Source organism: Coregonus clupeaformis, unplaced genomic scaffold (genome assembly GCF_020615455.1).
Source record: "Coregonus clupeaformis isolate EN_2021a unplaced genomic scaffold, ASM2061545v1 scaf1049, whole genome shotgun sequence".
Taxonomy (NCBI): Eukaryota; Metazoa; Chordata; class Actinopteri; order Salmoniformes; family Salmonidae; genus Coregonus; species Coregonus clupeaformis.
The window spans coordinates 1-57,659 of record NW_025534503.1 but is presented as its reverse complement, the minus strand read 5'-3'; the positions used below and the strand labels follow the sequence as shown (position 1 = coordinate 57,659).

Sequence of the window (57,659 nt, the reverse complement as noted above, 5' to 3'; positions counted from 1 at the left end):
CACCAAGGCTACAGCCAATCAGAGATCAGGAGGGACAGACAGACCTCGGACAACTAAAGAGAAGAAGGGAAAGAATCCTACAACCAGGAAGGAGAGGGACTCTAGTCCCCCGGGGGTAGGACCTCAGGGTGATGGGCCTGTTAATCATGTTGACCTCGAGGCAGACCACATAGAACAAGAAAAGAAGAAAGTCAACAACCTGTTATCTGAACCAACGACAGCAGGTGACCTGGAACAAGAGGCACCAGGAGGAGGGGCCAAGCCTAAACCTAGCCACACCAAAACAGAAAAGAAAGTTCCCAGAATCTCTAAATCCAAAGCTGGTATCCAAGGTGATAAGGTGAACCCCAAGGCGAGGCCGAGGGCGAGGCCGGCAGTCTGGGAAGACCAGGAGACTGTCAGGTCGAGCTGGGGAGGAGCCCGTCACCATGGAGGAGGAGAGTGAAGCGGCTGCAGACCAGGATGTTTCTCCAGGTAATATCCCCTGACAGCTGACATCACACATCATGATGGTTTTTCTGACTACAACGTTCATCACAAGTTCAAGTTGTATCATGCCATTTGTAGGTATAGGAATATGTTTTGTAAGAGCTCTCAACAAATAAAAAAATATATAAAAAACATTCACAAAACAATCAATGGGAAAAAATGTAGTTTACATAAAAGGCTAGATGTAATGTTGTCTTTCCTCCACAGTTCTACAGTCGGCACCAACAGGACAGAGACGAGTCATCTCTAAGGTTCCAGCCAATTGTAAGGCCCAGGAGGTCTGCCCCGCCCCTACTGGTGAGGCTGACTCCTCCCCAGTTAGCAGGGAAGAGGAAGAGGACCGAGCCTGGTCCCTGGTGGCTCATCAGTCCTGTCAACACACAGCTCACAGAGACAGACAACAAGTCCAAACAGAATAACAAGACAACTACATCTAAACCAGCAAGACATTCCTCTGTGGAGTCAGGGCAGGAGGACGGGGCCATCAAAACCCTTGTTTAATCAGAACGCATAGAAGAAACCCTCGTCCAATCAGTCAGCAGCAAATAAACCCTCGTCCAATCAGACCACAGAGAAGAAACCGTGGTCCAATCAGACTGCAGAGCAGAAAGCAGAGAAGCCCAAGAAGGGCAGACCTAAGAAGCAGACGATAGCCAGTACAGAGGAGCCAGCGAGGCCTGAAGGTCAGAGAGAAGAGGAACAGGAGGCCATGCCCAGCCCTCTCAGACAGCATACACTCACCTCAAGTAAGGCTTCATATTCGCCATCCATTTTCCTTCAAGGGAATATAGTTCACTCATAAATCAAGCTTAGTAATATACAAAATATGTACTGTCATCTCAAACAGCTGTTATTGAAATATGTGGTGATTTGTGTTCTGCTTGTGTCTCTTCTCAGGTGAGAAGGTGTTTGACTGGCTCTACAACTGCACTCCCAAGTGTAAACCCCAGAGTGATGCCACACCCACTAACATTACCCCCCACTCTGCTACCGTTACCCCCCAGCAGGCAGCAGCACCAGGCCAGGAGAGGCTCCAGAGAAACGCAGGAGGAGGAAAGCTCCAGTGAACTGGTGGGGAGACCAACAACCCCCAGAGAATGCTGGCCGCACCTTTTCCTTCCCTCAACAACCCCAGCCTAACCCAAAAACACCTTCACCCCATCAACCCCAGCCTAACCCAAAAACACGCAAGGTGGTGAGAAGTAAGTCCAAGCCCAGACCAGTCCGGACCAGGCCTGCTAAGTCCCTGCGACCTCCTCAGAACGCCTCCTCACCTCGACCTGGAGCAGGTCAGACCCTGGTGAAGAGGAAGGACCTCTCCACTCCCAAGACGGTCAAGCGCTCTCTGGCCACCTTTGGCGCCATCTTCTCCTCGGGCAGAGAAGCGCTCCCGGTGGCCACTGTCAGAAGCACGTTGCAGACTTCAGGGAGGAAAGCCCTATTCCCTGAAGAGCAGTCAGCCCAGAGTCCCAGCGTCAGCCTCAGCACTGGTCCAGCTAAGGACCCCCTCCCAGGACCCAGCCAGTGACAGGAGCTCCAGCCTTGTGGATCTGAGTGCCAGTACTGTCTGCTATATAGAGCCTGTTGGAAAGCTGGGGAAAAAGACCAGACGCGCAAGACTTCTCCCAAAGCAACAACCGACTCTCAGACAACACGTAAGTACACTCCTAAACACTGTTACTTCTGACTGTTGCTTCTCAACACTTACTTCTGTTTGTTGCTTCTCAAAACCTTTACATCTAAATGTTCCTTCTAAACACTGTTACTTCTGACTGTTGCTTCTCTTTTCAACACTGTTACTTCTGACTAGGCGATATATCAAATGAATTTGATTAATTAGAATGTGCGTTTTTTGAGCGATATTCCAAATGCCTGCATCGCATGAATCATGGTTTAGTTTTTAGTTTTTATCAGCTTTTTTCTCATTGTTTTTTTCTGGTCTCTTTTGCTCAGAGATCTGTATACTGACGAGATGCACGTCTCCTCCCTAACAATGGGAGTCGTCATCCAAGAGGTGGGAAGGCAGGCAAAAGAATAGGTCCAAAATAAGCCCATATAAACACATTACCCTTATTTTTGGACAGATTCTAGCGCTTCGCCTCTTCCTCTATGGTTTACACACCAAGCCCCCTCCCCCTGCCTCTCACGCCAACAAAGTTGTGATATCACATCTTCCTCTCTGACGAGCGGTTTCAACTACGCTATTTGCATTTTGAGGTTTGGTCCAACAGAATCGGTCATATGGACACAAACACATTGAGACATTTTACTATAATAGAGAAGTTACGTTTTTTTAACGATACGCTTTTTATGTCTCAACTCCTCAAATTGCGCACAGAGCAGACACGACTAAAACCAGAGTATCAATGAACATTGATTCTGGAAAATTAATGCTCAGTTTGTCGCTTGCGGCATTGTGGTACCACTGTACCGTTAGCAGCATTTTACGGCCAAAGACTGTTATCCTAGCTGTCTAGTCTGTTTATAAATGTGCATAAGCATAAAACAATTATATAAGGAATTGGCAACTCGTTCTCATTCTGAGAAATAAGGTAGGCCACTTGATTTCAACATCTGAACAAAGTGGACAGGCTAGCATGCTGTTCAAACAGTTGGAGACAGACAGAGGGTGTGGTCGTAACAATTCAACTGTTGAACCTTGTTAGCAAGCAAATACATCCAGGTAAAGATTAGCTGGCTATTCACTATGCACTGGGCTTGAGAGATTGTTCTCTAGCCTCTAATGCCTGCTACAAGAAGTTAGTCATTATTAGTGAATGTGTTTATTCATGGTTCAAGTTACATTTGTAACAAAAAGAGGCATTTTCATAAAGCTGACTTGAAAGACAGAAAGCGGCACAGGTCCTAATCCAGGCACTTGTCATCTCCCGTCTGGATTACTGCAACTCGCTGTTGGCTGGCCTCCCCTGCCTGTGCCATTAAACCCCTACAACTCATCCAGAATGCCGCAGCCCGTCTGGTGTTCAACCTTCCCATGTTCTCTCACGTCGCCCGCTCCTCCGCACACTCCACTGGCTTCCAGTTGAAGCTTCGCATCTGCTACAAGACCATGGTGCTTGCCCTACGGAGCTGTGAGGGAACGGCACCTCCGTACCTTCAGGCTCTGATCAGTCCCTACACCCAAGCGAGGGCACTGCGTTCATCCACCTCTGGCCTGCTGGCCCCCTACCTCTGCGAGCTACAGTTCCCGCTCAGCCCAGTCAAAGCTGTTCGCTGCTCTGGCACCCCAATGGTGGAACAAGCTCCCCTCACGATGCCAGAACAGCGGAGTCACTCACCACCTTCCAGAGACACTTGAAACCCCACCTCTTTAAGGAATACCTGGGATAGGATAAAGAAATCTTTATACTAAAGTTTTAACGCTTCAGCAGTCGGCGGTCCCGTTCTGTGAGCTTGTGTGGCCTACCACTTCATGGCTGAGCTGTTGTTGCTCCTAGACCTCTTCACAATAACAGCACTGACAGTTGACCGGGGCCCAGCTCTAGCAGGCGAACTGACTTGTTGAAAGGTGTCATCCTATGACGGTGCCACGTTGAAACTCGCTGAGCTCTTCATTGGGGACATTCTACTGCCAATGTTTGTCTTGGAGATTGCTGGCTGTGTGCTCGATTTAATACAACAAATTTACCAACTTTTTGTTTGTCCTCACTCATCTTTTTTGTTAAACTTTTTTCACCCCGGACGTTTATCCCGAGACAGAAGAGTCATTTTCCTATGCGTTTTAGCTGCCAACTTTACGTTATTTTCCTTTTTTCCATCGCAACTTTTTTCCCTTATTCAACTTTTTTCCTCCGGGACGCTTTATCTGGACATGGTTCATCAACATCTTCAACAGCCGAAGCTAAGTAGTAACATTAACATGATGTCTTCAAATTGCAGTCGCTGTACTCATAATATACAGGAGAATTCTCGCCTTACGGCGAGAATAGCTGTGCTAACAAGCCCAGCTTCAGACGCAATCGTTAGGCAAGAGTAATATCAGTGTGGGAAAAGGAAGAAACAGCGTCTGTGCCACCAGTAAGTACAGACAGTAACGTTAGTATAAATCCCCCCGCACAGTCCCCGCGGCGACAACTTTCTCATGGCTTCTGGAGGGAAATACTGTTGGAATGCTCAACGGTGTCGCTCATTCAGCCGACAGAAACCTTCAACCCGGTTTTCCCCATTATGTAGCGAGTTGGAGTCTGAGTCTGAGTCTTCTCTAGTCTCTACTCCTCCCGTTACGGGGTCTGAGACTCCGAAGGCTCCCACCATTAGCTCTGACAAATTGAAAACCTAGTCATTGGCGACTCCATTACCCGCAGTATTAGACTTAAAACGAATCACCCAGCGATCATACACAGTTTACCAGGGGGCAGGGCTACCGGCGTTAAGGCTAATCTAAAGATGGTGCTGGCTAAAGCTAAAACTGGCGAGTGTAGAGAGTATAGAGATATTGTTATCCACGTCGGCACTAACGATGTTAGGATGAAACAGTCAGAGGTCACCAAGTGCAACATAGCTTCAGCGTGTAAATCAGCTAGAAAGATGTGTCGGCATCGAGTAATTGTCTCTGGCCCCCCTCCCAGTTAGGGTAAGTGACAGCTCTACAGCAGAGTCTCAGCACTCAATCGCTGGTTGAAAACTGTTTTCTGCCCCTCCCAAAAGATAACATTTGTGGATAATTGGCCCTCTTTCTGGGACTCACCCCACAAACAGGATCAAGCCTGACCTGCTGAGGAGTGACGGACTCCATCCTAGCTGGGGGGTGCTCTCCTCTTATCTACCAACATGATAGGGCTCTAACTCCTCTGGCCCCACAGTGAAATAGGGGTGCAGGCCAGGCGGCAGGCTGTTAGCCAACCTGCCAGCTTAGTGGAGTCTGCCAATAGCATAGTCAGTGTAGTCAGCTCAGCCATACCCATTGAGACTGTGTCTGTGCCCCCTCGAACCTAGGTTGGGCAAAACTAAACATGGTGGTGTTCACCCTAGCAATCTTATTAGGATAAAGACCTCCTCCATTCCTGCCATTATTGAAAGAGATCGTGATACCTCACATCTCAAAATAGGGTTACTTAATGTTAGATCCCTCACTTCAAAGGCAGTCATAGTCAATGAACTAATCACTGATCATAATCTTGATGTGATTGGCCTGACTGAAACATGGCTTAAGCCTGATGAATTTGCTGTGTTAAATGAGGCCTCACCTCCTGGTTACCTAGTGACATATTCCCGTGCATCCGAAAGTCGGAGGTGTTGCTAACATTTTCGATAGCAAATTTCAATTACAAAAAAAAATGACGTTTTCATCTTTTCGAGCTTCTAGTCATGAAATCTATGCAGCCTACTCAATCACTTTTTATAGCTACTGTTTACAGGCCTCCTGGGCCATATACAGCGTTCCTCTCTGAGTTTCCTGAATTCCTATCAGACCTTGTAGTCATAGCAGATCATATTCTAATTTTTGGTGATTTTAATATTCACATGGAGAAGTCCACAGACCCACTCCAAAAGTCTTTGGGAGCCATTATCGACTCAGTGGGTTTTGTCCAACATGTCTCTGGACCTACTCACTGCACACAGTCATACTCTGGACCTAGTTTTGTCCCATGGAATAAATGTTGTAGATCTTAATGTTTTTCCACAAAATCCTGGACTATCGGACCACCATTTTATTACGTTTGCAATCGCAACAAATAATCTGCTCAGACCCCAACCAAGGAGCATCAAAAGTCGTGCTATAAATTCTCAGAACAACACAAAAATTCATTGATGCCCTTCCAGACTCCTTCTGCCTACCCAAGGACGTCAGAGGACAAAATCAGTTAACCACTTAACTGAGGAACTCAATTTAACCTTCACAATCCCTAGATGCAGTTGCACCTAAAAGCGAAAAACATTTGTCATAGAAACTAGCTCCCTGGTATACGAAAATACCGAGCTTTGAAGCAAGCTTCAGGAAATTGGAACGGAAATGGCGCCACACCAAACTGGAAGTCTTCCGACTAGCTTGGAAAGACAGTACCGTGCAGTACCGAAGAGCCCTCACGCTGCTCCCGATCATCCTACTTTTCCAAATTAATCGAGGAAAATAAGAACAATCCAAAATTTCTTTTTGATACTGTTGCAAAGCTAACTAAAAAGCAGCATTCCCCAAGAGAGGATGGTTTTCACTTCGCAGTGATAAATTCATGAACTTCTTTGAGGAAAGATCATGACCATTAGAAAGCAAATTCGGACTCCTCTTTGAATCTGCGTATTCCTCCAGGGCTTAGCTGTCCTGGATCTGCACACTCTGCGGGGCCTGGGATCGGGAGAGACCTTAGTGTTTTAGTACTATATCTCTTGACACAATGATGAAAATAATCATGGCCTCTAAACCTTCAAGCTGCATACTGGATCCTATTCCTACTAAACTGCTGAAGGAGCTGCTTCCTGTGCTTGGCCCTCCTATGTTGAACATAATAAACAGCTCTCTATCCACCGGATGTGTACCAAACTCACTAAAAGTGGCAGTGATAAAGCCTCTCTTGAAAAAGCCAAACCTTGACCCGAAAATATAAAAAACTATCGGCCTATATCGAATCTTCCATTTCCTCTCAAAAATTTTAGAAAAAAGCTGTTGCGCCGCAACTCACTGCCTTTCTGAAGACAAACAATGTATACTGAAATGCTTCAGTCTGGTTTTAGACCCCCATCATAGCACTGAGACTGCACTTGTAAGGTGGTAAATGACCTTTTAATGGCGTCAGACCGAGGCTCTGCATCTGTCCTCGTGCTACTAGACCTTAGTGCTGCCTTTGACACCATCGATCACCACATTCTTTTGGAGAGACTGGAAACCCAAATTGGTCTACACGGACAAGTTCTGGCCTGGTTTAGATCCTACCTGTCGGAAAAGATATCAGTTTTGTCTCTGTGAATGGTCTGTCCTCCGACAAATCAACTGTACATTTCGGTGTTCCTCAGGTTCCGTTTTAGGGACCACTATTGTTTTCACTATATATTTTACCTCTTGGGGATGTTATTGAAAACATAATGTTAACTTTCACTGCTATGCGGATGACACACAGCTGTACATTTCAATGAAGCATGGTGAAGCCCCAAATTGCCCTCGCTAGAAGCCTGTGTTTCAGACATAAGGAAGTGGATGGCTGAAAACTTTTTACTTTTAAACTCGGACAAAACAGAGATGCTTGTTCTAGGTCCCAAGAAACAAAGAGATCTTCTGTTAAATCTGACAATTCATCTTGATGGTTGTAAAAGTCGTCTCAAATAAAACTGTGAAGGACCTAGGCGTTACTCTTGACCCTGATCTCTCTTTTGCGCAACATATCAAGACTGTTTCAAGGACAGCTTTTTTCCATCTACGTAACATTGCAAAAATCAGAAATTTTCTGTCCAAAATGATGCAGAAAAATTAATCCATGCATTTGTTACTTCTAGATTAGACTACTGCAATGCTCTATTTTCCGGCTACCCGGATAAAGCACTAAATAAACTTCAGTTAGTACTAAATACGGCTGCTAGAATCCTGACTAGAACCAAGAAATTTGATCATATTACTCCAGTGCTAGCTTCCCTACACTGGCTTCCTGTTAAGGCAAGGGCTGATTTCAAGGTTTTACTGTTAACCTATAAAGCGTTACATGGGCTTGCTCCTACCTATCTTTCCGAGTTGGTCCTGCCGTACATACCAATACGTGCGCTACGGTCACAAGACGCAGGCCTCCTAATTGTCCCTAGAATTTCTAAGCAAACAGCGGGAGGCAGGGCTTTCTCCTATAGATCTCCATTTTTATGGAACAGTCTGCCTACCCATGTGAGAGACGCAGACTCGGTCTCAACCTTTAAGTCTTTACTGAAGACTTATCTCTTCAGTAGGTCATATGATTGAGTGTAGTCTGGCCCAGGGGAGGTGAGGTGAACGGAAGGCTGGAGCAACGAACAGCCCTTGCTGTCTCTGCCGGCCGGTTCCCTCTCTCCACTGGGGTTCTCTGCCTCTAACCCTGTTGCAGGGCTGAGTCACTGGCTTGCTGGTGCTCTTTCATGCCGTCCCTGGGAGGGAGTGCGTCACTTGAGTGGGTTGAGTTACTGACGTGATCTTCCTGTCTGGGTTGGCGCCCCCCCCTTGGTTTGTGCTGTGGTGGAGACCTCTGTGGGCTATACTCGGCCTTGTCTCAGGATTGTAAGTTGGTGGTTGGGGATATCCCTCTAGTGGTGCGGGGGCTGTGCTTTGGCGGAGTGGGTGGGGTTATATCCTTCCTGTTTGGCCCTGTCCGGTTTCTTCGGATAGGGCCACAGTGTCTCCGGACCGCTCCTGTCTCAGCCTCCAGTATTTATGCTGCAGTAGTTTATGTGTCGGGGGGGCTGGGGTTAGTTGGTTATACCTGGAGTACTTCTCCTGTCTTATCCAGTGTCCTGTGTGAATTTAAGTATGCTCTCTCTCTAATTCTCTCGTTCTCTCTTTCTCTCTGAGAACCTGAGCCCTAGGACCATACGTCAGGACTACCGGGCATGATGACACCTTGCTGTCCCCAGTCCGCTCTGGCCTTGCTGCTATTCCAGTTTCAACTGTTCTGCCTGCGGCTCGAAACCCCTACCTGTCCCAGACCTGCTGTTTTCAACTCTAAATGATCGGCTTGAAAAGCCAACTGAGAGACCTGAGCCCTAGGACCATACGTCGGGACTACCGGCCGTGGTGACTCCCTTGCTGTCCCCAGTCCGCCTGGCCTTGCTGCTATTCCAGTTTAAACTGTTCTGCCTGCGATTATGGAACCCCTACCTGTCCCAGACCTGCTGTTTTAAACTCTAATGATCGGCTATGAAAAGCCAACTGAGATTTATTCCTGATTATTATTTGACCATGCTTGTCACTTATGAACATTTTTGAACATCTTGGCATGGTTCTGTTATAATCTCCACCCGGCACAGCCAGAAGAGGACTGGCCACCCCTCATAGCCTGGTTCCTCTCTAGGTTTCTTCCCCTAGGTTTTGCCTTTCTAGGGAGTTTTTCCTAGCCACCGTGCTTCTACACCTGCATTACTAGCTGTTTGGGGTTTTAGGCTGGGTTTCTGTACAGCACTTCGAGATATTAGCTGATGTGAAGGGCTATATAAAATAAAATTGATAAAATTGATTGAATACACCTGTCAGCAGGGTGAGGCTGAAATAGCAGAATCCACTAATTTGAAGGGGTTTCCACATACTGCTGTATATATAGGGTATTTCTTACTGTTGCTTCTCTTCTAAACAACGTTATGAGTGACTGTTGTCCAACGTGATGTCAGGAGATCCATTCCTTTTGTCAACAGGTTAGAAAGTTTGGCGGACCGTCTTCCATGATTGAACTGGAGGATTGTGAAGAGCGTGAGGACATCTGTAAGTGCAGAGCATTGTACCTTACTGCTTCCTGTTTGCTTACTGCTTCCTGTTTGCTTTGACTTTTTTGAATTAGATTGTTTTCATTTAAAGTGTGTTTGGGATTTTAATGCACTTTAAATAAAGTTTGATTTAATTTAACACATTTAAACTACAGTGCCTTCAGAAAGTATTCAAACCCCTTGACTTATTTTGTTGTGCTACAGCCTGAGTTAAAAATGGATCCAAATTAAATCTCCCCCATCACACACAGTACCCGTAATGACAAAGGGAAAACATATTTTTAGAAATGGTTGCTAATTTATTGACAATGAAATACTGAAATGTCTAATTCACATAAGTATTCACACCTCTGAGTCAATACTTTGTAGAAGTACCTTTGGCAGCGATTACAGCTGTGAGTCTTTCTGGGTAAGTCTCTAAGAGCATTCCACACCTGGATTGTACAACGTTTGCCCATTATTCTTTTCAAAATTCTTCAAGCTCTGTCAAGTTAGTTGTTGATCATTGCTAGACAGCCATTTTCAGGTCTTGCCATAGATTTAAGTAGATTTAAGTCAAAACTGTAACTAGGCCACTCAGGAACATTCACTGTCTTCTTGGTAAGCAACTCCAGTGTAGATTTGGCCTTGTGTTTTAGGTTATTGTCCTGTTGAAAGGTGAATTCACCTCCCAGTGTCTGGTGGAAAGCAGACTGAACCAGGTTTTCCTCTAGTTAATTACTTTACCAAATTTTTTGCAGTTTTACTTTAGTGCCTTATTGCAAACCGGATGCATGTTTTAGAATATTTGTATTCTGTACAGGCTTCCTTCTTTTCTTTTCACACTGTCATTTAGGTTAGTATTGTGGAGTAACTACAATGTTGTTGATCCATCCTCAGTTTTCTCCTATCACAGCCATTAAATAGTATTAAGATGGTCTGGTCCATTAAATAGTATTAAGATGGTCTGGTCCATTAAATAGTATTAAGATGGTCTGGTCCATTATAGTATTAAGATGGTCTGGTCTGGTCCATTTAAATAATATTAAGATGGTCTGGTCCATTAAATAGTATTAAGATGGTCTGGTCTGGTCCATTAAATAGTATTAAGATGGTCTGGTCTGGTCCATTAAATAGTATTAAGATGGTCTGGTCTGGTCCATTAAATAGTATTAAGATGGTCTGGTCTGGTCAATTAAATAGTATTAAGATGGTCTGGTCAATTAAATAGTATTAAGATGGTCTGGTCCATTAAATAGTATTAAGATGGTCTGGTCTGGTCAATTAAATAGTATTAAGATGGTCTGGTCTGGTCAATTAAATAGTATTAAGATGGTCTGGTCAATTAAATAGTATTAAGATGGTCTGGTCTGGTCAATTAAATAGTATTAAGATGGTCTGGTCTGGTCAATTAAATAGTATTAAGATGGTCTGGTTTGGTCAATTAAATAGTATTAAGATGGTCTGGTCTGGTCAATTAAATAGTATTACAGATGGTCTGGTCTGGTCCATTCAACTCTAACTGTTTTAGTCACCATGGCCTCATGGTGAAATCCCCTGACGGTACAGAGATGAGGGTAGTCATTCAAAAATCATGTTAACACTATTATTGCACACAGAGTGAGTCCACGCCAACTTATGTGACTCGTTAAACAAATTGTTACTCTGAACTTATTTAGGCTTGCCATAACAAAGGGGTTGAATACTTATTGACTCAAGACATTTCAGCTTTTCATCTATTTGTAAAAAAATTTAAACATAATTCCACTTTGACATTATGGGTTATTGTGTGTAGGCCAGTGACAAAAAAATCTCTATTGAATCCATTTTAAAAATCAGGCTGTAACAACTAAATGTGGAAACGTCAAGGATGTGAATACTGTCTGAAGGAGTGTGAATACTGTCTGAAGGAGTGTGAATACTTTCTGAAGGAGTGTGAATACTTTCTGAAGGAGTGTGAATACTTTTTGAAGGAGTGTGAATACTTTCTGAAGGAGTGTGAATACTGTCTGAAGGAGTGTGAATACTGTCTGAAGAGTGTGAATACTGTCTGAAGGAGTGTGAATACTGTCTGAAGGAGTGTGAATACTGTCTGAAGGAGTGTGAATACTGTCTGAAGGAGTGAATACTGTCTGAAGGAGTGTGAATACTGTCTGAAGGAGTGTGAATACTGTCTGAAGGAGTGTGAATACTGTCTGAAGGAGTGTGAATACTGTCTGAAGGATGTGAATACTGTCTGAAGGAGTGTGAATACTTTCTGAAGGAGTTGAATACTTTCTGAAGTACTGTCTGAAAGGAGTGTGAATACTTTCTGAAGGAGTGTGAATACTTTCTGAAGAGTGTGAAAACTGTCTGAAGGAGTGTGAACTTTCTGAAGGAAGGTGTGAATACTGTCTGAAGGAGTGTGAATACTGTCTGAAGGAGTGTGAATACTGTCTGAAGGAGTGTGAATACTGTCTGAAGGAGTGTGAATACTGTCTGAAGGAGTGTGAATACTGTCTGAAGGAGTGTGAATACTGTCTGAAGGAGTGTGAATACTGTCTGAAGGATGTGAATACTTTCTGAAGGAGTGTGAATACTTTCTGAAGGAGTGTGAATACTGTCTGAAGTACTGTCTGAAGGAGTGTGAATACTTTCTGAAGGAGTGTGAATACTTTCTGAAGGAGTGTGAAAACTGTCTGAAGGAGTGTGAAAACTGTCTGAAGGAGTGTGAAAACTGTCTGAAGGAGTGTGAAAACTGTCTGAAGGAGTGTGAATACTGTCTGAAGGAGGTGAAAACTGTCTGAAGGAGTGTAAAACTGTCTGAAGGAGTGTGAAAATCTGTCTGAAGGAGTGTGAAAACTGTCTGAAGGAGTGTGAATACTGTCTGAAGGAGTGTGAATACTGTCTGAAGGAGTGTGAATACTGTCTGAAGGAGTGTGAATACTGTCTGAAGGAGTGTGAATACTGTCTGAAGGAGTGTGAATACTGTCTGAAGGAGTGTGAATACTGTCTGAAGGAGTGTGAATACTTTATGAAGGAGTGAATACTTTCTGAAGGAGTGTGAATACTGTCTGAAGGAGTGTGAATACTGTCTGAAGGAGTGTGAAAACTGTCTGAAGGAGTGTGAAAACTGTCTGAAGGAGTGTGAAAACTGTCTGAAGGAGTGTGAAAACTGTCTGAAGGAGTGTGGGCACTGTCTGAAGGAGTGTGAAAACTGTCTGAAGGAGTGTGAAAAACTGTCTGAAGGAGTGTGAATACTGTCTGAAGGAGTGTGAATACTGTCTGAAGGAGTGTGAATACTGTCTGAAGGAGTGTACTAACCCTTTCTGAAGGACTGTAGTTAGAAACATTGGACCGATCTGGTTCCAAGATGAATGTAGAACCAACCCAAACGTTACAATCCTTTATTTATATAATACTATCTTGTTATTCCTCTGACCTCTAAACCTGACCTCTAAACCTGACCTCTAACCCTGACCTCTAACCCTGACCTCTCCATGACAGGGCTCCCGTCATCAGAGTGGCGCCCCATCTGTCTGTCCATCCGTCTGTCCCATCCGTCTGTCCATCCGTCTGTCCCTCCTGGTATCGTGCTGTCAGATCCTGAGGCTGTGACTGTGGCTGTTTGTGCTCCTCCTCTTAGAGCCATCACACTGCAGCTGGAGGACAAGGCCAACCTCGCCGACTGGCTGGCTCTGCTCTGGCCTGCCACCGGGAAACGTGCGTACAAACAGACAGAGATGGGGCACATGGGTCAACAATAGTGTAATGTTGTGTTGTGTTGTTGTCGTCAGAGGGGAGGCCAGATCAGCCCAGATCATTTCCAGTGGTTCTCGTACCGAGACAGAGCTCTGGGTTACAAGATGGACCTGCTGGCTGAAACCTTCTCTAATGGAAAGATCCTGCTGGGCTCCTACATGAAGAAACCTCTGCTGGTGGACCACAGCGCTACCACTGTAGTAACCTTTAACCCCTAACCCTCTGCTGGTGGACTACAGCGCTACCACTGTGAGTAACCTTTAACCCCTAACCCTCTGCTGGTGGACCACAGCGCTACCACTGTGAGTAACCTTTAACCCTCAACCCTCTGCTGGTGGACCACAGCGCTACCACTGTGGGTAACCTTTAACCCTAACCTCTGCTGGTGGACCACAGCGCTACCACTGTGAGTAACCTTAACCCCCTAACCCTCTGCTGGTGGACCACAGCGCTACCACTGTGAGTAACCTTTAACCCCTAACCCTCTGCTGGTGGACCACAGCGCTACCACTGTGAGTAACCTTTAACCCCTAACCCTCTGCTGGTGGACCACGAAAGCGCTACCACTGTGAGTAACCTTTAACCCCTAACCCTCTGCTGGTGGACCACAGCGCTACCACTGTGAGTAACCCTGACCTCTAACCTTTAGGTGCGCTACATGACCAAAAGTATGTGGACACTCTGCTCGTCTAACATCTTATTCCTAAATCATGGGCATTAATATGGAGTTGGTCCCCTTTTGCTGCTATAACAGCCTCCACTCTTCTGGGAAGGCTTTCCACTAGATGTTGGAACATTGCTGCGGGGACTTGCTTCCATTCAGCCACAAGAGCATTGGTGAGGTCGGGCACTGATGTTGGGCGATTAGGGCCTGGCTTGCAGTCGGTGTTCCAATTCATCCCCCAAAGGTGTTCGATGGGGGTTGAGGTCAGGGCTCTGTGCAGGCCAGTCAAGTTCTTCTACACCGATCTCGACAAACCTTTTTCTGTATGGACCTCGCTTTGCACAGGGGGCATTGTGATGCAGAAACAGGAAAGGGCCTTCCCAAACTGATGCTACAAAGTTGGAAGCACAGAATCGTCTAGAATGTCATTGTATGCTGTAGCGTTAAGATTTCCTTCACTGGAACTAAGGGGCTAGCCTGAACCACAAAAACAGCCCCAGACCATTATTCCTCCTCCACCAAACTTTACAGTTGGCACTGCATTCGGGCAGGTAGCGTTCTCCTGGCGTCCGCCAAACCCAGATTTGTCCGTCGGACAACCAGATGGTGAAATGTGATTCATCACTCCACAGAATGTGTTTCCACTGCTTCAGAGTCCAATGGTGGCGAGCTTTACACTCACTCCAGCTGGCGCTTGGCATTGCGAATGGTGACCTTACGCTAGTGTGCGGCTGCTCGGCCATGGAAACCCATTTCATGAAGACTCCCGACCAGACAGTTCTTGTTCTGACGTTGCTTCCGAGGCAGTTTGGAACTTCGGTAGTGAGTGTTGCAACCGAGGACAGACCATTTTTACGCCGCTATGTGCTTCAGCACTTTCGTGTTCCCGTTCTGTGAGCTTGTGTTGGCCTACCACCTGCGGCTGAGCCGTTGTTGCTCCTAGACGTTTCCACTTCATAATAACAGCGCTTACAGTTGACCGGGGCAGCTCTAGCAGGGCAGAAATTTGACGAACTGACGTGTTGGAAAGGTGGCATCCTATGACGGTGCCACGTTGAAAGTCGCTGAGCTCTTCAGTAAGGCCATTCTACTGCCAATGGTTGTCTATGGAGATTGTGTGGCTGTGTGCTCGATTTTATACACCTGTCAGCAACAGGTGTGGCTGAAATAGCCGAATCCACTAATTTGAAGGGCTGTCAACATACACTATATATACAAAAGTATCTATCTGTACCCATTTCTGATGAGTGTGTCCACATACTGCTGTATATATAGTGTTTATCATATCAGAATGAGAATATCAGTTCAGAGTGTTGTCAGATACGTCATATCAGAATGAGTGTAGGGCTGGGCAATATATCGAATGAATGTTTTAGAGCGATGTTCCAAATGCCTATCACTCCACAGACACCAAGCCCCTCCTCCTTATCACTCCACAGACACCAAGCCCCTCCTCCTTAACACTCCACAGACACCAAGCCCCTCCTCCCCTTATCACTCCACAGACACCAAGCCCCTCCTCCTTATCACTCCCACAGACACCAAGCCCCTCCTCCTTAACACTCCCACAGACACCAAGCCCCCTCCTCCTTAACACTCCACAGACACCAAGCCCCTCCTCCTTAACACTCCACAGACACCAAGCCCCTCCTCCTTAATACTCCACAGACACCAAGCCCCTCCTCCTTAAAACTCCACAGACACCAAGCCCCTCCTCCTTAACACTCCACAGACACCAAGCCCCTCCTCTTTAACACTCCACAGACACCAAGCCCCTCCTCCTTAACACTCCACAGACACCAAGCCCCTCCCTCCTTAACACTCCACAGACACAAGCCCCCTCCTCCTTAACACTCCACAGACACCAAGCCCCTCCTCCTTAACACTCCACAGACACCAAGCCCCTCCTGCAGAGAACACAACGCCACCAGGAGAGTCTCAGACTGGCTGATATCATCGCCTCAGACCAACACCGCCTCTATGAGGTCTGTACTGTGGTCTAGAAATTATATTTCTATGGTCTGCGCTGGAGTCTGACCTGGGCTGAGGGCAGATCTCAATTCAGTCTACAGTGGCTTCATCCTCTCCCCTCTCTGTCTCCTTTCCTTTGTCTGCCACCATCTGCTTCTCAAGTCTACTGTGACTTCAAGGAAACACTATTGAGATTCACCTAATAGTCTAGTGTGGCTTCCTCTCTTCCACGTCATCTGACACCTGTCCAGTTCTTTCACATCAGTGCTGATGAAGCGTTATAGCTCAATACAATATCAACACCATCTCACAGCGTTATAGCTCAATACAATACCATCTCACAGCATTATAGCTCAATACAATATCAACACCATCTCACAGCATTATAGCTCAATACAATATCAACACCATCTCACAGCGTTATAGCTCAATACAATACAACACCATCTCACAGCATTATAGCTCAATACAATATCAACACACATCTCACAGCATTATAGCTCAATACAATATCACTACCATCTCACAGCATTATAGCTCAATACAATATCAACACCATCTCACAGCATTATAGCTCAATACAATATCAACACCATCTCACAGCATTATAGCTCAATACAATATCAACACCATCTCACAGCGTTATAGCTCAATACAACACCATCTCACAGCATTATAGCTCAATACAACACCATCTCACAGCATTATAGCTCAATACAACACCATCTCACAGCATTATAGCTCAATACAACACCATCTCACAGCATTATAGCTCAATACAACACCATCTCACAGCATTATAGCTCAATACAACACCATCTCACAGCATTATAGCTCAATACAATATCAACACCATCTCACAGCATTATAGCCAATACAATATCAACACCATCTCACAGCATTATAGCTCAATACAATATCAACACCATCTCACAGCATTATAGCTCAATACCAACACCATCTCACAGCATTATAGCTCAATACAACACCATCTCACAGCATTATAGCTCAATACAACACCATCTCACAGCATTATAGCTCAATACAACACCATCTCACAGCATTATAGCTCAATACAACACCATCTCACAGCATTATAGCTCAATACAACACCATCTCACAGCATTATAGCTCAATACAATATCAACACCATCTCACAGCATTATAGCTCAATACAACACCATCTCACAGCATTATAGCTCAATACAACACCATCTCACAGCATTATAGCTCAATACAACACCATCTCACAGCATTATAGCTCAATACAATATCAACACCATCTCACAGCATTATAGCTCACATATCAACACCATCTCACAGCAGTTATAGCTCAATACAATATCAACACCATCTCACAGCGTTATAGCTCAATACAATATCAACACCATCTCACAGCATTATAGCTCAATACAATATCAACACCATCTCACAGCATTATAGCTCAATACAACACCATCTCACAGCATTATAGCTCAATACAACACCATCTCACAGCATTATAGCTCAATACAATATCAACACCATCTCACAGCATTATAGCTCAATACAATATCAACACCATCTCACAGCATTATAGCTCAATACAACACCATCTCACAGCATTATAGCTCAATACAATATTCAACACCATCTCACAGCATTATAGCTCAATACAATATCAACACCATCTCACAGCATTATAGCTCAATACAACACCATCTCACAGCATTATAGCTCAATACAACACCATCTCACAGCATTATAGCTCAATACAATATCAACACCATCTCACAGCATTATAGCTCAATACAATATCAACACCATCTCACAGCATTATAGCTCAATACAATATCAACACCATCTCACAGCATTATAGCTCAATACAACACCATCTCACAGCATTATAGCTCAATACAATATCAACACCATCTCACAGCATTATAGCTCAATACAATATCAACACCATCTCACAGCATTATAGCTCAATACAATATCAACACCATCTCACAGCATTATAGCTCAATACAACACCATCTCACAGCATTATAGCTCAATACAACACCATCTCACAGCATTATAGCTCAATACAATATCAACACCATCTCACAGCATTATAGCTCAATACAACACCATCTCACAGCATTATAGCTCAATACAACACCATCTCACAGCATTATAGCTCAATACAACACCATCTCTACAGCATTATAGCTCAATACAATATCAACACCATCTCACAGCATTATAGCTCAATACAACACCATCTCACAGCATTATAGCTCAATATCAACACCATCTCACAGCATTATAGCTCAATACAACACCATCTCACAGCATTATAGCTCAATACAACACCATCACCATCTCACAGCGTTATAGCTCAATACAACATCAACACCATCTCACAGCGTTATAGCTCAATACAATATCAACACCATCTCACAGCGTTATAGCTCAATACAATATCAACACCATCTCACAGCATTATAGCTCAATACAATATCAACACCATCTCACAGCATTATAGCTCAATACAACACCATCTCACAGCATTATAGCTCAATACAATATCAACACCATCTCACAGCGTTATAGCTCAATACAACACCATCTCACAGCATTATAGCTCAATACAATATCAACACCATCTCACAGCATTATAGCTCAATACAATATCAACACCATCTCACAGCGTTATAGCTCAATACAATATCAACACCATCTCACAGCGTTATAGCTCAATACAATATCAACACCATCTCACAGCATTATAGCTCAATACAATATCAACACCATCTCACAGCATTATAGCTCAATACAACACCATCTCACAGCATTATAGCTCAATACAATATCAACACCATCTCACAGCATTATAGCTCAATACAACACCATCTCACAGCGTTATAGCTCAATACAATATCAACACCATCTCACAGCATTATAGCTCAATACAACACCATCTCACAGCGTTATGCTCAATACAATATCAACACCATCTCACAGCATTATAGCTCAATACAATATCAACACCATCTCACAGCATTATAGCTCAATACAATACAACACCATCTCACAGCATTATAGCTCAATACAATATCAACACCATCTCACAGCATTATAGCTCAATACAATATCAACACCATCTCACAGCGTTATAGCTCAATACAATATCAACACCATCTCACAGCGTTATAGCATCAATACAATATCAACACCATCTCACAGCATTATAGCTCAATACAATATCAACACCATCTCACAGCATTATAGCTCAATACAACACCATCTCACAGCATTATAGCTCAATACAATATCAACACCATCTCACAGCGTTATAGCTCAATACAATATCAACACCATCTCACAGCGTTATAGCTCAATACAATATCAACACCATCTCACAGCGTTATAGCTCAATACAATATCAACACCATCTCACAGCATTATAGCTCAATACAATATCAACACCATCTCACAGCATTATAGCTCAATACAACACCATCTCACAGCATTATAGCTCAATACAATATCAACACCATCTCACAGCGTTATAGCTCAATACAACACCATCTCACAGCATTATAGCTCAATACAATATCAACACCATCTCACAGCATTATAGCTCAATACAACACCATCTCACAGCGTTATAGCTCAATACAATATCAACACCATCTCACAGCATTATAGCTCAATACAATATCAACACCATCTCACAGCATTATAGCTCAATACAACACCATCTCACAGCATCTCTCCCTGTCACTGTATTGCTGTCTCCTCTTCCACTCTTCTACTTTCCCATCCTCTTCTTTTTGCTAACTATGTTCTGTCTCTTCTCTCTCTCTGTCTCAGGTGTTCTCCAAAGATGAGCTGAGGAAGTTCCTTCAGAAGATGAGGGAGTCGTCTCTTCTCTTATTGGATAAGAGTCTGGACCGCTGGGTACGAGATCCAACCATAAATACACCCCACCTGGACATTTGTTTTCTTTTTTCTTTTTTGTGTTCTTTTTAATTTTTTTTTGCCAAATTTTATGTAATGGAGTGAATGATTTTCTGCATTTTCGTATACAATAAAAGTGACTTGACTGAAATATTGTTTGTCTTTGGGCCGTGCAAGGCTGGATGCAAATCCGTATCTGAATCTAGAAGAGTATAAGGAAGGTTTGAGAGACCTTGTATATGTCTAGAATAAATAGTTTAGGTTATCGCCTTCAACTTTCCAAAGTCTCCACGGGGATGCGCTGTAGGGCACTGACGTGGCTAGTTCTCTTCGCAGAAAAACGGAAGTAAAGGTCGCTTCATCTGACGTCACTACTCCCGTTAAGTTGCAGCCAGGCTCTTTTTTTTCCTATATGATCAACATGCGATGGGAAAAGTATGAAAGCGTTGCACAACTGGCAGAGGGTAGACATTTTTACTTGAATTTGTTGGTTTACATTAGCAAGCTAGCTTCATACTATACAGTACTACTGAACCCTATAGGTAGATTTTACAGGACGGTTATCAAGAGGACCATGGCTAACCGACTTTCACACCTTTTCTCGAACAGCCGCCTCGTCATTGGATTATTGGCCAATTTGCTGTCGATCGATATGCATCGATTTTCATCAACAAATGGATCTATGTTCACTATGGCTTCCCAAACATGACTAACGCTGATCCATTTCGTGGTGACATGGCTTGGACTATGGTATCCAGAAGATGGACATATTTGCCACCAAAATTATCTGGCTCGCTCTCAGCTTTACTGTGGCTTTCACCCAATATGTCTTACAAAACAACACCATTGGCACTTACCAGCTGGCCAAGCGATGACAACTCCTGTGATCATTGTCATACAGACTGTGTTACAAGAAGACATTCTCCACCAAGATCAAATTGACTTTGGTATGTAGTGGTTACAATGTACCAATGCTGCTGCCTGCTACAATGTAGCTAGCATTCCATACAGAATGGTCAGATTGGCATTTATTGAGATGACTTTTTTTTGTTTAAAAATTAAATACTTTTCTAATTGTACAAACATATACCGAAGTTGAATTATACATTCAAAATGAACATTTAGCAAAGTACATAATCAAGCACACAGGTTTAAGAAAACAAACTTTTACAAACATCACAGAGGTCTTATATACATAAAATTAGACATATGTATGTTTCAAAGGTAGCAGTGAGTTTCCGGTCATGTTTGTTTTTAACCAATCTTAATGATTGCAAAAATATCGAGCTGTCTTTCAAAAATAAATAAGGGGGTAGCCTTCAAAATCTGTATTTGTGTATGAAGAATTTGGTTAATACAAATACATTTTTGACCATCTTGGAATAAACCAAATTTGACGACCTATGTGAAAGTGGCAATAATAATATAATTTGAAAATAATAAATCATAACCACCCAGAAATTGGTAATATGATCACAACTAAATAAATTATGTTCCGTAGTTCCAATGTCATTCCCACAAAAATGTACAGGGATTACGCTCTACAATGAATAGAGATGATCGATATACTGGAGGCAGCTCTGCAGAGTGGTCACTAGCTGGCAAAGTCAGAAAATCTCTGTGTCCAGTATGAAGGACATTAGAGGTACTTCTCACGAGCAGATATCCATAGACTTCTAGTCATTGCGCTAATGCTAGTTAGCGACTTCCTTCAAACTGCATGCATTAGCCATACAAATGGTATCCAGGAGTTCATCTGACTCCGGGGGAAGTAGATAAAGGGCCTCATTGCCAACATCCCGAAGTATCCCTTTAACCCTAACCACACACTAACCCTAATGCCCTAACCCAAACTTTTTTCATGAATTTTTATGATTACAGTTAGTAACGCTATTTACCTGATGTGTCTGTCTTTTCCCACTACTAGGTGCCTAACATTAGGTGTGATCCTGAACTCCTACTATGATGTGAAGTTCAACCTCCTGGGGATGATCTTTGCCACACTAGGGGTGTTGGTCACCTCCTCTATCAGGTGGTAAGTAGTGATGCTTTGAAGTGCACTTGGGACCTGGTGAACCCGGGGATTCAATAAACATGGCTGTCTCCCCAAATGGCACCCTATTCCTATGAGCCCTGGTCAAAAGTAGTGCACTAGAAAGGGAATAGGGTGCTAGTTGGAATGCAGACATAGACTAGAACACGTTATTTATTCCTCTTAAAGGGGATTCCTCACCTTTCAGCATGACAATGCCCCTGTGCACAAAGTGAGGTCCATACAGAAATGGTTTGTCGAGATAGAACTTGACTGGCCTGCACAGAGCCCTGACCTCAACCCAATCGAACACCTTTGGGATTAATTGGAACACCGACTGCGAGCCAGGCCTAATCGCCTAACATCAGTGCCCGACCTCACTAATGCTCTTGTGGCTGAATGGAAGCAAATCCCCGCAGCAATGTTTCAACATCTAGTGGAAAGCCTTCCCCAGAAGAATGGAGGCTGTTATAGCAGCAAATGGGACCAACTCCATGTTAATGCCCATGATTTTGGAATGAGATGCTTGACGAGCAGATATCCACATGCTTTTGGTCATGTAGTGTATCTTGGTAATTACTTAGCTGATGTTGGACCACTCTTCGTAGACCAGTTTCATACGCTAATGATACTGTCTGTGTGTGGTGATTCAGTACTGACTCTCAAAGGATCAGAGTGTTTGGTAAGGGGGGGCTGATTTCAGGGGGGAAAAGTGCTGCTTCCTGGCCACCCCACTCCTGTTTCTGTGAGAGCATGGGGTCTACCTTTGTCTGTGTGACATATGGCTGGGCGACAGGAGCCAGTCACTCCTAATCAGTGTCACATGGTCCAGAGCTTTGTCATACACCAACCCGCAGATTGTGTCTGTACATGTGCATGTGCAACAACCACTGTTTGTGATATATTATGTATATTATGTAAATGGTGTGTGTGTGTGTGTCACCATCTCATACTGAGAGATATGGGGTTGAGAGAAGCAGAGAAGAGCGAAAGGTAGTGAAATGGTTGCCTGACGAGAAAATGTGGGCCATTGTACAAAACAAAGTCATGAGCAATTGGATCGTCTCTAACCAATCAGAGTATACAAGCCAGTGACGTGATTTATGAATCATGTTGGCCCAACCTGTCGGTTTCTTGGACCAATCAGAATGGTCAGAATGTGATCGCTAGAAGACGTCGGAGAGGAAAACAAATCCAGACTCGTGGGTAGAGAAGAAACGCAGTGGGCGTGGCGTTGGGCCAGAGCCATGGTGGGTGGGTAGTCAGGCTAGCGAAATGGCTCTTTGATGGGAAAATGACCCAATCAAAGAGCCAGCATTACCAATGTTCTAGAGTAGAGTAGAAGATCTGTAGATCACAATGCTCCTTCAGCCACCCTACAGAGGCATATGTTCAGAATTCCTCTGGGACTCATGAAACTGTCCTTCAGGCTCATTGTATAAGCTGTTGTCTCTGGCCGCTGGGTTTCAGTGTCAAACTGCTCTAAAAGGCCATGGCAGACTTGAAGGTCATGGTCATAATGAATGATAGAGACATCTAGTGGCCAAAAGGCCGTCTTAGCATGTGCAGCGCCATTGAGGGCTTCCATCATTTTAATGTAGTCAACTGGGTGGGACTTCCAGCTTCATTGGCTGATCCTTTCCTGGTGACCCTGTTGGAGTCACGTCCAACCGGTCATCAGGAGGGATCAGCCAATCGTGAAGAAGAAAATGTCCTACTTCAAAATGGAGATAGCCTCAATGGCACTTGCCATGCTGTCACAGCCGCTATAATGGCACAGATACAAAGATGGTCACGACACATACATCATATCGACCTCTGCATCTTTGTGGACACAGGAAGGTATTGCTGTTATCAGGTACAGAAGACACTCGCTGCAGATGTTGGCAAACACAATCATGGAACTTGCCTGATTTGGCATGGGAAAAAAGAGAATATCTGAAAATTGTCCGAATCAGATCAATTAAAGTAAGTTACTGTAGTATGCCTCGTATGACTCATACACGTACCACTGTTGACCTAAACAGGGTAGGTAAACACCTGATTGTGTGAAAGTCTAATGACTTCAATTGTGAGGTTTCATTTGGAGAAGTGTCCCAGTGTTGCTGGAGTTCAATAAATCAGAGAAATAAATGACCAATGTGATAATCTGTCCTGGAAAGGGCAGCTAAAAGATTTATCATCTGGTGTGCTTAGAGCACAAAGGCCATCTGATACATACTCCAGTCAAAGGCTGTCTCCTTTCAACTCACAGTCATTCCTGTCCATGTTGGCTGGTTTCACAGAATTCCAACCCTTTTTTATACCCTGAGGTCACAAGATGCACTGAGAAAATTAAAGATGTGATTTTGGAAAATGTTCAAATTTAGGATGGGCGATACGCTATTCACTAAATCTAAATCTCACAACTGACTTTAGTATAAGGACCGATCAGGAATACATCAGAAGTGGGTCATACTCAAAATGTCACATTTAATGTCAGAACTATTTTTGACTAATAAGTCAAATAACTGTTCACAACAAATAATGGAATGAGACAGATTCTAGTTCATTTTTTTCAGTATTTAGGCCATACAAATGTAAATAAATGTTTAACAGATTGTGTGGCAAGCAAATACAAATCAAGAAGTGGACCTTCTTGTTAAAATACTATAGTGACCTTAGTTCAACACCTGGCAACCAACTTTAAGAGATGATAGCCTCTTGGGGATGCTAAAAGAGGCATAATTCAGCCATAATCCAAGAGGAAGTTGTGTATCTCCTTTACTGGAAGCATCCTCTAATCGTGCACTTTTTTCAGTACAATGGGCCTCAGGATCACTTTTTTCAGATATTTTATTTTTTATTTTTTTATTAAATTGAAGAGGGGAATCCGTTCAACATTTAAGTAAATGTGTATGGCCTTACTTTAAGAACCTATCTAGAATAAGAACGCTACTGTGAAGGTGAGAAATAGTGACCATAATCCAATTGGACAGAAAATCCCAATCAACAGTTATCAGTCATTTGAGCGGCCAACATGTTGATTGTTTGACTCAGTGGTAGCCTAGGGCATCGCATCTTCTTCTTCCTGTATACTCTACATATATGAATAATATTTTTTCTCCTTTACACTACAATCTATTATTGGAAGATATAAACAGGGGGCGGTTGAGAGGGGGAGGAAAAGTGCTAGTTACACTGAACAAAAATATAAACGCAACATTCAACAATTTCAACGATTTTACTGAGTTACAGTTCATATAAGGAAATCAGTCAATTGAAATAAATTAATTAGGCCCTAATCTATGGATTTCACATGACTGGCAATACAGATATGCATCTGTTAGTCACAGATACCTTTTTTTTTAAAGGTAGGGTGTGGATCAGAAAACAAGTCAGTATCTGGTGTGACCACCATTTGCCTCATGCAGCGCACATCTCCTTCATAGAGTTGATCAGGCTGTTGATTGTGGCCTGTCGAATGTTGTCCCACTCCTTCTCAATGGCTGTGTGAAGTTGCTGGATATTGGCAGGAACTGGAACACGCTGTCACACACGTCAATCCAGAGCATCCCAAACATGCTCGATGGGTGACATGTATGGTGAGTATGCAGGCCATGGAAGAACTGGGACATTTTCAGCTTCTTGGAATTGTGGACAGATCCTTGCTACATGGGGATGTGCATTATCATGCTAAAACATGAGGGTTTTGCGGCAGATGAATGGCACAACAATGGGCCTCAGGATCTCGTCACGGTATCTCTGTGCATTCAAATTTCCATTGATAAAATGCAATTGTGTTCGTTGTCCGTAGCTTATACCTGCCCATACCATAACCCCACCACAGGGCACTCTGTTCACAAACGTTGACATCAGCAAACCGTCTGCCCACACAGGCGCAATACACGCTGTCTGCCATCTGTCCGGTACAGTTGAAAACTGCACATTTTAGAGTGGCCTTTTATTGTTCCCAGCACAAGGTGCACCTGTGTAATGATCATGCTGTTTAATCTACTTCTGATATGCCAAACCTGTCAGGTGGATGGATTATCTTGGCAAAAGAGAAATGCTCATTAAGAGGGACGTAAAACAAATTTGTGCACACATTTTGAGATAAGCTTTTGTGCATATTGAACATTTCCGGGGTCTTTTATTTCAGCTCATTAAACATGGGACCAACACTTTACATGTTGCGTTGATATTTTTGTTCAGTGTAGTTCCACCCCAGGGCGTTGCCCAGAGCAGGAGGGGGAAGTCACAAAAATGGCTACTTGTCACCACGGCTGGCAGGACACATGCCGGAACGGTCAACTGCACATTGACATTTTGTGTAGCAGGCAGCAATAGAGAGCAACCCCAGGATAGAGGTGCACAGAGGGAGCTGACACAACTGGCTGGCCAGACACCGATGGACTGGGAGGACGTGCACTGAGAGGAAGGCTAATTGGAAAAACCACTGATGTATTGGGTCTGCAGGAGAAAAACAAAGGCATCTCTTTTGAGTGACAGCAAAATGCTTTAATGCACAGAGAGCATTATGTTTCACTATTGAAAGATGATACAATTGTGAAATAAGTTGGCCCGTTGCTTTACCATATAGACTTTGAGCAAGCACCACTGATTATTTCAGGCAGCAGATAAGGCCTATGAAATCAATTTTAGTGAGACTGGGGAGAAATTGTGTTTGTATTACCCAGAGACTTTTTAATTGAACGTACAGTATAGTATCGCTGTTACATTTCTCAATTATTAAATGCCCCCAATATGTGAAAAACACATGAACTTTGCAGATAAGCCTACACATCCAATTTGATTTTATTGGAGAATACCAGTAATTTGTTTGACATGATGTAGCCTTTAGTCTGCATAAAAAATGAGGGTCGTCAACTTATCATGGACCTCATGAGTTGCTTTTAGACAGCTGTGATTTGGCTCCACTCCGATGGGCATACAGAGGAACCATAAAACAAATTGCACCTCATTCTAAACTGTTAGAATAATGGGTCTGTTGTCAGTCGGATATAGCACATTATCAAACCCTCAGTAGAGTAATCCACTGAGCGGCTATCCTGAGCAATGTACTGATGATATCTTAATTGCCTGAAATCATTGACCATGAAGGGAGTATGAATCACTGGTGTCAATGTGTAAAGAATGTCCGTTTTCAGCTATGCCTAGTCTTCAACTCCTTAAGGTTAACAATGCATCTTTCCAGATAGTGAGTAATCGGAGGATTTCAGAGAAGCATATGAAATTCTGTGCAGTGTGTGGGAGAGGAGCAAGAGGAGAGAGCCATAGTTGAGGTTAATCATTTGCAGCTTGGTGGAAATTCATTTGTAATTAAAAAGTAATGCATTTTCATGAATTCATTGGCATCAATGGCTTCATTACTCCTTTATAAAAGAGGTGACATGTTGAGGCCGAAGACCTTTGTTAAAGCCACAAGACTGGACTACCAATTACATTGGAAAATACATTGCAGTATGGCACCAATGGATGAATGGCTTAGTTTCACCAGTTGTCAGCCTTTTTGAAGCAAGTGGCATTGTGACATGCTCGGCTTGATTAAATTCTGAAAATAAGTTTGTGCATGCATGCGCGTTTTCTGGCGGTATGTAGCTTAGAAAAATAAATTGGGAGAAAAACAAAACAATTTAGAAAATCGCAAAAGATAAATTTATTTCAACAATATAAATATTTACATTTCACATTTAACAGACAAATATATTTACGGACGGATATTCCATTAAGAAATATAAAATGAATGTACAATTCAGGTAAACATTCTGTTTTTGGCTTCAGTAAGATTGTCGCTTTCTGACGACAAATGCCGAACACCTGGTATCACGGGATTGTCACAGAATACAAATGTGTTCTAATACAGGGTATTCCAATAGCCGAGATCCCTTTGGTATGTGGAGAGGAGGCAGTGGGCTAAAAGGTCCATGAATAAAACTACTAAATAATAGTTAAAATTTAGTTGTTTTTTAAAAAAAGGTGCGTTATTGAGTCTTCATCCAGGGCGGCGTTGATCTCACAGGCGCCTGACGTTCCTCTTGCTGCGAGCGCTGCCGATGAGGATGGCTCTGGAGCTGCTAGGCCCCCGGGCCAGCCCTGTGTGGCAGGCTGAGGAGCCATGAAAAGGGCCCCTGGCACAGGGTGCAGAAGTCAAAGGCACAGCTGAGGCGGGTACAGGTGGCCCTCATGTCATCTGCGTTGTGCTTGGCAGGAGAGCCGCAGTGCTTACAGGGCTTCAGCGACTCGTGCTGCTTCAGCAAACTGGCAGCCTAGAGAACACAAGCAAAGAATGTATAAGGCTACGGAGCATAACTCACTCATTGTATCACTTGTAACATGAACATGTCAATTCCTTTCCTAGAACTGATTGAAGGGTGACACCAACTCTCAATAAGTACACACACTGAGCACCATCATGTCCTCTGAACCTTTACATGCAAAGTGAATAGCGCAACCGTCACCGCTTGGTATTCTCTGAAGCGAGATTGCTGGGAGCAGTACAGCGACGGTGTGCCTTCTCTCTGGGAGAGCATCCTATAGCTAGACTTATGGATAAGGGGGTTGAAGCTACCCTCTGCATACAGGTCATTACAACCCGGGACAGGGCGGCGTCTCGTGGTCAAAGAGCCGACATTCTCCAGTCCTACAGAAGTTCTTGGGTCCTACAACAAAAACGGACATTGCCATTTACCAAACAATATTCATGCAGTGGATTACCCCTATGGTTAGGTAATTAAGATTGAAGTACTTGAAGGAGCCCCTGTAAATGAATCCAGATTAAGAACATATCAGCATAAGGGATTAGCAAAGTTTGGAGCCTCTGCAAGCTAAAAAAACAAACCATCAATGTGGTTCAAAAACCATTGACACCTGATAAAGAGTATACAATGACTAAAGGAACCCCAGTTAAATGTTAGCGCTTACCCTGAGTCTCTGTTTAGCCTGGTCGCATCTACGGAGTGCAGACTTGTCTTGGTAGATTTTTCTCCAGGTCTTGCTCACTTTTCTACAGCTGTGAAGAAAACCACCATGAATGAATACATAATAAGAGTATAAAAACATTTCCATGTTGAAAAACCTGTACAAGGGGGGCGCTAGAGAGCGTGCTATGGAGTAGACGTGCATTGCTAGAGCTCCGCTCAATTTTGAAACAAATTAATATTTATCTTAACCTCTCACAACCTATAACTTCAAACAAATATGACAAAGGGAAAAGGCAACAAAAAGGGGCTAAACAAGATAATTGGAATGAGATAGACAACGAACCAATTTCAACGTCGCGACCCACGAGGAGCTAGCTGAAGAGGCTAGCTTCCAAGAGTTCCCCACAGATCCTACTCAAAGTGACATACTGGCTGCCATAAACGCACTAAGCAAGAAGGTGGACACAAGGTTGGCTGATATCTCAAAGAGTATTGGGACTTTGGCCGAAACTGTGAAGGCAACTAAGGGAAGGGTGCACGAGGTTGAGCAGACGACAATCGATCACGAGGCCAGGCTACAGGACATAGAGAAACAGTGCGCAACGTTCAAAAATGACAACAAAACCCTGAAGGCCCGACTGAAATGCTCGAGTCGCATTCAAGACGCCAGAACATCCGAATATGTGGGATCCAGGAGGACACGGAGAAAGGGAAACCCACTGAATTTGTCTCGGAGCTGATACCGCATTGCTGGGGAGGGAACACTTCAAAACGGCCATCCTGATCGACCACAGCACACAGAGCACAGGCAACGAGCCGGCCAAGGGCGGGCCACCAAGGCCATTCATTGTAAGGCTGCACTATCCCCACACCAGGGATCTCATCCTCAAACTGGCTAGTCAAAAGTTCCCCCTTAACTACAACGGAGCCAGGGTGTCTTTCTACCCAGATCTTACCTTGAGGTGAGGAACCAACGGAAAGAGTATGATGAGGTACGCAACAAATGCAGGGCGGCCAACATCCGATATGGATTCCTCTTCCCAGCCCGGTTTAAGGTGACAGTCGAGGATCAACACGTACGTTTGACAACGCAAAAGAGGCAGATCTGTTCTTGACAAGCAAGCTCCCGGCTGAGGATACAGAACGGCTGTGCCAGCAGGCTTAATGGCCAAATACAGGCCAGGGAATGTGTGTGAATTGAATTTCCGGCCTATGTCTTTTCGATCAGAAGATCAGAAATTGGGACTTATAGGATAGGTGAGATGTTGTGGCTAATATAGCATTGTTTGGCATGTCATGTTTTAGCGCCACTCACCCCCTAACATGAGAGTTAAGTTAAGTGTTATTTAATAGTAGTTTATATGCGGAGCATCTATAGACGACGAGTTAGTTCAGGCTTTATGTCTAGACACCCTAACGTTTGTGTGTTAGCCAAGGAGTGCTTCGTTTGGGGAAGTCACTCAGTAAAGGGACGGGAGGGGGGTTGGGGTCTGTGTTTTATGTTCACGTTTATTAGTACAGGTGGCATGACAAGCTCCCGCACGGCCGTGGACGTTTTTCTTCTGGGTTTTGTATGACAGCAGCAATTTGCTTTAAAATAAGAAATGCCACATAGTGACCGAGCTCAGAGTAGACCAGGTGGAATAAAGATAGTCAGCTGGAACTGTAATGGATTAGGCCATGGTGAAACGAGCTAAGGTTTTTTCTCATCTTAAATCACTGGGTGCTGACATAGTGCTTCTTCAAGAAACTCATATTAAACGCCCGCGCAGGCAAGCTACGAGTCGGCTGGATCGGTCAGATATACCAGTCTAACTTTGATGCAAAAGCGAGAGGGGGTAGCAATCCTGATAAGGAAAAACATTCCTTTTGTTTACTCAACCTCGATTTCAGATCCTAATGGTCGGGTATATTATTGTGGCCGGTACACTGAATTCAAAACCAATAACCTTGGTCAATTTATATGGACCCAACTTCGATGATCCATTATTTTTTCAAAGGGTATTTAAGGCCATACCAAATATCTCGGATACAAGTGTTATTGTTGGAGGTGACTTTAACTGTACGTTAGACCCTCTTTTAGATAAACAGCTATCAAGGTCACTTCAACAATCAAATGCCAGTGTCTGTCTAAATACATTGATGACAAACCTTAACATTGTCGATATTTGGAGACTGACGCACCCAACAGACAGGGATTATTCTTTCTTCTCATCAGTTCATAAATCATATTCCAGAATTGACTATTTTTTGTTGGACTCCAAACTAATCTCAGCAGCTGAGTCGGTTACCTATCACCCCATTCAATTACGGACCACTCTCCTCTGTCCATGGTGCTGAAACTCGACAATATGTCGACAGGTCGGCGACCGTGGCGCTAGACGACATACCTGTTGAAAGATGAGGCTTTTTGTCAGTATTTGGAGGAGCAGATTGCCTTTTTCCTCAGTACTAACGACACGGGGATGTTGACGACTCCACCCTTTGGGAATCTCTAAAGGCTGTGATTAGAGGTTACATTATTTCTTATACATCAGAGAGGAAGAAACGTGCCAATACTAGGCTGAGAGAAATTGAAAGAGTTAGGGGAACAGGAGAACGTTTTTAGGACAAATTCCTCGTATACAGTCCTTGAGAAGATCACAAAGTTAAAGTATGAATACAATACCATCCTTTGAAACGGGTGGGCTCTTTACTTGCTAGAACGCAACAAAGTTATTTTGAACTGGGGGACAAACCACATAAATTATTAGCAAGACAGCTAAGGCATGTACAAGCATCTAGAGCTATTCACAAAATAAAAGACAAGAAGGGTAAAATAGTAACAGATCCGCAGGACATTAATAAATGCTTTGCACAGTTTTACTCAGAGCTATACCAATCAAATGCGATGCTACTGATCCACAAACTATGGAACGCTTTCTCGCTGATTGTGAACTTCCTAAACTAGACAGGGGGGCAGCTGCCGCACTCGATGCAGGGATAACCTTAGATGAAATTAACACAGCGATAGCACAATTTCCAAACAGCAAGGCCTGGGCCCGATGGATTGTAATAGAATTCTATAAGAAGTACTGCGCTAGTCTATCTCCACTTATGCTGCGAATGTTTCAACAATCCAAAGAAAATACCAAACTCCCGCAAACACTGTATGAGGCTACAATAGCCCTGATCTTAAAAAAAGATAGAGATTCCATGGAGATGTCAGTCAGTATCGCCCCGTGTCGTTACTCCCCATAGAAAACAAGGTGTTGACAAAGATATTGGCAAACCGATTGAAAAAATATATTTCCGACATCATACACCCTGACCAGACAGGTTTTATCCCGGGCCGACATATATACACAATTTGAGACGCCTTTTCAACGTAATGTATCGATCATAAAGTTGAGGCAGTGGTAATAGCTCTTGATGCAGAGAAGGCGTTTGATCAGATTGAGTGGAAGTATATGATGTCGGTTCTGGAGCATTTCGGATTTGGAAAGGAATTTATTAATTGGATAAGAATTATTTATGCACACCCAACGTCCGTGGGACCAATCAGGAAATGTCGCAGTCATTCCCGCCTGTTCAAGGGGTGCCCTATTTCGCCTGCTCTCTTCGCTATAGCCATGGAACCCCTTGCTACGCGCATTCGGGCATGTGCCGATATAGCTTCTGTTAAAATAAAAGACACACAGCACAAAAATTTCCCCTATATGCAGACGATGTTCTTTTGTTTTTGTCCAAGCCTAAAACGTCTATTCCACCATTACTTAACTTGATAAACCACATTCGGCTCCTTCTCTGGCTACAAGATAAACTGGCAAAAAGTGAGATGATGCCAATATCACGGCCTGTGGATATGCAATTTCTCCAATCTACCCCGCTTAGAACAGTGAGGGACAAGTTCACAAGCCTTGGCATTGTAGTGACAAGAGACCTTGACCAGCTATTGAAAGTGAATTGGGACATGAAATATATCAGCTTAAACAAAATATAGATTTCTGGAAAACTCTGCCTATTTCCTTGATTGGTCGTAACGCTCTATTAAAATGGTTGTCCTACCCAGGTTTCTTTACCTCTTCCAATGTCTACCCAATTTCCTTACCACAAAGCTATTTTAAGAAACTGGATTCAATAGTAACTCCATTTTTATGGGATAACAAGGCAGCCAGAATTGCAAAGAAGCATTTATGCAAGTACAATATAGAGGGGGCTTTGGCCCTTCCTCACTTCAAACTGTATTATTGGGCTGCTAATCTGAACATTGTGTCTTTCTGGGAGGGAAAGTTTACCTGAGATGAGAACGGAAGGATATGCCTTCATGGCTTTTGATTGAGCAGGCCTCCTGTCAACGTTCCTCACTCCCTGCACTTGTTAATAGCCCATCATATGTGAAAAAAAGCCACTTACGACTCCAATCCAGTCATTTGTCATACTCTTAGGATCTGGAAACAGATTAGGATTTTCTTAACATACCCACTGTGTCACATAGACAGCCCGATTGCTGAATCATGCTTTCCACCCCTGCAATGGATGATGTGGTGTTTTCACAGTGGAGGGAGAAGGGGCTCACAACAATTGGTAATCTATACATAGATGGTCGGTTAGCTTCATTTCAACAACTACAGGCAAAGTTCAACATGCCAACAACACATTTTTTCCAGATACCTCCAAATCAGGAATTTCTTGAGGACACACATCCCACAGTATGGCATGAAGCCAAATAGTCCTACATTAGATAGCTTGATCCTTGTCAAACCCCATTCAAAAGGGTCGGTCTCCAGACTGTATGATGTGCTACAGGCCCACATAGAGGTTTCCACAGACACCATTAAAAGGGCTTGGGAACAAGAACTTGGTTCAGAAATCTCAAATGAGGACTGGATAGAAGCTCTCAGGAATATAAACCACAGTTCAGTGAATGCCAGACACAACCTTGTACAGTTTAAGGTGATACACAGGTTACACTACTCAAAAGTAAAACTGCATAATATTCCCGGACACCTCACCACTGTGGAGAGGTGCAAGCAGGAGGAGGGGACGTTGTCCCACTTATTCTGGACATGCCCTAAATTACAGGCTTACTGGGCTCTCATTTTTGATTACTTATCTAAGGCCTTTGATAGAGTTCTAGCCCCAGACCCATTGATCGCTCTGTTTGGTACAGTTGATGGGAATAACCAGGAGGGGAAAGCTGTCTCTCTTTGTACTCTATTAGCCAAAAGGCTCATATTGTAATTTTTGGAAATTGGAGACTGTACCTACCTTTGAAATGTGGTTACGGGATTTAGGGAATGTAATCCATATGGAAAAGATTCGATACAACACCTCCAATAGAAGTCCATTGTTTTACAAAATATGGCAGCCGATACTGGATAAATGGTCTAGTCCCGCTTCATAACTGGGCTGACGATCTGCTGCTACTCTGTGCTGTACTCCACTCAATATTTATTTTTGGCTGAACTACACTGCTTGTAATGACTATATGCTGTCTTCTTATACACGTACCACCTAATAGGATTTTGTTTTATTTTGTGTATGTGTGAGTTAACTTTTGTTTGTCCTCTAAACTGGCCATCCCATCCAACAGTACAATGAATGTCATTGTTTGTATTGCTGTCTCTTTTACTTTATTTTTATTGGAAAATAATAAACATATTATAAAAAAAAAAAAGAAAAACCTGGTACAATTGTCATAGGACCAGTAAAGGTCACATGTTTACCTTATTACATTTGTCATTTACCTTATCAAGTCGACATCTCCCTAGCAGATGCAGGATCCTGGTGAGGATGTGCTTCATGTCCCTCTCCAGCAGTGCTTTTAAAACAGCCATACATTCCAAGGCCCATGTTCCCACCCAAAACCCTTTCAAGGCCGGAGTCCTCTGCTAGCCGGCTAATGACAGACCAGTCATAGCTATGGGTCCTCTTGAAACTGTTGGCGAGATCTTGCATACAGCGTGTTGAAACTTCAGTATGGGGAGTTTTGAGGCAGTATGCTTAGCCTTGTGATAATCAGCAACTGGAGTACATGGGGAGAATATATCCTGTCCTGGAGACTGTTCTAGTTCCTTTATGTTATCAACGTCCTCCTCTATCTCGGCTGTTCTGTAAAGAGAGGAAACCGCTGTCCTCGAATGCTTCACAGCCTAGGTTTACCTCGTCAAGTACCCCATCATGTTGGTTGTTCTCCTTATTGTGAACACCTTTCACATCATCCTTGAGGCAAAAGTTGGGCAGCGGTGGTGACACATGGTGAGAGCTGTGGTTTGACTACTACTTGGACGCATTCCTTTAGTGGGGAGGTTTTCAGGCCCGACTCTTGTATGTGACATGTTTCTCCATGTTGCATGGAAACCGGGGTTCCTCGTAGTTGGACGGACACTTCATTTTTAAATGACTGATTGTGGTCCCAAATTGTAGCCCTGAGGAAGAGAAAATAAACGGTGCATTAGCCAGTTTCATCTCAATCAAAACGCGACAAACTGGCTAGCTACAGTAGCTACATAACACGTTGTATCAAACCACCGTGGATTGCACACTCATACTAGAGTTAGTTACATTCTCTAAAATGTAACATTAGCCGGATATTGTTTTGGTTGATGAAAAAGTTAGGACAATTTAGAGCTGCAATCCCTCCAAATCAAAGGGCGCCCTACCCTAGTTCCCCAATTTAGCTTGCAGCATAGTTAACTAGCTAGCCAGGTTAGCTAACCGCAGCCAACTAATTTAGAGTAAAATATTATAGTTAACTACTATTGGGGATTTATTATTCTCCTAAATTGATGGGATGACTAACTTAGAAAGAATGCATTCTTGACTGGCTCTAATGTAGGCTGTGACACCTGGCAAGGCTGTGATTGATGTGAAGAGCTGTTTTAGGGGGTAAAATAAGATAAGGATTGTGTCTTCAAATGCTAGACTATACTGGTTCTTTTGTGATCTGTGAACCTTCCTTGGACATAGGAATGATGTCTAAGGGAGCTGGCTCTTCTCACTATGACAGGTTGTTGCATAATCTTGTGCCTGGCTGAAGTGTGCAACAAATGGCGCCGAGGGAGATGAGACCAACCCCTGAACCAACGGATTGGCTGAGAAAGTTTAAACCACACTCAGTCCTTTACTCTAATTGGCCAGCAGAGAAGTGGGAAACTTTCTCTGTCAGAGTATTTGAGTATTGGATCTGAAACAATGTTTTTTAGTTGTCTGGGGTGTCCTGCGAGACATCTCAGAGAGCCCGTATATACGAAACATCATATTTACCATCAGGGGCGGTGTGTTCATTAGGGCGATATGGGCACGCACTGCCAAACGGGAAAAGGGATTTTTCGAATCAATTATATCACAGCAACAGTAGTTATCAGTGTTCTAATCTAGACGTCTGATCTGCCACTAAATGTCCAATCAGGCTAAAGTCGTGCTTCAAATGGCCCCGCCCCTTTTTGGGGCGATTTCAGTCAGGTTGAAAATCGCCCCAGAAGTCTGTCATAGCCTCTCATGTAAAAATCTTTTTTTTTTTTCAAATATCAGAGCTTTCAATACAATCTCTATGGGTTTCTGAGGGCTTGCACTTACGCGCTTCTCGTCATACGTACATAACCATGAACGTAACTAAGAAAAAGAGCGTGGTAGCAGCGTCAATCAATTCACGTACTACTATCAAAAGATGGCTAGCGTTCAGAGCTACTGGAGTGTATGCTAGCGGTCATGAGGGAACATATTGTGGAGGAGGTGAAGTCGGCGAACTTCGTAGCTATCCAAGCTAGACGACCACGGACGTTTCTACACAGACACAGCTGGTGCTTGTGCTGAGGTACATAGATAGCAACCACAAAGTGCAGGAGCGCTTTTGAGTTCCTTCCCATCTCGGAATCAACCTCAGTCTCAATCGCCAGTGTGCTTTTGGGAGACTGAACGGTCTTTGCCGACGACGAGAAAAGTCAAACCGTGGTGCACTGGCACTGTACCAGGTTCTCTGAGCTACAACCTCCAGGAGACGTTCTCTGAGACTGTGACTCTGTTGGAACATCCTCATAACTACTTCCATGACAACAGCCGAAGCTGAGAGGATGTTTCTCAACTTTGACACGAGTTAAGACATTCCTCGCGAAATTCAATGGGCCAGGAACGTCTGAATGCACTGGCCATGCTTTCCATGGAGAGGGAACTAGTCCCTCAGCATGCCTGATTTCAATGAGAAAGTCATTGACCCGCTTCGCTGCATTGAAAGAGAGAAGAGAACAGTTTCAGTACAAGTAATGTAGCCTCTCTCTCTCCTTTGTCCCTCCCTGTCTGTCTCTTTAACACACACACGCCCAAATCAGTTCACAGTTGATGTTGTTTAAAATAGTTATTTTTAATTTTAAAAAAGTTAAAAAATAATAATAATCTGTTCATGTTCATTTTACAAATCTATACAATTGGCCAGAATATGGTTGTTCATATTTACAAATCTATACAATTGGCCAGAATATAGTTGTTCATTTTTTACAAAGCCATACAGATAGCTGTATTCTACCTTTTCTAGAAATTATTTTCAAATTCTGTTTTCAGGCAAAATGTCTATCACTGTTCATTTTCACAAATCTATACAAGAGGGCAGAATATGGAAGTCTATAAAAATTTCTTATTACCAATAACTTGCATCAATGTTTTCAGTAGCCTCTATCAAAAGCTCCTGCTTGCTTGTTGGTGAATTATGCTCAGGTGCACATCTTTCCAATTCAACCATGAGGCAAAAAATGTGGTAAAAGCTCTTGTTGATCCTACAATCTGAACAAATACCAAGATGCTGTATTTTCAGCTGATATTTCATTTGTTTATGGAAATGCATATTGTTTATGCAGTGTTGAGGAATGTGAAAAAGAACACCCCATGATTATTTTCTACTGTGATAACTTGTTTTGCTTTTGTAAGCCAACACTTTTGAGATCAGTCAATAAATGCTTCTGGCATTGACTTATATGCTGCCCCTGTCTTCATGTTGTTGCTGGACATACAGTGGGGGAAAAAAAGTATTTAGTCAGCCACCAATTGTGCAAGTTCTCCCACTTAAAAGATGAGGCCTGTAATTTTCATCATAGGTACACGTCAAACTATGACAGACAAAATGAGAAAAAAATTCCAGAAAATCACATTGTAGCATTTTTTAATGAATTTATTTGCAAATTGTAGTGGAAAATAAGTATTTGGTCAATAACAAAAGTTTCTTAATACTTTGTTATATACCCTTTATTGGCAATGACACAGGTCAAACGTTTTCTGTAAGTCTTCACAAGGGTTTCACACACTGTTGCTGGTATTTTGGCCCATTCACTCCATGCAGATCTCCTCTAGAGCAGTGATGTTTTGGGGCTGTCGCTGGGCAACACAGACTTTCAACTCCCTCCAAAGATTTTCTATGTGGGTTGAGATCTGGAGACTGGCTAGGCCACTCCAGGACCTTGAAATGCTTCTTACGAAGCCACTCCTTCGTTGCCGGGCGGTGTGTTTGGGATCATTGTCATGCTGAAAAGACCCAGCCACGTTTCATATTCAATGCCCTTGCTGATGGAAGGTTTTTCACTCAAAATCTCACGATACATGGCCCCATTCATTCTTTCCTTTACACGGATCAGTCGGTCCTCGTCCCTTTGCAGAAAAACAGCCCCAAAGCATGATGTTTCCGCCCCCCATGCTCACAGTAGGTATGGTGTTCTTTGGATGCAACTCAGTATTCTTGTCCTCCAAACACGACGAGTTGAGTTTTTCAAAAAAGTTTTTTGGTTTCATCTGACCATATGACATTCTCCCAATCCTCTTCTGGATCATCCAAATGCACTCTAGCAAACTTCAGACGGGCCTGGACATGTACTGGCTTCAGGGGGACATGTCTGGCACTGCAGGATTTGAGTCCCTGGCGGCGTAGTGTGTTACTGATGGTAGGCTTTGTTACAGCTCTCTGCAGGTCATTCACTAGGTCCCCCCGTGTGGTTCTGGGATTTTTTGCTCACCGTTCTTGTGATCATTTTGACCCCACGCTGGTGAGATCTTGCGTGGAGCCCCAGATCGAGGGAGATTATCAGTGGTCTTGTATGTCTTCCATTTCCTAATAATTGCTCCACAGTTGATTTCTTCAAACCAAGCTGCTTACCTATGCAGATTCAGTCTTCCCAGCCTAGTGCAGGTCTACAATTTTGTTTCTGGTGTCCTTTGACAGCTCTTTGGTCTTGGCGCATAGTGGAGTTTGGAGTGTGACTGTTTGAGGTTGTGGACAGGTGTCTTTTATACTGATAACAAGTTCAAACAGGTGCCATTAATACAGGTAACGAGTGGAGGACAGAGGAGCCTCAAGAAGAAGTTACAGGTCTGCTTTGGAGAGCCAGAAATCTTGCTTGTTTGTAGGTGACCAAACACTTATTTTCCACCATAATTTGCAAATAAATTCATAAAAATCCTACAATGTGATTTTCAGGATATTTTTTTCTCAATTTGTCTGTCATAGTTGACGGTACCTATGATGAAAATTACAGGCCTCTCTCATCTTTTTTTAAGTGGGAGAACTTGCACAATTGGTGGCTGACTAAATACTTTTTCCCCCCACTGTATCTTTTTAAATGTGTGTAGGTCACCTAAATCATCAGAAAATTGCCCCCCTGAGAATTTTCAGGAGCCTCCACTGTTTTACCATTGAAGGTTTTTGCATTAATTAAAATAACTTGTATATCTTAGAAGTCGTTAAGACCTCTTTTTGTTCCTAATACCAGATTTGAATTGTAGCGACTTTGACACTACTAAACGATAATTGTTAACATTAATCGTAGGCAGCATCAGATCAGTCCAGTAACGTTAACCTTAACTATATTAAAGATAATAGTAATGTTAACTCTGTGGATATTATATTCATAGGATAGCCAACGCTAGCTAACCTCTAATTTTATGCGCCGTACGTTTTGCGCTTAAAACGACAATATGTAAATATTGACATGACGTTATTGAAACGTTATAGCTACTAAGCAGTTTAACTAGTTACCTAACGTTAAATGAATATTCAACTCCATTGCTAGTTAGCGTCAAGCCAGACAGTTATGGCTAGTTAGCTAGTCAAATTGGTTGACATTAACTAACGTTAGCTAACATTGCAACAAACTAGCCAGCCTGCATCAAATGAAATGCGACACATCATAGCCTAACACAATATCTAGCTAGTAATGCAAAAGCTTAATTGAGGTAAAGTAACAAATATTTCATACCTGTACGTTAACTTTAAAAATGACTCCTTGTTTCCCACCTTTGTCTACTGTTTAACCTTTGCTAATGACATTAGCTAGCTAACCGGAAATTCCCAAACTCCAGACCTACTTGAAACCCAGAGTAATTCTGTTGGATTGACAGACGTCTGATTAAAGAGACATTTCATGTATCACTTACATCCCAAACCAACAACAACAAAACGGCAGAACAGGACATTTCTAGGTATTTTCATGTCTCCTTTATATACCAGCTTGCATTCAATTCATTTCCTATTAACATCTGCACAGGTAATGATAACAACTGTTAACTTTTTGTATGAATTAGCAGATGTTCCACTGTCATTAACTGAATCTATTATTGTAGAATAACCATGCTCGAAAAAACACCTAGCAATGTAATAAACTCAATTCGTTCCCATTTTATAGAGCTTTTTTTTATAGAGTTTCTTAGTAATATAGAACATTGCAACCTAACTCTTCGATTTATATATGTGTTTAGGAACATCAGTTAACCCTCTACACTCATGGGAATTGGCCTATATGGATAGGGCTAAATTGAAATGTTTCTTACAGAAGAAATATGAAACATATGCATAAACCTGGTAGCAATTGAAAGGAACAGTTTGGAGATAACGGGAAATTATTAGACCAAAGTTGAGGACACAACAGTTCACCTGACACAAGACTGAATCCAAACATTGCACTTGATTCTGTGCATTTTACATTTACTGTACTTTTCGCAGCATTTGTTGATAACGAAATCTGAAAATATCTGGATACATTCAGAAACATGATAAGAATATTCCTGGAAAATGTGGGGTAGGTGCAAGATAAGACAAATGACAAGGGCTTGAATGAGAGGGACTAACTGGTGTCTCCAAGTGGCTACACAGTTCCTAAGTCATTTCAATGCACTTTTATGACTCAAAGAAGAGTCTTCAACTTATAAAGGTGTTTTTTTTTAGCTCTCCTAGATGTGCTGTTGAGGAACTAAAAAGCAAGTACACTTGTAAATGTTTTGTTTAGAGCACAACCTTGCATCGCCACCACACAATTAGTTGTTATTTACTCAATCCCAAAACGGACCATTATATATCGCAATCTGGGTCAGGTGGGCATCATTTGAAAGCTTGTTGTATTTCCAACTTCGACTAGCTACGTTATAAAATACGATCTCTTACAGTGTTAGGCCAAGGCAATTCAGAGAAACAATCATAATGTTGGTGGGCGATAGAAAGGAGGCATTAGTGCATTTAGGTGTGTGTTCCTGGCAAAGTTTCTCATCAATAAACCAAACATAGCTCATTCTGTTTCAGAACAACTCAGGGCGTAGCGCCATGTCATCTCTTGTAACTGTACATCAAACATAGTGATCATAAGCGATTGTACACTGTTTATGACATGAGTTTCATGATATAATATCATTCACATTTCCACCTCACTTAAACCTCATTCATAAACAGTAAAATAACACTCCTGTCTAAAAGAGGTGAAATGAGAAGTTATTTTTACATGCTGTGGATATTGTTGAGCCTCCTTTCTCTCTCTCTCTCTCTCTCTCTTCTTCTCACCCCACCCCTACGGCAGTCTGATAAAAAACCTAACCTCAATATTACTGCTCTCACAGTGCTGGCTTCTTTGGCCCATTAAATTATCCTTCCCATGTGTCATCTTGCACATTTCCTCCCATGAAATGTTCATTATAATTACACTTTCTTAATGATTTATAAGATATATGTGTGTATAATATTTCGGGTTCAGGAAGGCATGGCCTGTTGGACAACACAGGAAGGGGGTCAGAAGGCATGGCCTGCTGGACAACACAGGAGGAAGGCCAGAAGGCAAGCCTGTTGGACAACACAGGGAGGGCGTCAGAAGGCATGGCCTGTTGGACAACACAGGAGGGGTCAGAAGGCATGGCCTGTTGAAGAACACAGGAAGGGGTCAGAAGGCATGGCCTGTTGGACAACACAGGGAAGGGGTCAGAAGGCATGGCCTGTTGAACAACACACAGGAAGGGGTCAGAAGGCATGGCCTGCTGGACAACACAGGAAGGGGAGTAAGGCACGGCCTGTTGGGCCAACACAGGGAAGGGGGTCAGAAGGCATGGCCTGTTGGACAACACAGGGAAGGGGTCAGAAGGCATGGCCTGTTGGACAACACATTGTGGAAGGGGTCAGAAGGCATGGCCTGTTGGACAACACAGGGAAGGGGTCAGAAGGCATGGCCTGTTGGACAACACAGGAAGGGGTCAGAAGGCATGGCCTGTTGGACAACACAGGGAAGGGGTCAGGAAGGCATGGCCTGTTGGACAACACAGGGAAGGGGTCAGGAAGGCATGGCTCGTTGAACAACACAGGGAGGGGGTCAGAAGGCATGGCCTGTTGTACAACACAGGGAGGGGTTCAGAAGGCATGGCCTGTTGGACAACACAGGGAGGGGGTCAGAAGGCATGGCCTGTTGTACAACACAGGGAGGGGTCAGGAAGGCATGGCCTGTTGGACAACACAGGGAGGGGGTCAGAAGGCATGGCCTGTTGGACACCACAGGGAGGGGTCCAGAAGGCATGGCCTGTTGGACAACACAGAGGGGGTCAGAAGGCATGGCCTGTTGGACAACACAGGGAGGGGGTCAGAAGGCATGGCCTGTTGGACAACACAGGGAGGGGGTCAGAAGGCATGGCCTGTTGGACAAACACAGGAGGGGGGTCAGAAGGCATGGCCTGTTGGACAACACAGGAGGGGGTCAGAAGGCATGGCCTGTTGGACAACACAGGGAGGGGGTCAGAAGGCATGGCCTGTTGGACAACACAGGGAGGGTCAGAAGGCATGGCCTGTTGGACAACACAGGGAGGGGGTCGAAGGCATGGCCTGTTGGACAACACAGGGGGGGGTCAGAAGGCATGGCCTGTTGGACAACACAGGGAAGGGGTCAGAAGGCATGCTGTTGGACAACACAGGGAGGGGGTCGAAGGCATGGCCTGTCTACAGTCTCTAACTTCACCACATGGGACCATGAAAGGTCTGTCCTGGGTTAGTAATGTTCTATCTTTTGCCGTTGATCGTCACAGTCACTGAGCTGGTTAGGAGGTTATACACCTGGTTCAACATCACCTGAATGGTTAGGAAGTTATACACCTGGAACAACACCACACAGCTGGTTAGGAGGTTATACACCTGGAACAACAGCACACAGATGGTTAGGAGGTTATATACTCTGGAACAACACCACACAGATGGTTAGGAGGTTATACACCTGGAACAAACAACACACAGATGGTTTTAGGAGGTTATACACCTGGAACAACACCACACAGATGGTTAGGAGTTACCTGGAACAACACCACACAGATGGTTAGGAGGTTATATACTCTGGAACAACAGCACACAGATGGTTAGGAGGTTATACACCTGGAAACAACACCACACAGATGGTTAGGAGGTTATATACTCTGAAACAACAGCCTGCTGTTCGATCAACCTACTGATCCATCACAGCCTGCTATTCGATCAGCCTACTGATCCATCACAGCCTCAAGCTATTCGATCAGCCTACTGATCCATCACAGCCTGCTGTTCAATCAGCCTACTGATCCATCACAGCCTGCTGTTCTGATCAACCTACTGATCCATCACAGCCTGCTATTCGATCAGCCTACTGATCCATCACAGCCTGCTATTCGATCACCTGCTTGATCATCACAGCCTGCTATTCAATCAGCCTACTGATCCATCACAGCCTGCTATTCGATCAGCCTACTGATCCAATCTTATTGAGCAGAATAAAAACAATTTAAAAAAGGGAGGATGGCCTAGCAGTGATGAATTTAAGAACTTCTTCCAAGAAAAGATCATGATCATTAGAAACAAATTGTGGACTTTAATATGCGTATTTCTGTATGAAACGCTGTTGTCCTGAGTCTGCACAGAACTGCCTACAGGACCCTATTCCAACTAAACTACTGAAAGAGCTACTTCCCACCTGTGCTTGGTCACTCCTATGTTGAACATAATAAATGTCTCCTATCCTCTGGATGTGAACCAAACTCACTAAAAAGTGGCAGTATAAAGCCTCTCCTGAAAAAGCCAAACCTGAAAAAATAAAAATATCAGCCCTCTATATTGAATGGAATCCCTCCCTCCCTCCCTCCCTCCCCTCATCAAAGCGACTTACAAATTGGTGCATTCTAGCCAACAATGATGGACTAACCACTACAATGTTTTTTTATTTATTTTTTGGGGGAAGAGGGGTAGAAGGATTACTTTATCCCTATCCCAGGTATTCCTTAAATAGGTAGGGTTTCAAGTGTCTCCCGGAAGGTGGTCAGTGACTCCGCTGTCCTACGGCGTTGTAGAAGGAGCTTGTTCCACCATTGGGGTGCCCAGAGCTTTTATGTACTTTACACCATCGTCTTGGAACACCTTACAAAATAATTTTAAACTGGAAGAACTTGTCCCGATTTTGGGGTTTTTAAATCTCTGATGAAGGATTTTGAGGCTGATTCCCTGACCTGTCAATGTTTTTGAATTTGCTGTTTTTGATATTGTTATACTCTTGTGAATTCTTGAATGGTTTTTACTAGATTACTTGTAGTTTTTCATGTTTGTATGTCTGTAATTTTTTGTAATGACTTGGTGCTGCCTATCTTGGCCAGGACGCTCTTGAAAAAAGAGATTTTAAATCTCAATGAGCCCTTCCTGGTTAAATAAAGGTTAAATAAATAAAAATGTCTTCCATTTCTAATAATTGCTCCCACAGTTGATTTCTTCAAACCAAGCTGCTTACCTATTGCAGATTCAATCTTCCCAGCCTGGTGCAGGTCTACAATTTTGTTTCTGGTGTCCTTTGACAGCTCTTTGGTCTTGGCCAGTGGAGTTTGGAGTGTGACTGATTGAGGTTTATACTGATAACAAGTTCAAACATCTGCCAATTAACCACAGGTAACGAGTGGAGGACAGAGGAGCCTCTTAAAGAAGAAGTTACAGGTCTGTGAGAGCCAGAAATCTTGCTTGTTTGTAGGTGACCAAATACTTATTTTCCACCATAATTTGCAAATAAATTCATTAAAATCCTACAATGTGATTTTCAGGATTTTGTTTCTCTCAATTTGTCTGTCATAGTTGATGTGTACCTATGATGAAAATTACAGGCCTCTCATCTTTTAAGTGGGGAGAACCTGCACAATTGGTGCTGACTAAATACTTTTTTTTTCCCCACTGTATATACAGCAGTATGTGGACACACTCATCAGAAATGGGTACAGATAGATACTTTTGTATATATAGTGTATGTTGACACCCCCTTCAAATTAGTGGATTCGGCCATTTCAGCCACACCTGTTGCTTTGACAGGTTATAAAATCGAGCACTACAGCCACACAATCTCCATAGACAAAACATTGGCAGTAGAATGAAGCGCCGAAGAGCTCAGCGACTTTCAACGTGAGCAACGTCATAGGATGCCACCTTAACAACAGTCAGTTCGTCAAATTTCTGCCCCTGCTAGAGCTGCCCCGGTCAACTGTAAGCGCTGTTATTATGAAGTGGAAACGTCCCCAGGAGCAACAACGGCTCAGCCCGCCAGGTGGTAAGGCCACACAAGCTCACAGAACGGACCACGAGTGCTGAAGCACATAGCGCGTAAAAATGTGCAACTCTGCGGTTGCAACACTCACTACCCCGAGTTCCAAACTGCCTCCCCGAAGCACGTCAGAACAAGAACTGTTCGTCGGGGAGTCTTCATGAAATGGGTTTCCATACCGAGCAGTACTTTACACTCAAGCCTAAGGTCACCATTCGCAATGCCAAGCGCCAGCTGGAGTGGTGGTAAAGCTCGCCACCATTGGACTCCTTTGGAAGCAGTGGAAACGCTTTCTGTGGAGTGGGATGAATCACATTTCACCATTCTGGTTGTCCGACGGACAATCGGTTACGGACGTCAAGAGAACAGCTACCTGCCCGAATGCATAGTGCCAACTGTAAGTTTGGTGGAGGAGGAATAATGGTCTGGGGCTGTTTTTCATGGTTCAGGCTAGGCCCTTGCTTTGTTTCAGTGAAGGGAATCTTACGCTACAGCATACAATGACTTCTAGACGATTCTGTGCTTCCAACTTTGTGGCATCAGTTTGGGGAAGGCCCCTTTCCTGTTTCTGCCTGTCCACAATGCCCCTGTGCACAAAGCGAGGTCCATACAGAAAAGGTTTGTTGAGATCGGTGTAGAAGAACTTGACTGGCCTGCACAGAGCCCTGACCTCAACCCCCTTCGAACACCTTTGGGATGGAATTGGAACACTGACTGTAAGCCAGACTTAATCGCCCAACATCAGTGCCCGACCTCACTAATGCTCTTGGCTGAATGGAAGCAAGTCCCCGCAGCAATGTTCCAACATCTAGTGAAGCCTTCCCAGAAGAGTGGAGGCTACAAGTTATAGCAGCAAAGGGGGACCAACTCCATATTAATGCCCATGCGATTTAGGAATAAGATGTTAGACGAAAGCAGGTGTCTACATACTTTTGGTCATGTGGCGCACCTAAAGGTTAGAGGTCAGGGTTACTCACCCAGTGGTAGCGCTGTAGTCCACCAGCAGAGGTTTCTTCATGTAGGAGCCCAGCAGGATCTTTCCATTAGAGGAAGGTTTCAGCCAGCAGGTCCATCTTTGTAACCCAGAGCTCTGTCTGAATCTGAGAACCACTGAAATGATCTGGGCTGATCTGGCCTCCCTCTGGACGACAACAACACAACACAACATTACACTATTGTTGGCCCTATCTGCCCCATCTCGTCTGTGTGTACGTACGTTTCCCGGTGGCAGGCCAGAGCAGAGCCAGCCAGTCAAGTCGAGGTTGGCCTTGTCCTCCAGCTGCAGTGTGATGGCTCTCAAGAGGAGGAGCACAAACAGCCACAGTCACAGCCTCAGGATCTGACAGCACGATACAGGAGGGACAGACGGATGGACAGACGGATGGACAGACGGATGGATAGACAGATGGGGCGCCCACTCTGGACCCACGGGAGCCCTGTCATGGAGAGGTCAGGGTTAGAGGTCAGGGTTAGAGGATTCCAGGTTTAGAGGAGTCAGGTTTAGAGGTCAGAGGAATAACAAAGATAGTATTATATGATCAAGGATTGTAACGTTCTGGGTTGGCTCTACATTCATTCTTGGAACCAGATCGGGTCAATGTTTCTAACTACAGTCCTTCAGAAAGGGTTAGTACACTCCTTCAGACAGTATTCCCACCTCCTTCAGACAGTATTCCTCCTTCAGACAGTTTTCACACTCCTTCAGACAGTTTTCACACTCCTTCAGACAGTTTACACTCGCTTCACAGTTTTCACCTCCTTCAGACAGTTTTCACACTCCCTTCAGACAGTTTTCACACTCCTTCAGACAGTTTTCACACTCCTTCAGACAGTATTCACTCCTTCAGACAGTATTCACCTCCCTTCAGAAAGTATTCACACTCCCCTTCAGAAAGTATTCACACTCCTTCAGACAGTATTCACACTCCTTCAGACAGTATTCACACCCTTCAGACAGTATTCACACTCCTTCAGACAGTATTCACACTCCTTCATTGTCAGTATTCCACACTCCTTCAGACAGTATTCACACTCCTTCCAGACAGTATTCACACTCCCTTCAGACAGTATTCACACTCCTTCAGACAGTTTTCACACTCCCATTCAGACAGTTTTCTACACTCCCTTCAGACAGTTTTCACACTCCTTCAGACAGTTTTCACACTCCTTTAAGCATTCACATCCTTCGAGAAAGTATTCACACTCCTTCAGACAGTACTTCAGACAGTATTCACACTCCTTCCAGAAAGTATTCACACTCCTTCAGAAAGTATTCACACTCCTTCAGAAAGTATTCACACTCCTTCAGACAGTATTCACACCCCTTCAGACAGTATTCACACTCCTTCCAGACAGTATTCACCTCCCTTGAACCCAGTATTCACACTCCTTCAGACAGTATTCCCACACTCCTTTAGACAGTATTCACACTCCTTCAGAAAGTTCACACTCCTTCAGACAGTTTTCACACTCCTTCAGAAAGTATTCACACTCCTTCAGAAAGTATTCACATTCCTTCAGACAGTACTTCAGAAAGTATTCACACTCCTTCAGAAAGTATTCACACTCCTTCAGACAGTATTCACCCCTTCAGACAGTATTCACACTCCTTCAGACAGTATTCACACTCCCTTCAGACAGTATTCACACTCCCTTCAGACAGTATTCTCCCTTCCACATATTCACCTCCCTTCAGACAGTATTCACACTCCTTCAGACAGTAATCCCACACTCCTTCAGACAAGTATTCACACTCCTTCAGACAGTATTCACACTCCTTTAGACAGTATTCACACCCTCAGAAAGTGGACTCCTTCAAAAAGTATTCACACTCCTTCAGAAAGTATTCACATCCTTCAGAAAGTATTCACACTCCCTTCAGACAGTATTCCACACTCCCCTTCAGACAGTATTCCACCTCCTTGACCTTTTCCCATTTATTGTTACAGCCTGATTTTAAATGGATTCAATAGGAGATTTTTTTGTCACTGGCCTACACACAATAACCCTACGCAATGTCAAAAGTGGAATTATGTTTAAAAAATTTACAAATAGATGAAAAGCTGAAAATGTCTTGAGTCAATAAGTATTCAACCCCTTTGTTATGGCAAGCCTAAATAAGTTCAGGAGTAACAATTTGTTTAACGAAACTAAGTTGCGTGGACTCACTCTGTGTGCAATAATAGTGTTAACATGATTTTTTGAATGACTACCTCATCTCTGTACCGGACGTAGGGGATTTCAACCATGAGGCCATGGTGACTAAAACAGTTAGAGTTGAATGGACCAGACCAGACCATCTTAATACTATTTAATTGACCAGACCAGACCATCTTAATACTATTTAATTGACCAGACCATCTCAATACTATTTAATTGACCAGACCAGACCATCTTCTTCTTTATTTAATGGACCAGACCATCTTTCTACTATTTAATTGGACCAGACCAGACCATCTTAATACTATTTAATTGACCAGACCAGACCATCTTAATACCATTTAAATTGACAAAACCAGACCATCTTAATACTATTTAATGGACCAAGACTAAATCTTAATACTATTTAATGGACCAGACCATCTTAATACTATTTATTGGACCAGACCAGACCATCTTAATACTATTTAATGGACCAGACCAGACCATCTTAATACTATTTAATTGGACCAGACCAGACCATCTTAATACTATTTAATGGACCAGACCCATCTTAATATTATTTAAAATGGACCAGACCAAGACCATCTTAATACTATAATGGACCAGACCAGACCATCTTAATACCTATTTAATGGACCAGACCATCTTAATACTATTTAATGGACCAGACCAGACCAGACCATCTTAATACTATTTAATGGACCAGACCATCTTAATATTTAATGGACCAGACCACCATCTTAATACTATTTAATGGACCAGACCATCTTAATACTATTTAATGGCTGTGATAGGAGAAAACTGAGGATGGATCAACAACATTGTAGTTCGTCCATACAATACTAACCTAAATGACAGTGTGTAAAGAAGGAAGCCTGTACAGAATACAAATATTCTAAAACATGCATCCGGTTTGCAATAAGGCACTAAAGTAAAACTGCAAAAATTTGTAATAGTACTAGAGGAAAACCTGGTTCAGTCTGCTTTCCACCAGACACTGGGAGGATTGAATTCACCTTTCAACAGGACAATAACCTAAAACACAAGGCCAAATCTACACTCTGGAGTTGCTTACCAAGAAGACAGTGAATGTTCCTGAGTGGCCTAGTTACAGTTTTTGACTTAAATCTACTTAAATCTACTTGGCAAGAACCTGAAAATGGCCGTCTCAGCAACTGATCAACAACTAACTTGACAGAGCTTGAAGAATTTTGAAAAGAATAATGGGCAAACGTTGTACAATCCAGGTGTGGAATGCTCTTAGAGACTCTACCCAGAAAGACTCACAGCTGTATTCGCCACTTAGGTACTTCTACAAAGTATTGACTCAGAGGTGGAATAACTTATGTGAATTAGACATTTCCATTATTTCATTGTCAAATAAATTAGCAACCATTTCTAAAAATATGTTTCCCCTTTGTCATTACGGGGTACTGTGTGTAGATGGGGGAGATTTAATTTGGATCCATTTTTAACTCAGGCTGTAGCACAACAAAATAAGTCAAGGGTTTTGAATACTTTCTGAAGGCACTAGTTTAAATGTGTTAAATTAAATCAAACTTTATTTAAAGTTGCATTTAAAATCCCACACACTTTTTAAATGAAAACAATCTAATTAAAAAAGTCAAAGCAAACAGGAAGCATTAAGCAAACAGGAAGCAGTAAGGCACAATGCTCTGCACTTACAGATGTCCTCATGCTCTTCAAAATCCTCCAGTTCAATCATGGAAGATGGTCCGCTTTCGAAACTTTCTAACCTGTTGACAAAAAGGAATGGATCTCCCTGACATCTTACGTTGGACAACAGTCACTCATAACGTTGTTTAGAAGAGAACAGTAAAATACCCCTATATATACAGCAGTATGTGGAAACCCCTTCAAATTAGTGGATTCTTTGCTATTTCAGCCTCACCCGCTGACAGGTGTATAAATCGAGCACACGGCCATGCAATCTCCATAGACAAACATTGGCAGTAGTAAATGTCCCTTAATGAAAGAGCTCAGCGACTTTCAACGTGGGGCACTCAAGTCATAGGATGACACCTTTCCAAGTCAGTTCGCCCTGCTAGAGCTGCACCGGTCAACTGTCAGTGCTGTTATTGTGAAGAGGTCTAGGAGCAACAACAGCTCAGCCATGAAGTGGTAGGCCGCACAAGCTCACAGAACGCGACCCCCAATTTCTGAAGGTGTAAAACTTTGAGTGATAAAGATTTCTTTATCCTATCCCGAAATTATTCCTTAAAGAGGTGGGGTTTTCAAGTGTCTCTGGAAGGTGGAGTGACCTCCGCTGTTCTGGCATCGTGAGGGAGCTTGTTTCACATTGGGGTGAGAGCAGTGAACAGCTTTGACTGGGCTGAGCAGGGACACCACCTGCTTCAGCAGAGGAAGGAGCCAGCAGGCCAGAGGTGGATGAACGCAATGCCCTCGTTGCGGTGGGGACTGATCAGAGCCTGAGTCGGCTTGAGTGCCGTTCCCCTCACAGCTCCGTAGGCAAGCACCATGGTCTTCAGATGCGAGCTTCAACTGGAAGTCAGTGGAGTGTGCGGAGGCCAGCGGGGGACGTGAGAGAACATGGGAGGTTGAACACCAGACGGGCTGCGTGCATTCTGGATGAGTTGTAGCGGGTTTTAATGGCACAGGCAGGAGGCTAGGCCAACAGCGGAGTTGCAGTAATCCAGACGGGGAGATGACAAGTGCCTGGATTAGGACCTGTGCCGTTTCTGTCTTTCGTCAGTTTATGAAAATGCCCTTTTTTGTTACAAATGTAACTTGAACCATGAATAAATATACATTCACTAATAATGACTAACTTCTTATGTAGCTGATTAGAGGCTATAGAACAATCTCTCAAGCCCACGTGTAGTAGACCAGCTAATCTTTACCTGGATGTGTTTGCTTGCTAACAAGGTTCAACAGTTGTGTTACGACCACACTCTTCTGTCTGTCTCCCAACTGTTTGAACAGCATGTAGCTTATGTCCACTTTGTTCAGATGTTGAAATCAAGTGGCCTACCTTATTTCTCAGAATGAGAACGAGTTGCCAATTCCTTATATGATTGTTTTATGCTTATGCACATTTATAAACAGACTAGACAGCTAGGATAACAGTCTTTGGCTACAAAATGCTCTAACGGTCGTGGTACTGCCACAATGCCGCGTGGCGACAAACTGAGACATTTTTTCCAGAATCAATGTTCATTGATACTCTGGTTTTAGTAGTGTCTGCTCTGTCTTGTTTGAGGAGTTGAGACTAAAAAGCGTATCGATTAAAAAAACGTAACTTCTCTATTATATAGTAAAATGTCCAATGTGTTTGTGTCACATGACCCGATTCTGTTGGACCAAACCTCAAAATGCAAATAGCGAAGATTGAAACCGCTGCGTCAGGGAGAGGAAGATGTGATATCACAACTTTGTTGGCGTGAGAGGCAGTGTAGGGCTTGGTTGTAAACCATAGAGGAAGAGGCGAAGCGCTAGAATCTGTCCAAAAATAAGGGTAATGTTTTATAGGGCTTATTTTGGACCTATTCTTTTTGCCTGCCTTCCCACCTCTTGGATGACGACTCCCATTTGTTAGGGAGGAGACGTGGCATCTGGTGAGTATACAGATCTCCTGAGCAAAAGAGACCTAGAAAAAACAATGAGAAAAAGCTGATAAAAACTAAAAACTAACCATGATTCATGCGATGCAGGCATTTGGAATATCGCAAAAATACCACACATTCTAATTAATCAAATTCATTTGATATATCGCCTAGTCAGAAGTAACAGTGTTGAAAGAGAAGCAAACAGTCAGAAGTAACAGTGTTTAGAAGGAACATTTAGATGTAAAGGTTTGAGAAGTAACAAACAGAAGTAAGTGTTGAGAAGCAACAGTCAGAAGTAACAGTGTTTAGGAGTGTAACTCGTGTTGTCTGAGAGTCGGTTGTTGCTTTGGGAGAAGTCTTGCAGCGTCTGGTCTTTTTCCCCAGCTTTCCAACAGGCTCTATATAGCAGACAGTACTGGCACTCAGATCCACAAGGCTGGAGCTCCTGTCACTGGCTGGGTCCTGGGAGGGGTCCTTAGCTGGACCAGAAGTGCTGAGAGCTGACGCAGGGACTCTGGGCTGACTGCTCTTCAGGGAATAGGGCTTTCCTCCCTGGAAGTCTGCTCTTCAGTGGCCACCGGGAGGCCTTCTCTGCCCGAGAGAAGATGGCGCCAAGGGCTGCCAGAGAGCGCTTGACCGTCTTAGGAGTGGAGAGGTCCTTCCTCTTCACCAGGGGTCCTGAACTGCTCCAGGTCGAGGTGAGGAGGCTGTGTTGCCGTTCTGAGGAGGTCGCCCAGGGACTTAGCAGGCCTGGTCCGGACTGGTCTGGGCTTGGACTTACTTCTCACCACCTTGGCGTGTTTAGAAGCTGGGGTTGATGGGGTGAAGGTGTTTTGGGGTAGAGGCTGGGGTTGTTGAGGGAAGGAAAAGGTGCGGCCACATTCTCTGGGGGTTAGTTGGTCTCCCACCAGTTCACTGGAGCTTTCCTCCTCCTCGTTTCTCTGGAGCCTCCCTGGCCTGGTGCTGCTGCCTGCTGGGGTACGGTAGCAGAGTGGGGGTAATGTTAGGTGGGTGTGGCATCACTCTGGGGTTTACACTTGGGAGTGCGGTTGTAGAGCCAGTCAAACACCTTCTCACCTGGAGAAGAGACACAAGCAGAACACAAATCACCACATTTTCAATAACAGCTGTTTGAGATGACAGTACATATTTTGTGCTTTACTAAGCTTGATTTATGAGTGAACTATATTCCCTTGAAGGAAAATGGATGGCGTTAATGAAGCCTTACTTGGAGGTGAGAGTGTATGCTGTCTGAGAGGGCTGGGCATGGCCTCCTGTTCCTCTTCTCTGACCTTCAGGCCTGTTTGTCCTCTGTACTGGCTATCGTCCATGCCGGTCTGCCCTTCTTGGGCTTCTCTGCTTTCTGCTCTGCAGTCTGATTGGACCACGGTTTCTTCTCTGTGGTCTGATTGGACGTAGGTTTCTTCTTTGCGTTCTGATTAAAAAAGGGTTTTGATGGCCGTGTCCTCCTGCCCCTGACTCCACAGAGGAATGTCTTGCTTTAGTTTTAGATGTAGCGGTTGTCTTGTTATTCTGTTTGGACTTGTTGTCTGGTCTCTGTGAGCTGTGTGTTGACAGGACTGATGAGCCACCAGGGACCAGGCTCGGTCCTCTTCCTCTTCCCTGCTAACTGGGAGGAGTCAGCCTCACCAGTAGGGGCGGGGCAGACCTCCTGGGCCTTACAATTGGCTGGAACCTTAGAGATGACTCTGTCTCTGTCCTGTTGGTGCCAACTGTAGAACTGTGGAGGAAGACAACATTACATCTAGCCTTTTATGTAAACTACATTTTCCCACATTGATTGTTTTTTGTAGATGTTTTTTATATTTTTTTTATTTGTTGAGAGCTCTTACAAAACATAATTCCTATACCTACAAATGGCATGATACAACTTGAACTTGTGATGAAACGTTGTAGTCAGAAAAACCATCATGATGTGTGATGTCAGCTGTCAGGGATATTACCTGGAGAAACATCCTGGTCTTCAGCTGATGATTGGTCTGCAGCCGCTCCACTCTCCTCCTCCATGGTGACGGGCTCCTCCCCAGCTCGACCTGACAGTCTCCTGGTCTTCCCAGACTGCCCGGCCTCGTCCCTCGGCTCGTCTTGGGGTTCACCTTGTCACCTTGGATACCAGCTTTGGATTTAGAGATTCTGGGAACTTTTCTTTTCTGTTTTGGTGTGGCTAGGTTTAGGCTTGGCCCCTCCTCCTGGTGCCTCTTGTTCCAGGTCACCTGCTGTCGTTGGTTCAGATAACAGGTTGTTGACTTTTCTTCTTGTCTGCTTGTTCTATGTTAGTCTGCCTCGAGGTCAACATGATTGTCCCATCACCCTGAGGTCCTACCCGGGACTAGAGTCCCTCTCTCCTTCCTGGTTGTAGGATTCTTTCCCTTCTTCTTTTAGTTGTCAAATCTCTGTCCCTCCTGATCTCTGATTGGCTGTAGCCTTGGTGAGTGTGTCTGCTGAGGCATTGTCACTGCTGTGTGATTGGTTCTGCTGCTTTGGTCATTGGTTTGGCCTTGGTCCTGATGGGGTCAAACTTGAACCAGACTCATAATCCTCCAGGATCGGAAGTCATCCTCGGCTCGGTGAGAGGAGGAGTTCTCTCACTGGAGACGCCAGGGCTTTCTAAGGTTAGACAGAAACAACCTACAACCTCTACTATAACCTAGCCTCTAACCCTTTCCTAGGGCTGACCAAAACCCGCATTGACCACAGCCTCTGACCTATAACCCTGGCCTCTAGCCCTTTCCTAGGCTATCAAACACAGCATTACACAACCTCTGACCTATAACCCTAGCCTCTAACCCTTTCCTAGGAGCTGACCAAAACACAGCATTGACCACAGCCTCTGACCTATAACCCTAGCCTCTAACCCTTTCCTAGGGCTGACCAGAAACACAGCATTGACCACAGCCTCTGACCTATAACCTAGCCTCTAACCGCACCATCAGGCTGACCAAAACACCTGGCAGCTGACCTGACCTCAGGCCTATAGCACTAGCCTCCCTAACCCTTTCCCTACAGAGGCTGACCAAAAGCATTGACCACAGCCTCTGACCTATACTAGCTCCCTCCTGAGGCTACCAGAAACACAGCATTACCACAGCCTCTACTAACCCTAGCCTCTAACCCTTTCCTGGGGCTGACCAAAACACCGCATTGACCACAGCCTCCTGACCTATAACCCTAGCCTCCTAACCCTTTCCTAGGGCCCCCACGACCAGAAACACAGCATTAACCACAGCCTCTGACCTATAACCCTAGCCTCTAACTGCTTTCTGGGCTGACCAAAAGGTACCACAGCCTCTGACCTATAACCCTAGCCTCTAACCCTTTCCTAGGGCTGACCAGAAATGTTCAGCATTGACCACAGCCTCTACCTAAACTTATGCTCTAACTTTCTAGGGCTGACCAAAGCATTACCACAGCCTCTACCTAATAACCTCTAACCCCTTTCCTAGGGCTGACCAGAAACACAGCATTGACCACAGCCTCCTGACCTCTAACCCTTTCCTAGGGCTGACCAGAAACACAGCACGTACCACAGCCTCTGACCTATAACCCTTTCCTAGGGCTGACCAAAACCTGTATTGACCACAGCCTCTGACCTATAACCTTTCCCTAGGGCTGACCAAAACCTGGCATTGACCACAGCCTCTGACCTATAACCCTTTCTAGGGCTGACCAATTAACCCACAGCCTCTGACCTCTAACCCCTTTCCCTAGGGCTGACCAGAAACACAGCATTGACCACAGCCTCCTGACCTGTAACCCTAGCCTCTAACCTTTCCTAGGGCTGACCAAAACCTGCATTGACCACAGCCTCTGACCTATAACCCTAGCCTCTAACCCTTTCCTAGGGCTACTGAAACACAGCGTAAACCACAGCCTCAGCCTCTAACCCTTTCCTAGGGCTGACCAGAAACACAGCATTGACCACAGCCTCTACCTATAACCTAGCCTCTAACCCTTTCCCTGGGTTGACCAGAAACACAGCGTTAACCACGGCCTCTGACCTGTAACCTAGCCTCCTAACCCTTTCCTAGGGCTGACCAAAAAACACAGCATTGACCACAGCCTCTGACCTCCTAACCCCTTTCCTAGGGCTGACCAAAACGCATTGACCACAGCCTCTACCTATAACCTAGCCTCTAACCTTTCCTAGGGCTGACTCAGAAACACACAGCATTGACCACAGCCTCTGACCTATAACCCTAGCCTCTAACCCTTTCCTAGGAGCTGACCAAAACACAGCATTGACCACAGCCTCTGACCTATAGCACTTTCCTAGGGCTGACCAGAAACACAGCATTGACCACAGCCTCTGACCTGCCAACCTGGCCTCTAGCTTTCCTGGGAGCTGACCAAAACACAGCATTGACCACAGCCTCTGACCTCTAACCCTTTCCCTGGGAGCTGACCAGAAACACAGCATTGACCACAGCCTCTGACCTATAACCCTTTCCTACATGAGTGAGAAAGTTAGTATGCACAAATATCATACCCCAAAATGCTAACCTCCCTGTTATTGTGTTGTTGAGAGGTTAGCATGTCTTGGTGGGATATTTGTGCGTCTAACTTTCTCACTCATCATTATTCATGATTCATTCAGGACTATCCGTAATCATGTAGTATCCACATTAATTAGTGATGTTTCAAACATATTCTCTTCTGATTTACTTAATTATTGATTTACCATAAAATGGGCACAACTAAAGGAGCAATGTTTCTAAGCGGTCTAAATTGATATGATGAAAATACCCTCAAATTAAAGCTGACAGTCTGTATTATAACCTCAGTCATTGTATCATTTCAAATCCAAAGTGCTGGAGTACAGAGCCAAGACAACAAAATAATTGTCACTGTCCCAATACTTTAGACTCTCTTCTGCCCTGCCAGCGAAAATGTTGCGGTTTTAAGCTAATTTGCTGCCGCAATTACTGTGCATTTAGCCATGCAGTGTTCTTTTAATCACACATAAAATATAAACTACATACCATT

At 43.8% G+C, this 57,659-nt stretch overlaps 2 pseudogenes; one reads left to right on the top strand and one right to left on the bottom strand.

Moving 5' to 3' along the window:
- The first annotated feature begins 20,654 nt into the window (after positions 1–20,654).
- LOC123486180 lies at positions 20,655–23,673 on the top strand (annotated as a pseudogene).
- Positions 23,674–28,159: 4,486 nt separating this feature from the next.
- LOC123486179 lies at positions 28,160–50,794 on the bottom strand (annotated as a pseudogene).
- Positions 50,795–57,659: the final 6,865 nt, after the last annotated feature.